The 72089-nt window shown below is 39.9% G+C and overlaps 1 long non-coding RNA gene across 1 annotated transcript; it reads left to right on the top strand.

Moving 5' to 3' along the window:
* The first annotated feature begins 11662 nt into the window (after nt 1–11662).
* On the top strand, nt 11663–71246 carry LOC119483439. The gene is made up of 3 exons (XR_005205684.1): nt 11663–11900; nt 52774–52895; nt 71182–71246. It is a non-coding gene; the product is annotated as an uncharacterized LOC119483439 (long non-coding RNA).
* The last annotated feature ends 843 nt before the right edge of the window (nt 71247–72089 follow it).

Here is a 72089-nt window from a genome sequence, read left to right as displayed (position 1 = left end):
CGTGCTTAGAATACCTGTTCACTCACTCGAAGCATTTACTCTACCTTTTATATTACCAGAATAGTCTCTTGAGATATAGCTGAGCTAATGGCATGAATGAAGGAGTCATGTCAGGATACTAATGTAGAATGCCGTACAATACAATGTCATGTTTATCCATCAAATTTGCCATATTTTCATACTTGAATCATAACTGTACAATGTATCCACAAGAATATTAAATAATTTTCTATCGGAGATCATCAACATTTTTGGACACAACACAGTTTTGGACATGTCAGGGACGGCGTCTATTTAGATGCATGCAATGTTTTTCAAAATAAACTTCCGCGTTCAAAGGAAACTTACAGTTTTCGCTCATTATGTGATTAGTGGCTTTTCAAAATAAACCTCCGCTTTCAAAGGAAATATACAGTTTCCGCTCCTTACATGCATGCAATGTTCTTTTCAAAATAAATGTCTGTGTTCACAAGAAACTTACAGTTTCTGCTCATTACATGGATAGTGTCTTTTCAAAATAAATTTCCACGTTCAAAGGGTTATACAGATTCTGCTCGTTACATGCATACAGTGTATTTTCAAAATAAACTTCCAACGTAGGTTTACTTAGGTTTAAGGTTTACTTACACAACAAAACTATTTGGTTAGGTTTAAGGCTTCGTGGGTTTGGTTTAAAATAAGTATCTTTTGTTGTTACGTAAAATAAGTACACTTGTTACGTACGTGGCGTTAGTGAAGTTCGTAAGTTACGTGACAAAAGTAAGATAAAACGTACTTTGTAGGCGTGGAGTACAAGGCACTGTCACAATTTAGTCCTTCTTTTATTCTTCTCTCCAGAGAAACAGGGAAAGATTTGCAGTTGCAGTGAAACTGGGACCAGAATCAATTAGTATCATAAAGTGACCGTACAGATAATTCACAACTGAATCAGCCTTAAATTTAATCACAGACGTTTTTTTTTGCGGACCAGTCCAGTCATACGGAGCTGCGAACATGCATGCTCTCTACCTTTCCTTGGGCGCAGACAGAGCTGTAAGCCTGAGCAATTTTCACATGAATAAATATGAAGGGAGAGATACTGTACAGTGGGAGCTGCTGAGGAATACTCCTCCAAATCAAAGAGCAGCATAGAATTTGTCAACGGGTGGTTAAACATGGCCTGCAGACGTTCTCATATATTACAATGGTGTGTGTGTGTCTAGCAGAATCTCTGTCATCTGAAAGTGGTGAGAAGCTGGCAGCTACTAACTGGACAGTGAGGTAAATCTATGCATGCAACCACCATAAGCACCTGTTACATGACTGCATGCTGACAAATTCATGTAGCTGCTATGCTAGATGGAACCAAAAGTACATAAAGCTGTGAACAAAGAAGCTCCAAATGCCAGCGAGGTAATTTTGAACTTCAGCAACCCACACATTAGGCAACATGACGTCAGCAGACAGCATGCTTATATTCACTTTGTCTGAATAGAAGAGCTGTAACTCTCGCTTATAACTCGCAATTATTCAACAAGTGCATTTTTTAAATGCCGTAAATGCCTTTTTTCAAGGACTTGCAAGAACTTTGAAAAGACAAAATCCAACTTCTCTTATAACTGTTCCAGATGTTGACATTTCTTAGAGGGAACATCATCTTGTCTTATCTTTTTCAGCTCATACAGCACCTCAAGACAGATTGCATCAGAGCCTCCATATTAGCAGGGAGAACAATAGTGTATAGGGGAGGGTGGGATGGTAATGAGTTCTGGATCACCGACCACATAAACAATACCCTTAACAGATGGGCGCCAACAAGTACCAGCTGCGGAGGCAGTGGAGTGAGGAAGAGACTTGTCGTCGGAGAGGACTAAATAAAACCCACTTCTGTAGGGTTTGGTCTTGCTGGCGGCGGTGACACCCTTCGAGGGACGGCAACCTGTGGCCGCCGGCACAGGGGGCGGCAGGTGGAACGAGGATGACGGCAGACAGCGCCGTGCCCCCACGAGGACGGTGGCGGCGGCGGCTCCGCTTTGATCCGATGCATGATTCATCACAGGCTGACTTGACCAAGGACGGCCAAGGAGCTTCCACTCGACAAACTTTTCATCACATTTCTTAGAAGTATCTGCTTGATTTATACCTGCGTACTAAAGGTGGCGGATTTATAGGGATTTCTCAGGGAAGGGTTATCTGAATGTGTTAAGAGGGTAATAAGGTGTCACTGATTTTGTCAACATTATAGGCCACACACCCATAGCTCTCAAGTTAAAGGGGACATAGCATGAATAACTTTGCAGTGCTTGTGCTCATACATTTGGGTATCTGGAGTGCCCACCAACCCACAAACTGTGAACTAAGACAACCCAGTCAGTTTTTTTGGGCTAAGTAGATCAGAAAACATGTGATTCAACAAGCCAATCAGATTTGGCTCCCCTTCCTATGTCACATGCAGGCTCATTAGCATATATATCTCCCCATCTGAGTATCTGCACCCAATTCGATTGTTGTAGGACCATTAAATAGGCGTCATCGGTCGCTATAAGCCTCATAGATGTGGCTCAGTAGGGGCCTGCTACACCTACTACGTTGCAAAAGTGAAAGCGAAACTTAAAAGCAACACGTTCTAACACGTAAAACTGAATGAAATTGAATTTTTTTTTTATTTTACATTGATTTAACAGGATCAATCCACTATTTTTCTTGAGTGTTTTTCACGTAAATTTATAACTTTAATCTAAAAAATATAAAAAAAATTGTAAATTTACGACTTTAATCTCAGAAATTCTTGATTTTCTAATTCAAATTTTTTTTTGTTACCTACAGTGGCCCATAAACGGCGTCGTATTTGTGTCTATCTTTCTGTGTCTATCTATTTAACAATAAATAAATTGCTTAAAAAAGTGGCTGAGAGATGTCATAATTAAGTCCGTACACCACCATCTTAAATAATTAATTAATTGAATAATTAACTTCTACTAAATTCTCCATTGAATTATTTACATAAGGCAGTGGTCCTGCTCCAGTCTGGATGGACAAGCTGGAGCTTTAGCAGTTTGAATGCATGCTGGGTGAACAAGACCCCCTCACATGCTCACACACACCTCCTCAGCTTCTCCATTGGAGCTGGTCGGCGGCCAAAAGCTGTAGGTGGACGCTGCAGCTTCCCGGTGCGAGATTGTGAACTGATCCAACACTCCCTCCCTCCTCGCTCATCACACACACACACGTAGAAGTACCTTTTTCATTACCTATTTTAATAACTGTCACCCTGATAATGTAAACACAATTAAAAGTCTTTGCAAATTCAATTAAAGCTCTCCGTTGCTGTGTGTTTTTCTGTGGAAATATGGCTCGCCCCAGCACCGAATGGATTTTAGTCAAACAATTTGTTTCAGTTAGATTTATTTGCTAGATTATAACAGATAACTATTGTGCTCGCACTAATAATTAAAATATAACGCTGCACAAATGGGATTTGAATCTTATAAAATCAACATACTGCAGTGCACACTAAATCATCTGTTTAACAAAACAGTCATTATTCGAAGTAGTGGGGCAGTATAGATTCATTTTGTGATTAAAAATACCAAATTTGGTACCTATATAGCTTAATATATTTAGAATAAATCTAGATATTGGGTCATTCCAGATTGGCATTCTGATGATACCTTCCAAACGGTATAGGTGGTTACTGGCATAGAACACTTTGGCCACAAGCAAACTGCTGTTTCCATGTTTTCAGCACCACAAATATGATTTAAATACAAGTTAAAGGGAAAAATCTGTTTTATTATGATGTCAGGTAATAATAATTTAATCCCCTGCGACCAGGGCGAGGCTGCCCCACTTGGGTTAAGGTTCCGAATGGCGTGCAAGGCCTGGTGACATCAGACGGGGATCTCAGGTGACCTTTGACCGCCAAATTCTAATCAGTTCATCCTCGAGTCCAAAGAGCCAAATTTGAAGAAATTCCCTCCAGGTGTTCCTGAGGCATAAAAACGTTCATCCATTTGACAAAATAATACAACGAGAACTGTTTTTTACTGATTCATGGCTCTATGTAATCAAATTATAATATGATGAAATCACCAATTACTTTGTAAAAGTCCATAGAATCGTGGGGGAGCATTTCATTTTGTTCTCAGGGTTACTAGGATTGAAGGGAGATTTGTCAAGTATTTGATACTCTTATTAACATGAGAGTGGACAAATATGCTGCTTTATGCAAATATATGAATATATTTACTACTGGAAATCAATTAACAACACAAAACAATGACAGATATTGTCCAGAAACCCTCACAGGTACTGCATTTAGCATAAAATAATATGCTCCAATCATAACATGGCAAACTGCAGCCCAACAGGCAACAACAGCTGTCAGTGTGTCAGTGTGCTGACTTGACTATGACTTGACCCAAACTGCATGTGATTATCATAAAGTGGGCATGTCTGTAAAGGGGAGACTCGTGGGTACCCAGAGAACCCATTTTCATTCACATATCTTGAGGTCAGAGGTCAAGGGACCCCTTTGAAAATGGCAGAGCCAGTTTTTCCTCGCCAAAATTTACCGTAAGTTTGGAGCGTGATTTAACCTCTTTCGTGCGAGCTAGTATGACATGGTTGGTACCAATGGATTCCTTAGGTTTTCTAGTTTCATATGATTCACTCTAGCTTTGAAACTGAACCTGCTACAACCTACAAATCACAAGTTGCATTAATGCTTTAAAGCAATTAGTGGCGTTAAAACAAATTTGCGTTAAGGAATTATAATTGCATTTACTTAGACAGCCCTACTATCAACACATCTGCCAAATTTGGCGCTTTTAATCACACAGTGAACAACTGTTATGATGTGTCGAGCTACGCCGCACCACTAAAGCTGATTATTTCCTTGCTTCGTTCCTTTGCTGCACTCTCATCCAGGTGCTGAGAAGTGTGAATTGTTTCAGATCCAGAGTGGGTCACAGGCTGAAATCTGCCAAGTCACACCCAGCTGCAAACACACACACACTCACACAAATTGCACACTTTAAGTGTTTCACAACCTTTTCTGTTTCTGTCCAAAATGCTTCATCTCGCAGGTGGGCACAGGCACAGATAACAAAGCGGCAACTTATCAAAACAAGGCTGTGCCCTGGCGTCTTGTGTTTTCTGCACAGGCTTTTTTCTTCGGGGCGTTTAAAAGCCAGTGGGTATTATTTTTAATGATTGTTTATTGAGGCTAATCTGCCACCTTAATCAAAGGGACCTTTGCAATCTGTGCGTCTGGCACCTTTTTTTCTCCCTGTTTATGCTGCTGGCTGTTTATGTCGTGCCTAAAGAGCATATATCAGCCAAATGCATTTTCAATCACGCACAGGCTGCATCGGCATAATTATGCAGAGAGTCCAAATGTTTCGCACTCGGCTTGTCTGAAGGTCACCGCGAGGACTGAGATAATGGGACGCGATAAAGCAAAGACCACATCTTTAGATACTAAATGATTCACAGCGGTGACAAAAAAGGTGAGACGGAGTCGGTTTTTCACTCGGATGGATTTGAAAAAAGACGTCGCGAAATTGTGAGGTTTCTTTTTGCTTAGTGAAAACAAGTGAATCATGAGGCGAACTATCATTTATTTGAGAGCCTCAGGGTAACTCGTGAATGCATTGTTGCAGTGCAGGAGGACACATTGCACTGCTTTTGTACAGTAATTGGTATGCTGTGAGTTTGCCACTGTGTGAAAATGTAGAAGGTAAAGAAGTTCAATAGATGCCAGCATAATGGGGGAAATGAGTCGTCATGTAAAATTGCAGATTTCATAATTAAAGGGGACATATCATGCTCATTTTCAGGTTCATACTTGTATTTGGGGTTTCTACTAGAACACGTTTACACGCTTTAATGTTAAAAAAACACATTATTTTTGCTCATACTGTCTGTTTGAATTTACCTGTATTCACCCTCTGTCAGAAACGCTCCGTTTTAGCGCCTTTAAAACCTTTAAAAACTGACATCCCGCAGGTGGTTTCTGGTAAATTTGCCACTATAGTCTTACAGAATATCAGTTTTTTTTCTAGTAGATTTATGACATTATAATCTCACAATTTATTTATTTATTTTTTTAGTAAATTTTCCAATTTTAATCTTCAAGAACATCAGAGTTTTTCTCGTAAATTTATGACATTGTAATCTCACAAATTTGTGTTGTTTTTGTCTGGTAAATTTGCTACTTTAATCTTAGAGAATATCATTTGTTTTTCTCTTAAATTTATGACATTATATTCTTGCAAATTTTTATTTTTTCTTCTGGTAAATTTGACACTTTAATCTTAGAGGATATCAGAGATTTTTTTCGTAGATTTTACATTATAATCTCGCAAATTTTATGTTTTTTTCTGGTAAATTTGCAACTTAAATCTAAGAGAATACCAGAGTTTTTTCTCGTAAATTTACTACTTTAATCTTGGAATATTACTCCCCTCCCCTGGCTTCATAATTATTTATTTTTTAACTACAATGGTCCTAATACGCTGTTGTACACAAGACTCACTTTTCATCTGTTTCTTCATGTGTGTTCTAATATGTAAGAAGAGCCATTAATGGCCCCTTTACATCCAGCTAAGGGAGCATAACTGCAATATGCTGGCTGTATTTTCTCCTAAAGCAACAGACTCTCTGCTTAAAATCTGATCTGACAACTGAAAATGGATTCTCCAGGGTGGTCAGCGGCCCCCTGCATCCACCATGCATTAACGCTGCAGATAAATAGTTACAAACTGTCTGAACAAACTTGCAATAGGTCTTCCCTCCCTTTTGTAACTTCTAACAGCTGAGCAATATTTTGATTCTGCTCCGGGGGAATGCAGCCAAGATGCAGCAGTAGTTCAGCAAGCAGGCAGTAAAAAAGTGGAGATGCCATATCAGTACACACACACATTCGAACACCTGCAGTGAATGTGTTGCCTTAATGTCTTGTGTTGTCGGCCACAGGAATCCAACATACTAACTCAGTGGAATTCAGCCAGCATCCTCTCAATGTCATATTCTCTTTAAAGCTACAACATGCCCCGAATATTTTAACATTGGCCCTGAATTTATTTTTTCAGGGTAAAATATCTGCCAGTTTTCCCCCAACATTTATGTCCCCACTCGCCCTCGCCCTCGCCATCCCGAACTCTGTCTGCGGAGATCTGCGCCGCTCACGATTGCGTTCGATTTAGTGGCCAGGACAGCTTGGTCATGTCACCTGAGCCAGCGATTTAATCCGGCTTTGGGTGAATTAAGGTACAGACCAGGGGTGCAAATTGAGCCTGTCTACGCTTGGTGTGTTTGGTTTCTGCCAATCTCTGAGGTGTGGTGTAGTTGGAGTACAACTAACTGGTCAGTGCTCGTTATGGGTCAAAGGACGGCTCGTATACAGCCAGAAAACACAATGGGCCTCATGCAGGAAGCGAGATAAGGACAAATCTCTGACAAAATATTTGTTCATATCCACAATTTGTTCTTATTTTGTTAGTATCTATAATATCTGTCCTTATATGGTGTTTAAGGGGCATAATCTATATGCTAATATCTGTCCTTATATAGTGTTTAAGGGTCATTACCTATGCTATTACTTGCCCTTATATAGTGTTTAAGGGGCATTATATGCTTATATCTGTCCTTATATAGTGTTTAAGGGGCATTACCTATGCTAATATCTTTCCTTATATAGTGTTTAAGGGGCATTATATGCTAATATCTTTCCTTATATAGTGTTTAAGGGGCATTATATGCTAATATCTTTCCTTATATAGTGTTTAAGGGGCATTATATGCTAATATCTTTCCTTATATAGTGTTTAAGGGGCATTATATGCTAATATATTTCCTTATATAGTGTTTAAGGGGCATTACCTATGCTAATATCTGTCCTTAATAAAATAACATTGCTTCACGTCTCAATAAATGTATATATATATTATTTTAGTTTCTTTTATATGTCTGTTAAACAACAGTAACTTAATCTGTGCTTCACTATATTTTAAGAGTTCATGCACCCGCCTCCACAGCCGTTCATTGTGACATCTGAAAACAATGCAACGCTGATTAGATGTAATGGTTGAGAGGGAGAATTTAAAAGGAAATAGAGGGCAAAGAATGATGTTAAAGGAAAATGTTTTATATTCAAAATTGAACTTAAAAAATAATGCTCCCACTTATATTCCATCTTTGGTATCCCATTGAGCCTCCATATCGGCAGGTTGGTAAACACAAAAGTGCTGTGTACAGTTATCGACATTGTGGCTTTATGATTTTGAGGTAATACATTTATAGCAGCTTTCAGACAGCTACCGCTCAATACCATTTGGAGTGTGTAAAGTGGCCAATTGCAGCTTTAAAACTGCAAATATTTGTTGAAGGGGGTCAACCAAGCTCCCAAATACCCTCTAAGCTGCTTTCCAAGAGCATTTCAGGTCACAGAGTCATTTGACCAGATCGGCTTAAGCCAATTTACTGTATGTCCACAGAAGAGCGCGACAAAACCTGGATAAAGACTGTCTTTATGTTCAGGGGGGAAGGATTGTCTAGTCAGCATTAAGATCAAGATAAAGACAATGGCTGAGGGATGGAGCGCTGAATAATTTATTGGATGCATATAGACACACTAAAATAGCATGAGAGCTTTTTGACCTACCTTACATCTTGTTTCTTTTTCAAATTGAACTCACTTTCTTCTCTACATATTTAAAGTAAAGTAATATGTTGATTTTTCAATGATTACTTCTTTCACCTTACTTTTATTACATAACTTACTTAAAGTGTACTTATTTTACCTAACAAATGTACTTATTTTAACCCAAACCGTCTTCTCCTAAGCTTTACCATGTAGTTTTGTTGCGTAAGTAAACCTAAAAACTAAACTACGTTGGAAGTGTATTTTGAAAAGACACTATATGCTTGTAATGAGTGGAAACTGTATGTTTCCTGTTAACACGTAGGTTTGTTTTGAAAAGCCACTGTATGTATGTAACAAGCGGAAGCTCTACGATTCCTGTGAACACTGAAGTTTATTTTGAAAAGACACTATATGCTTGTAATGAGCAGAAACTATATGTTTCCTGTGAACACGTAAGTTTATTTTGAAAAGCCACTGTATGTATGTAACAAGCGGAAGCTCTACGATTCCTGTGAACACTGAAGTTTATTTTGAAAAGACGCTATATGCTTGTAATGAGTGGAAACTGTATGTTTCCTGTGAACACGTAAGTTTATTTTGAAAAACCACTGTATGTATGTAACGAGTGAAATCTCTACAATTCCTGTGAACACTGAAGTTTATTTTGAAAAGACGCTATATGCTTGTAATGAGTGGAAACTGTATATTTCCTGTGAACACGTAAGTTTATTTTGAAAAACCACTGTATGTATGTATGTAACGAGTGAAATCTCTACAATTCCTGTGAAATCTGAAGTTTATTTTGAAAATACACAATGTGAGTACCAAGCAGAAACTGTCCAAAACTGACAAGCATCATAGTTTGAAGCGTAGGGACACAGACCAATCTTTGGTCGCAAAAAAAACTGCAAAAAAACGTCAAGATTTCAGATATAAAAGCAGATATATGTACAACAATTTGACTAAAAATGAATACTCTGGTTCCTCAGAATGTTTTGAATCATTTTGAAACAACTACGTGGGTACACAGTGTTCAGGTTTCTCTGTACATTTCAACACTGGCAGGATCATTTCACTGATTAGTCCCTTCTCTCTGGCTCAAGGCGTGCTAAATGGCACATAGTTTGACAGCATGACTTTGGGTTTCAACTCTGTAATGAAACAGCTTGCTTGCTTTTAAAGCCAAATCATCAGTTGTCAGTACGTTAGGGAGTGCACCTGCTTTACAGTCTCCGGACTCAGCGGTTCCCGTTTTTGTACAGAAATCTCCCTCTGGAGTGAACCCTTTAATTTGTTTCTCTAATGAATGCACTTTGTGAACGCAGCCTTTTGTGTTTTTTCATAGCCAAGGTCACATTTCATTGCCAAATGTTCAGCTGAAAATGTGCTTTGCCTTTATCATTCTGGCTAAACTGCAGCACCATTCCAGCGCAATTATAGTTCTTCCACTTTGGAAGATGCGAGGCGTGATTGTTATAATCACAATACTTGCTGAATTTGTGTCTCCGCATTCACATAGTACCATTAGTTGTGATTATGTTCGAAGTTGATTCACTGATTGGAATTAGGGGACAATACATTTATGAAAAATATATAATAAAACATGCAGTTTTGTTTGCTCTTGCTTTCAGGATAAAAGATGTTTTAAAAATAGCCCCTTTTTAGCAGATTTAGACAGTGGCTACTTTCAATCCTGACTGTTGCCCCGGTTGCACAAATGTTCAAACAGTGTCTCCTCTCCATTTAAACCCATATGGGATTAAAGTAAAAGGGATTCACTCCTCTGACTATTCCTCTAATCTCCTTAACAATGTGTTGCTCCCCTCTTTCTCTGCAGCTGCTGAAATTCCACCAAGCTTGATGATTCAACCGCTGCGCCTTTACCCCCCCCGCCCCCTCTCTTTCTCCCTCTTTCTGCATTATATCCTTTTAGGCAAATGCTTCTGTATCTACGACGGAGAATTAGGGCCACATTGAGGAAATAATAAATAAATCTGTGATTTTTAGAATAAAGTCATAATATTATGAGAATAAAGTCAGAATTTTACAAGAAAAAAAATCGTAATATTATGAGAATAAAGTCAGAATTTTACGAGAAAAATAGTCATAATATTATGAGAATAAAGTCATAAGTCTACGAGAAAAAAAGTCGTAATATAATAAGAATAAAGCCATAAGTTTACGAGAAAAAAGTCCTAACATTATGAGAATAAAGTCAGTAGTTTACGAGAAAAAAAAGTTGCAATATTATGAGAATAAAATCACAAGTTTACAAGAAATAAATCGTAATATTATGAGAATTAAGTCAGAAGTTTATGAGAAAAAAGTCGTAATATTAGGAATATAAAGTCAGAAGTTTAGGAGAAAAAAGTTGTAATATTATGAGATTGAAGTCATACATTTATGAGAAAAAAAAGTTGGAATATTATGAGAATAAATTCATAAGTTTATGAATTTTTTTTTAATATTACAAGAATAAAGTCAGAAGTTTATGAGAAAAAAAAGTTGTAATATTATGAGAATAAAGTCCTAATATTATAAAATAGTAATTTTAAGTTTATTTTTAGAGGGGAAATAAAGCAGCACTACACCTTTAGGCTTGACAAAGTGTGTCTATTTCCTGTTAGGAGCCTATACAATACAGATACATAGCTTTTGCCATGTTTGAAGTACTTTATTGGCATGATCAATAAGGCAACAGGTAAACAGATCAGCTCAAACTCTCTGGTCCTTTATCTTCTCAGCTGTAAATGGAACGTACCATCTGCTCAGGTAACCACAGGGGAAGCCAGACACATGTGGTATCAATCAATACAAAAAAAAACAAACATTTATTGAAGATTTCTTAGTTACTACACAGTTACCACAGTTTAATATGTGCACAAATACAGTATACGCACACATGAGAACTTTAACAGTCATTTACTTCAGAACATCTTCACCCAGTCTCCCCCTCAGCAGAGCAGTCCCTAATTGCTGAGAGGACCTAATGATGCACACCTGGTGTCACTTTCCCTGATTGAGCATGTGGCAAACTGCAACAGGAAAAACAACAGAATCCTAGTTAATAGTTAATATTACAGTATTAAAGGGATAGTCTGCAGATTTGTTGTTCTACTTCATCCAGTGACATGAAAGTGACGTCGTCGTAGACGCGGGAGAACTACAGTGCCGCTCAAAAACTCGGATATTCAGCCGTAGACAAGCAGGACGATTTTGGGACGGTTGAGTTTCCGATTGTCGGACCAGTGGAAAGACTAACCAAGATGGCTGTGGTGAGTTTTATTTTGCTTCTTTCCAGTTTGAATGAAGTTGTGTGTTTTACGATGAGTTAACAAGCTAATTAAGCTAGTTCAGTGTAAGAGAGAAACTTCAATTCAGGAGGGTTGTATCAAATGTAGTGAACATGCTGCTTACACGCAATGCATCCTGGTACATGTAGGCACAGTTGGAGAGCAGGAGAAGCTTTCTCGGTCGATGTAGCACAGAATATCTTTGATAGCACACACTGGGGAATTTATTTGGACTACATTTACCATCAGCACTGATTGGACATCCACGTAAAATGTGGTGAATTTTCCCTTTAAGCCTTATCTGCACAGGACAAGTATTATCTGCTAGCAGTTATTACATCATTTCTGTATTTCTTCTGTGATCTTAATCCTGTGTGAATCTGCCATGTCTGTAGTTTGTCAAGTAAAAATTCCACAGCAAATTACCAATCATATTTTGCCAAAACACAGAGGTCACGTATAATCACGATAATGTGTCCCGTGTGACTCTGCATTTTGTGATTGTTTTTTGTTTTCTGTGCTATTTTTCTTCCTATTTCCCAGTCGAGAAGGTCCCTAAATGAAGGTTTTGACAGCATTTTGGATGCAAATTCAGGAGGCTCAACTCGCTACACAGCCCATTCGCACGGGCACTGGAGCAAGAGGTCAATATTATATAAATAGGTCTGCATAATATAAAACTATAATATCAAATATAAGTATAATACTTTTAATATAAGCAAATTACGTCATATCTGGGGGATAATGTCAATAAATTTGAGTAAAATACGGACTTTGCTTGGCTATGACAACTTTCTCTTTAATGAAATATCAATATTTCTTCTTTTTCTTCTTATATAATTCTCATAAAGATAACTTGGATACTTTCAATACGCTCCTTGCATTTTAATGTCCCCGGTTCTCTGAATTTTCCAACCAAGCTCACGTAAAAAAAAAAAGCGGCAAAGGGGAGCAGATCAAAACGAGGCTTCGTACTAAAATATTGTAAAGATGGCACACATTTCCCATCATGCCTAGGGCTGGACTGAGTTTAAGTTTGCTGTTTTTATGTTCCAAAAATGTTCCTTTTTGTAAGTGTCTGTTCAACGTGGTAGTTTGGTAATTTTTGGTAATTTTGTGCTGTAATTGTGCTGGTGTATATTCCTTTGGTGAGGTGTTACATACCTGAACTTACGGCCACTCACCGAGCTTGCATTTGGCGTGATATTTCTGAGTTGATATCGCCATCTCGCTTGCAAGGTGGGCCCCTCCTTCGACCCAGGACCCGGGGCAACTGACCCCTCGCTGTCGGCAGCTTTGCAGCAGCGCCACTGATGTGTTTCTTCCGTCGTGAATTTCAAGGTAGACTCCGTCCGTGATCATAGAACTAGAGTTACAACGCAGTACCATCACATTTAATTGTGTTCAGCACGCGTCGCTCTAATCGAGAATCAAAGTCTTTGTTACCATCTAAGAAATATTAAAACACAGACTGCAGATTTAACTACCAGCTGGCTAGAGCTTAAAAAGGCTTCCAAGACTTTTTCTTTGTCTTCATTCCCCCTTTCATAAGAAAAAAGAAATCTCTCTGATGTGGTATGATTACAGTAATAACCACATTTCACCAGGAGATTATGTAAATTTAATAGCTGGACTAAGTCCCAGCCTGCCGTATTAATGTGGATGACTGTGGTTAAATTGTGAGCCCAAAAAGAAATCTGTCTCACACATAACCCAGTCTAAACAGCCTTTGATATTGAATTAATTTTCACTCAGTTTTTAAAGTTAAAGTTGGGCTAAGTTTTGGCGAGGAAAAACTGGCAGAGCCATTTTTCCCTTGACCTCTGACCTCAAGATATGTGGATGAAAATGGGTTCTATGGATACCCACGAGTCTCCCCTTTACAGACATGCCCACTTTATGATAATCACATGCAATTTTGGAATTACATAAATTGTGAAAGACTGGAAAGATGAGACTCTTGTGGATCCAATGAGCCCAACTGTATTCATGTGTGATAATGTTAGTCCCCATGGGAGACATTTCATTGTAGTGAGACATTTTTTGAAACTTGACCTCACTGTATGAAATGACCTGTGGTGACCTCTAGGATAATCACAGCCTCATGAAACTTTACAGCCACAAACTAGAGACCTAGAGCATTCAGAGGATGGATGGCTTTCCTAGCTAGATTGACAATAAGGGGGTTTCTGAGCAGTTTCCACAATAGAAGAGCTCGCCATCCATTCGCCGAAAAAGGCAATTCTTGCCGAAATCTCCAAATATCAAAGGTTTTTGATACCAAATCACATTTTTCATTTTTCTATGGTGTTTCTCAAAGTCTTGGTGTCTTAATGTGGTGTTTTGGAAAAAATTATTGATAATTTTCATCAATTCTTGATGAAAAATGGTGTAAATTTAGCACCAAATCTTTGTAACAAATGGTATCGACCAAAAAATGGCTTTTAAAATTAATTTATTATTTAATTAATGTTTATTTCTGATTCAGAACGACTTGACACACAGCTGCATCTCATATTAATCTTCAGGTTCCCAACTTTCAGATGATGTACACCACTTCTATGTGACATCTACTGCTGACCTGCTATCTCCCCTTAAAGACCCCCTGTAAAAAGAGGTCTCACAGGGTTGATCATAAATGCATCACCAAATAGGACAATCATTTGTACAACAACTGAAGGCTACTTTGTACTCACGTTAGGTTCTGCCTTTTATTATTCTGCTTATGGAGGCAATGATTGATGCCTGAGGCACGTCAGCTGTTTGATACAGAATATTTATTTCCAAGGAGTACAATATAGCATGATCATGATTTATTATTTTATAGGCGAAACCTCCATCTGGCAGAATGTAGCTGATGCATTCATCATTTTAAGGCACTGGTAATCACGGCTAATATCGCCGCGTTGAGTGGCTTTGCGTCGTGTTTTACAACGACAGCCCGATTCCAGCAGGTTGATTACTGAAGACGGTGCCTTTTTTTGGTTTTCGAGTCCCATCATATTTGCTTCTGAAGTACCTATTTCTAGCAGGGAAATATTGATTGTTTACAAAACCACATGGCTGCAAGAAGCAGCACCTCTCGAATCCTTAATTAGACATAGAAACCTGGATACTCGAGGAATGTTTCAGCCCTTTGAAGTCAAACCACTCTGGGATAGGAAAAAATAAATAATGAAATATTAAAAAGAGCAAAAAAAATGGAGTGCTTCTCGGAGGAATATAATACTTCAAGAGCACACGTTCCTCTCACTCTCCCATGTTCTCATAAGCCGCGGGGGGGACGCGCTTAACAGTATATAATTACTTCAACCTGCAGCTGTGCAATACCGTCTGAAAGGTAAACTTAGCAGACATTCCCTGCGAGAGGCCATCGTACTTTTGTTCTTTGAAAAGCAGCAGCTCTTTGATGGCGGGAACGCCGTCATCTCCGCTGCAGGTACCCTGTTTTAGAAAACTTCCTATCAATCAAATGGAAACACATGAAAGTTTATCTCGAGGCGAAGCCAATGGGAATGTGTGTATGTGGTTAAGTACAAAATTAGTATGGAATAATTGGACTCGTATAGGCGAGGAAAATCTTTTTTTACTAGAATATACTCCATTTTCAAGTCGTTGCTTTTATACGTGGAACTTATGAGCTAGTGAAAATTTAAAAACATAACACTGCACGGCACACTTAATCTCCGAGGAGCCCTTCCTCTGGTTTAGGAGCCCGTTGTACATGTGGATCTGGTGATGCAGCATTAAATTCATTGGCATTCTTAGTGGGAATGGTGGTGGTGGTGGCTCTTGTCAGCACTCGTCTTCTCCTCTGGGGACTCTGTCCTCGGCCTTCTGATCGCGACTTCTCCTATGTACTGTTTCTGCGACAACAACACTTTTCTCATTCTGTGCATGCCTCGGAGACCGACGGATGCCCGCCGGCCACTTCATACTCAGTCTCGACAAGACTGAGCTGCTCTCTTTTTGTCCAAGAAGTCCCTGACCTCTATAGGTCTTCTGCGTCACGCTGTACCAGAACATAGCACCAAAAATAAAGGTGTGACGCTGAAGGACAAACAGTTCTGCGAGGAAAGTATTGATCTTGCTCGGGGTTATGAGAGGAAGCGCTGGGATTAGGGTCAGCCGAAATAGGAAAAACACGAGGAAGTAATCATACACTTTTTACATGGCAAACTCTGAAGCTCACATTTATTTAAATGGATCTTATTGGGATCTCCATCACATCAAAATGACCATTTTGACGTCAATATGTTCAAGTTAAAGACTTGAAACTGAAATGTTTAGTTTGAGATTAGAGATGGTTTGTGGTCAGAATTCAGGCTGAATTTCTATTATCTTCCTGCTCCTCTAGCCACTCCTAGCTCGCCTTCACCATCCCCAAATTGCTCCTTCCACTCCTCCAGGCCGCCCCAGTCTGATTGTATCAAACTCAGCCCTCTGAATCTGCGCTGGCACGCCACTTCCAAGAGATCCACACCCCCCTCGGTCCTGTTTTTGCCCACCAGTGCATCCTCTGACACTCCGGGACACTTAGCGCTCCCTCTCTCTATGCTGACCTATTCATCGAGCCAATCAGTCTCGACCCGCTTGTCTCTCCGGGCTTTCCAGCCGCGGAATGACCCTCAAGACTTCAGTCAGCAGAGTCACTCACTTTTCAACAAGGTCTTTCCATCAACTTCTCCTCGCCGAATCGCTCTCCCCTCTCTCCTCTCCACACTCTAATTGCTCTCAAAAAAGTGTCTCCTCTCTCCCTCCTCAGCTCGTTAAAGTTCATCTCCCACCACTTCGCACCTAAATCACAATTCTGTGGTTGCATGAATGTTGTCAGGACGGCGTGGCTGAGCCCTGTGCTACCTTATTAATGGGTGTGTAATTTAGGTGAAGTGAGAGATTGTCTTAATTGCATTGTTGAATTTACTAAAAGTCAGTCTTGTTTGGTTGAGAGGAGTCAGGGCTGTCTACAGAAGCTATGAATATGTTTTACATGCATTCTGAAGCTTTACAATTGTTGTAATGATTAGATTTGCATATAACTCTATTTCAAACTTTACTTATAACAGCAACATTAAAGATTTTTTTTCCATCCCCGCCAATGATTTATTCTGTTTGTTTTGTTTTTATTTAATTTTTAAATTTATTTTTTTTATTGCTGCAAAGACAAAACATCAGTGACTTCACAAGTAGTACAACAATGATAGGAACTGGGGAAAATACACAAAAAAATAAGAAAACAAGGTGGTGCTCAGAGCTTGACATGAGGTATAACACCCCCCCAAAAATAAATAAATAAATAAATAAATAATAAAATAAATAATAAAATGAATAATAGTCTTAAAAACTTTAGTAATAACCTCTTAAATATATTTAAAATAAATATATAATTTTTTAAAATTAAAATACATAAAGTATATAATGATAATGATACATATTATAATAAATAATAGTCATAATAACTCTAGTAATAATCTTAAATAAATTCAAAATATGTAAATAAATATATACAAAAAATTAAATTAAAAAAAATATTTATATAATAACAATAATAATGACAATAGAATAAATAATAGTCATAATAACTCTAGAAATAAACTCTTAAATATATATATAAATAAATATATTGAAATTTAAATAAATAATTTATATAATAATAATAATAATAACTAGGTGGTAATATTGAGGAAGGAATTAAAAATAAATAAATAGTTAGATATTTAGAAGTCAGCTACAGTATTGCAGTATGGAGAGACCTGGCAGGGCTTGAGAACTGTCTACTAAAGGTGTGTGGTGGTGGCAGTGGTGTCACTGGCAGTAAGGGAAGGTTGTTAACGTTCCAGCCTTTTCCTTAAGCTATACTGAAATGTTGCTGTATTATATTGTTGTTTCTAATGCATGGAAGTCTTTTGAACCCGCCAGGGAATTCTGGGATTGACGTCCAATCCTGTATCAAAGTACGTGCAGAGAAATGTTGCTGAGAAATCCTTTCATTTTCTATGAGTGCGCAATCCTGATCACAGTCGCTGCAATACACCCGGAGCCACTCAGCAGATGCCAAGGTTCGGTGCAAAGTTCCTGTGTCCTGGCAGGTCTTGGTTTTCTTTCTGCTTAAACTTTGAAATGAAACGTGTGAAGTTGCACTAATTTCTAAGGCGGTTGCATCATTATTCCGTCAAAGAAAATCTGCAGAAGAGAAAAAAAAAGAAGAAAAAAAAAGGCGTGAACGTGTTATTTCAGGGTTCGCTCTTGAAAAAAGCAGGTATATTGAAAATTGGAAATGGTTGTATTCAATCACACAGGCACATTTGTGAAGCAGAAGTAGGTGGTGTGCAGTGAAAAAGGGGGTCGATGTGCCGGACGGAGAATATAAAGCATTTGTAATCACAGCCTTTATGTGATATGAAAATAATAATAGGCAGAGAGATAATTACAAGGCCACAGCTTCTGCAGGTAATTGACTAAAATGTTGAGCTCAATACTCAAATATATATTTAATAATTAGCACAGCACACAAAATAATAGGGCTGTGGGAGAAAAGCACATACACGAGAACAGTGATTGCTGCTCAGACAAAATTAATGCTTATTTTACAAAAAAAAATAAGCCATTAAATGTAAACAGTTTGTTTAATACAGGGCCGGAATAATCTGCTCTGGGGTCCCGTCGAAAAAAAAAGATGTGGGTCCCTAAAAAATAGTCTCACTATATGAAATGGCTACTATGGAGACTAACATCATCACACATGAATACAGTTGGGCTCATTGGATCCATAAGAGTCTCAGCTTTACAGTGATACCCAATTTATGTAATTCCAAGCCTGTTTAGGGACCCCAGTATGCAGAAATATTCAAACACACCATTTTAGAATAGGCGTAAATAATACATTAACACTGTATTCAAAAAACTGCATGTGATTATCATAAAGTGGGCATGTCTGTAGAGGGGAGACTCGTGGGTACCCATAGAACCCATTTTCATTCACGCATCTCGAGGTCAGAGGTCAAGGGACATATTACACACATGTGCAGCATATTCTTTATGTCCAAAATCAGCTTTCATGCAGCAAAGGCCCCATTAACGTGCAGTAAAACAGAGACATATTCTCTAAAGCCATCATTGTTTGCAGTAGAGTTGCAGCCAAACACTTGCCCACAACAAAAGTACTATTCAATTACTGTAATGGGAGAAGGGAAGTGTCCGAGCCGCACTCCCACAGCAGCCTCTCTATTTATATGCAAGCATTACATAAGTCGTGCACGTGTCGACCATGCATAGCAATAGTTCAGGCCAGCGTGCACATGGAGATGTTTTGATGCTGCTGCAGTAGACTGCCGATGCATTTGAGTCCCATTTATATCCCCTTATGTCACTTTAACATTTCAAACATCTCTGAGAGGAGTAAAAACATCGTTACTGAGCATCATTAGTGCAAAAAAAGGCCAAAGAGACATTAAAGAATACTTATTTGAATAGAAAAAAGTCATTAATTTTCCAATATGTTATTAATTGCTTTTATATTTTTTTGAGCAGAACGGACCATAGATCAACGGTCTGGAGCAAAAAGCTTAATTTGGGGAGGAGGGGCATTCAGTCTTATAATTTAATGATTTGCATTGCTTTTTTTGTGAGGCTCGTGCAACAGATCTCTTGTGAAATATTAAGCAGAATAGAAAAAATGTCATTGCAACAGTCATTGTTTTTACCACCCGGAAGGACATTGTTAGACAGGAGTCAAAAGCTAATGTGAGCCATTGTGATTGCGGGCGAGAAAGAGAGAAAATATGGCATTAAGCTGGATCTTTGGGGTGGTGGTGGTGGTGGTGGTGGTGGTGGTGGCGTGAGGGAGGGGGGAGTAGCGTTTGAAAAAATACAACAGCTCAACAATATCTCAGCAGCAATAGAACCTCACAAAATGTGCTCGGGGGGTATCAAACGGATGAGGCTGCATTTAATTTTCTTTGAGGTGGCCCCGGCAATAAAGTGTGGCTCGTGGTGATAAGCGGAGAAGAGCTGAAGCACATCATTTCAGTTATGTAAACCATTGGAGGGATACAGTGGGCATTCTCCTACACAGTGTGTGTGCTCTCAGCAGGTGCAGCACATTAAAAAGTTGCTTCTTCTAAGCTATATAAATGATTTCTCTCTTCCAGCTAAATACTATTAAAGATCAGCAGAAAGGGGTTGTTAGTGTAATTCTCGTGACATCACACGCGAGACGCCCTCCGTCATCATCATCTAGCATTCCCCGCGTCGAGTCTTCCCCCACCACTGCTTGACCTTGACACTATATAGTAACTAAGCCCTCCCAGAAGTCTGTTTTGTCAGTCACTAGTCATCCTCATCTTCATCCTTAATCTAGAGTAGCAGTTATTCCCTGAATCCTATCACAGCCTTCAACCACAAGCCGCCAGCTCCCAACTCTGAGTCGAGAGGAGACGAGATATTTTCTGACAATGGGAGAAAAAGCAGGAGGAGGGGGTGCGAGTTGAAAGCTGTCATCCAGCCGTCAGTTCACAAACGTGCGTCCGAGTTTGGTGCCACAGTATCATAGTGATATCAGCGACTTTCCTTCCTTCCACTTGTGTTTCATAGCATCCTATGTTATTTATTTATTATCATTACTGTGACAGATACGATGTCTTTGTTGTCCCATTAAACGTCATTAGTCCCCTCAATTAAGCCGTCCCCGGATGTTTCCGGAGAGGGAAAAAATAACACACGATATTTGCACGATAATAAACAACAAGATGTTTAATTGTGTTAAACCTTAAATGCATAATGATATGTTATTAATTTTCCAGAGCAATTTTGCTAACTGACGAACCGCGTCGGGGAGTGCAGAGGCGTAAAAATGGGTCAGCCGGAGCTGATGTACCGGGGCGTAAAGATTAATCACATTACATTTTAATAAGGTGCTACGTGATGCTCTTATTTATTCATTTAATTCACTTGAGTGTGTACATATGTGCAGTAAAAAGAATGGCAACACTTTTTGCAGGCTAAAAGGTCTGCAACCGTGCTAGCGGCTCTGTGAGCAGGGCCGCGCGATGGTTGGTGGTAAATTGGATTGTCAGGATTTCTTGCCGGATGGTGTCGAAGCAAAGTTTTGTCCTAATTTCATGTCGGCCATGGCGCAAAGTCGTATGAAATGTTCATCAATGTCATCCTCGAGGTCTTCCAGATCAAACGGGTGTGATATTCCACTAGATAGGGGGTTTATTTCGTGGGGGAAGTAGTAGTTGTTTGTTTGTAATCTTGCAGCAAAGGGCTGCCATCCCTGAATCTCACATTGGTCTCGTTGGTCACATCAGTCTAATGGATATACAGTATGAAGAGAACTGGATACAGCGTTGTAGGCGAGCTCCTGTTCATTCCTATGATAGTTGCTCAGTGACGCCACGACGGGTCTTATGGCGGCTTAGCCCCCTCAGTTGTGTTTTTTGTTTAAGCTTTATGTATTTATAGCAAAAACAACAACATTACTGGCTGAGATACATGTGACTAGTGCTTAGCTGTTGTTTCAGCACCATGGACAGCGCTGTTAGTCTGTGTAGGCTAGAAGGGTGAAGAACTTCCTTTTGCATGTACTGCATCCAACTACATCTCACTTTATGGTTGATTATGGATAGTACTGAACCCTTTGTGAGGACATGCATAAATATATATTTTTAATGGGTGGCAATGGGAAATTGTGGCACCACCTATTCCAGTATTTTTCAATACTTTCCACCACTTTGATTTTTCAGGATTTCTTTTTTTTATAAATAACATATTTATGAGACTAGAGCAGTTGAAAGAGTTTCTGTTGCAAGTTGTGCGGGGTCATGTCGTATAACACCTGTACTAGTGTAGGTGTAGTGTGTATTCAATACACAGATATTTTCACAACGATCCGGAGTCCTCGGTCTTCCTGTTTTCCTTTTTTGAATGATGAATACAGACCACCGCCTCCCGCTGGTGTGGAGAGTTATGTCTTTTCACGCAGGCGCAGAACGTAGAACGTAGAACGTGCAGTTGGCCGTCAGCTGTAATCATTGTGGTGCGTTCGGGTGCAACTTTTTGGCCAAGATAAAGGCGATGTGAGGCGACGCAAAGAGTCGGCCTTCGTCGTTTCTAGTTCTCTGATGTCGGGTTGGTGTGTCTGTGCCTTAAGTCGTCGCAGATTGAAATTTTAATTTTGACCCGATGATGTCGCTACATGATCACCATAGTGATTAGAATTCATCCTGAATGGAGCATGAATGCGTGTTCAAAATTTCACAGCAATCCATCCAATAGTTTTTGAAATGTTTTGCTAAAAGCTGAACAACAGGAAGCCACTAGCACAGCAAGCTAAAAAGTAAAAAAAATATTAAAATAAAGTGCACGTTTCTGGAACCACTTTGTCATCGATAAAGATATATGGTGTCAGTGCTCAGCGAGGTCTTAAATGCATGCGGTCATTTTCCTCCAAACTGATAAAGGTCAAGATTTCGATTCTCTCCAGGAGCCATTAGGTAATTCAACACCAATATTCTGCAAAGTGCACCATCCTGTGATGTGTAGACTGCAGCGAACGCCGGTCCCCAGTCAACAGCATTAGAAATTATGTAGCGTGATGGATTAAAATGGTGGAGGCTCTTGCAAAGTCTTCGGCCGATCATATCTGGCCTCGCCTCTTATGGAACGGCGCCAGTATCTCGCCTCCACAGTGGAAGGGGAATTTTAAGCAAGATGGATTTTCATGTATTTTATTCCTTTGAAGGTTCCAGGAGGTTGAAGCAGAGCTACATGCGCACACACTCGGTGAACACACACACACACGCTGCTTTTTTACAGGCGGAGTATTTCAGGTTCTGAGTTGATGAACAACTCGAGGCAGAGGACCGACTGTATTTAATTGGTTTGTGAGACTTCCCAAGCTCGGAGATTAATTAAAAATGAAAGAATGTGATGTGAAAGAGCAAGGATAAAAAAAATAAATAAAAAAAACCAACTGAGTTTTGGCATCCATAATCCCAAGATATGAACCATTATATTTTCTTATGCTCCCACTGTGACATCGCAGTGCCAAAGCAGGTCGTTTTTCTCATTGTCTTCTGCCTTTTTAACTCATTTTTCACAGAGGTAGACGCTTATGCAATATTCATCTCGCTTGTTAGTGTGTTTTTTCATCCAGCAGCTGCTACAAATTCTATCAATAAATGCAATACATCTAAAATGCAAGTACTGTAAATGAGTGCGTTGCATAAGCCGGGTTGACCCTTGAGGCTGTTTCTTTCTGTTCCGCTTCCACTCTCTGATTTCAGATGGGTTCATATACAAGTTCACACCTCAGCATCTCAAGCAGAGGTGCAACTTCTCGTGGACATTTCTGTCCTCACAACAGCACAGTGTGTCATTTTTATCTTGATAGAGGAAGGACGGATTGGGACACATTTCAGCTGACATGATATGGCAAGGTGTAAAAGCTTGTGTAAAGTCTAGCGATATACTATATTGTTGCGAACAAATCCCATGAAAAGAGCAAAAACCAACAAGGAACTGATATAACTTGGACCTAAAGCCTGATATAGCTTCCTCCTCTATACCATAGAGCTTCGTTGTTGCCCAAAAAAATACTAAAAACACATCAATGAGCCACATGGCGACACTGGGTGACATGTTCATACATTCATACATGGGCGCTGTAGGTTATTTTCAGCCAATCCCACATGCTCCGTCCTGCTGCCACTTTGTAAATACCCACACATGCACCCAAAATGTGTTAATCCACACCTAAAAATAGTCCCCAACATGTGCACTATTTACTCTTGTTTGGGTAATTTTTGGTGAAAACTATAGTACCCATGCACTTTCTTTGAAATATATATTTGTAATGTATATTTATTTATTATTTGTATTTACTTCTTCAGAAGAAATGAATGGGCTTGGGGCTGAGTGCAACAGAGATGGGCTAATGCATTGCTGTTTTTGGTCTTTTCATGGCGTTTAAACACAGGAGTGCGCTCTTGGATGCCTCTATGGTAGATAAAAAACTGATAGTGCCCTCTAAGGTGCCCTTCCAGTGGAGAAAACATGATGCAGAACCACTCTAGGGTGCTCTTCTAGTGGAGAAACCGCGATGCAGAGCCATGTAGGCTGCTACACATGCTAGAACACTTTCTGCATGCTTTATTTAGGGGTTAAAAGACTAAATTAGTGCACTATTTATTGCTCTATTGCATGTTTCCCCTGAGACACATCCACTGATTTGCCTCTTCCTCTTTGTCAGTCAAGCTAATGATCCCTTCCTACAGAGACAATTATCCTTACCATCTCTATCACGACCATCTCGTCGGCAAACACAAAGACGTTGGCGTTGTAAATGTTGGCACAACCAACATCACAAGAGACCCAACATGTTTAACTCTGGACGAGGAAACGCGATACAAGTACTGTAATATTTTGTATTTCTCCTGCTTAGCCCTGCCCGTCCATTTATATCCATTTCTATCTATCGTGCCAATCTACTGGGCAACCCACCAAGTTAGCGAGCACACCAACACTGGGTTTGCATGCTGGCACGCCACATGATATTTCCTCATCAGTGGTTTAGCATCACCGCGGATGGTTATCTGTCCGCTTACAGGGTACATTTCTACACTGACCTCTCTTGTACTGCACCTGTTTTACTCAGTGAAATGGCCTCTGATAGTGTGTCATTACCTCAAAGTCATCAATGTTATCTTTTTTCTCTATATTTTCTTAATTCCATAGACCTCCATTAACATGTAATTTCAAGTTTTACCGTGCATGACATAAAGCTGTCAGATGTACTCAATGAAATTAATTACTCAATCAAAACCTAATGATGAAAGCTCATTAATTTCTGAAAAGCAAAAATTCAACTGATTAATTGAGATAGAGCGCTCAAAATAGCATCTTTTTAAAGCAGGTCAGTGCAGATGAGCTTTTTTATTTCTTCATTTTCTTTCTGCTGTCGTATAATTTCTTCCAAAAACCCAACCTCAGAGAAAACCTTCCAGCATTCATGTCAAGCCACATTTTAAGCCCCAACCCATCATTAAAAAATAATAATAGAGCTGAGACCTCAACGCAGCAATTTAGCTTCTTTGTTCCTTTCATTGTAATATTTTTCATTTACATGACACTCTCTCCACATTCCTTTTTTCTCCCCTGACGCCCCTCCTCGTCTCCCCTATTCTCATTCATTTATTGGTTTACTTTAACCACCAGCACCAAACAGATGGGGCGACAGTGACAGCGACACACTGCTCGGGCAGCTGTGCAAGTGTGTAGACAAGAGGTAATGAATAATCAGCCACCAGCCTCCAACTGCTTCATATTAATAGCTAGGTGTTCTAATTACATTTTCACAACTTGTCGGGTCTATATAACCAAATGTGAGTCTGGAGGATAACAGAAGAATCACAGTTGCTTCACTTTCAACGCCAAAGGATTTCAAATGCAGGAACGGATTCAAAAAGAAGCTTTGATTTATTGACTTGAATATTCAAACTAATAAACATCAGACATAAATAACACCCTACTAAGAAAAGTAGATTATGCTGCAGCAAAATATGTTTCATTCTGTACTTTTTCCCAGAAGCACAAAAATATAATTACTTGGACGTCCAAGTTAGTCCAAGAGGACTGTGATGTTCTCCAAGGTCGCCGCCGAGCGTTCATTGTTACCGCTTTTGACACGATTGTACTTGACTCCACTTGGCACCGCGTCCAAGGTGCACAACAGTTATTTTTTTAACTTTGATGCATTCTGTCTCTGGAGGGGTTGCCTTGCTTTTCTCCCGCTTGTTCTGTAGCTCTGCTCTGCAAAAAAAAACCTAAATGGTGCTTATTGCTCACACTTCCACCTGGCAAAAGCACCGAAAAGCTCAGCAATTCTGGGCCCGGGTGTTGGACGATGCAGCCGTGTGTCAGAGCGATTTATTTTGCGCGAGTGCGGCTTACTTTAATTTGCCATGGAGAAACATTAACAAAACGTGTGCTCGTGTTTGTTTGGGGACTATTTGTCTTTCTAGACAAGATATTTTATCATGTATGACAGGATTATAAGCATAATGTGGGTGATGATGCGCTCGCCTCATTTGCTGCACTGCACTAAAAAACACTTAAAGCAGCAGTAGGTAGCATTGGAGCAAAAATAGTGCATGAAAGTAAACTAAAAAATCAAGTTCCTCTGTGTCCTCCGGTGCTCCTAATGGCATCTGCAAGATTTCACAGTGCAGAGGAAAACAACCAATCAGAGCTCGGCTTTGAGCAGCTGTCAATCACTCTCAAACTCGGATCCAACGGTCAAACTAGGCAGAGCTGATCAAATATGAATCGATATTCTGTTACTGTAATGCCTATTTCTGATGTTTCTGAAAACATTTTCAACAAGAAATAGGCATATTTGATCAGCGCTGCATAGTTTAACCGTTTGATCAGAGTTCACGAGTGATTGACAGCTTCCTATGTGGAATAAACAGCCAATAGGAACGCTCTCTCTCTCTGAAATAACCTTTTTTAAAGCCTGAAAACAGAGCCATGAGGAGGTGCAGAAGTCTAGTTAACACTCAGAACACTTGAATTACAATATGCTGAAAGGTTACTATGGATTTTTTGCCCAATTTGCTTTAAAAATGACTTCCTATTGCATGTAGTAACATTGTATATATTAACATTTTATTAACAATTAGGTTATTTCGATTAAGGTTCTCCACAAAAAAGAGGTAATGTCTTAAAGTTAAAGGAAAAAGCCACCCTAAAACTCACCCCGTCGCGAGGACTTTGCACTATAAAGTTAATGTCTACCAACTAGCAGATGTCTCCCTATGCAGGAAGTCAGTTATTGACCCACTCCGGCTGCTCATAGAATGGCTTTTATGTGAATGTAGGGGCTTCCAGCTGTGTATCAGAACATGTCCCCATACACCAGTAAAATCATCGTGTCTGCTGTCAGAGTCGTAGCAGTTGTTCCATTATTCACTGTCGGCGGAGCAGCTCCGGGGTTTGCCTCTGGATGACATCATCACTACAGTCTGTTGCAGTGCTATTCAGCTCAAAATGAGCCTTGTTCAAATGCACAAATTGCAACTGAGCCGTACTGTATTGCAGTAACAGGAAAAAGGGTGGAATTAAAGCTATATCTCCTTCACAGCAAAACATGAATTGCATCCAGTGGATAGACATCATGATTACGCAATTCCCGCACATACAGTAAAAGTTGCTTGAGCTTGCACTTTCCCCCATAACTTTGGATAATAATCCAGCTCTTGTATGTATGAAAAGCATTATCATGGAGTTGTGGAAGACACTGCAAGGGTATATAAAGGTGCTCTTGCGATAGAAGCCTCAGTGGTGTGACAAGAGAGAGGGGGGGATGAAGGGGTGAAGTGTAGCGAGATGACAGGCAGGCTTGAAAACACCATGCATATGGATGTTACAGTAGAACCAGATGGGACAGAGACAGTGACATTGTCAAGGTAGCGAACACCTGTGCACCGGCTCTCCAGGCCCCAGTAGTTTGTGATCAAAGTGCCCTGTCTGCATTTTTGATGAATATGCGCATCAGGCCCTGAAAGCACTATGTTGTAGCGTATGACAAGTGCACTAAAGAACACGGCCCGAGAGGGTTTGTGACCTATGAACCGGGGTGGAATTATAAAGTAGAGACGATGTAAACATGCAGTTGATGTACAATGCTTGTAGCTCCTGTGCTGCGTCAATAAGCCTGAGAGAAAAACGCCTGAAAAATAGTGGTAGCGGAAAGAGTTCACCCTGCGGTGAGCACGAGTGTGTGCTTGGGAAATGTCATGTTAATCCACATTAGATTTATTCCATTTTTGGTGTACAAGTTACCTTGCACAGCTGCTGGATTCTTATCACGAGATCACATGAAAATCCATCTCGTCAGGCTTCAAGTAATGTGTCCTGTGAGGAGCTACTGGCTCCTATAGGCATGGTTTAGATGATCTACAGAGGTTAGCATAGATGATGCGATAGTATTTCTTCATTGAAAGAGGAGCAGAGAACGGCGCTGAAGCCTTTTTCTCGATGGAAAAGCTGTTTTCACTCTTCTCCCGACTGGCTTCGGCAAACATTTGATTGACAAATGGTTCATCCAATCACCTGCTGAGTAGTTTTTGAAAGTGCCTGCCCTTTTTTTATTGGATGGGTCAACAAGGAGATCACTGTTGGCTTGACATTGGTTTCTTGTACCTATAACCGGGCTCACTCCTTAACCTTAAAAGGGTCGGTAACAGTGCAGAGACCACCGAGAGAAAGCTAGTTTTAAAAAAATTATCCAACCTAAAAATCCAGCCCAGTGTTGCTAACTCTTTTCCAATGAAAGTGGTTACCAAAAGTCTCTAAATCTGGCAGGTAGCTAGATCTAACCATTTCATTGTGCTCAAATGATATGATTGGACGGGCTTCTTACAGTCCTGCAACAGCCACAGAAACCAGATTTATTTTTTTCTTTTGGCAGAGCATTTGATTTATTGATTGCTGTCGGGTTGTAATGGAAATTTCAACCTAAAATAAATTACCAACCCTGACGATCAGTGATCATCATTGTAACCATGACAACAAAGGTCCCCTAACCTTAATGAAGGAGTCATTTTAACTGTAGCCATAATCGTTCGCTGTGCCTGGAGCTAACCAAACATTAAAGCTGCTATAATCAATACTTTTTTATAATATATCAGATGTGAAAGGGGGTCGCTCATGAATCTGCAGCTCCCCTCGGCTTTATGGAACTTTATAATGAGTTTCATCTCATTGTTAAGCTGTCAGGCCCACAACTTTACTGTTTTGGTTGAGCACCAAATGGCAGAGGGACACAATTAGTGAGTAGCTATTGGACGAACAGTCAAAAGATAACGTTTCCAGACATTTTGGATATGTATTTGTTCATTTGTAAAGTGGCAGCATCTTGGTTTTTACTATATTTGTTGAATTAATCAACACAATTCCATTTTAATTGGGCTTAATTATGCTTATATGTAAACTGCCTGTACTCGTATCGCCCATAGGCAACAAATAACACACTGAAATTAAACCTGCCAATACCGATTGGTGAAGCACCAGCTTGGACATTCAATAAATATCGGACCCAGTGACCCTGCTGACTCCCCACGGATTAATTTCCACCAATGGCCCCATCTAACATAAAGTCACCCATCTATATATCGTCTCCAGTAATGGACAGGAGTCAAATCTCTGATCTCCTGCGAGAAGCCTGTCATCTAGCATTGAGGCAAATGTGGATACACCCCAGTCACAAATGCTTAGTTTATTTCCCCGAGGAGAGCGACGGGGGCCTTCATCTCCTCCTTTTTTCTTGATAGTCATAGCTGGGAGGACGAGGCGGATATGCAGCAGAGAGGGAAAAAGAGGCAGAAACTTCTAATAGGCTCTTAGATGTACGGGGACATTTAGTTCCAGAGGCCGAGGTCGTTTATATCTATCTCTCTCTCTCTCTCTGTCTCTTGTCTCCATTTCTTTCTCTCTGGAGGGTGTTACTCATTCACTTCCCCAGTACCTTGGCACATCTGCGAATTCAAACAGGTGACCTTCCAGGAACACGTTGCCTTCTCTAACATTTATACCGAAGCTGTCCCCGTTTCTTCTGAAAACACAATCTCTGCAAAGAAATATTTCCCCCAAAAGGTTTTGACACATGAAACTGATTACAAAAAAAAAAGACAGCTACAGTAAAATGAACGACACGCCGCTGTTGATTAAATCCATCTTGAAAAAATACAGGGTTGAAGTACAACATCCTTTGTTATCTTGTGAAAAAAGTATTGATTTCCATTGCGGCGTTTGCACACGAGACAAAGACGGCAGCATGGCGTGAATTACACCGCTGGGAAGAGAGACAATAGAAATCATTTGAAGATATCGATGTGGCACTGCTATTATAGAGGATTGCTCACCATCATTATTGACTTGATACCAAATTACACGTCAGTTGCCGGTTGTCATTGCTGTGTTTGATTTATTCACAAAGAAAAGCTTTTCGCCGGGTTTGATTTGTCATGTTTCATTGACATTGAGGTGAGGTGAACTTTCAAAAATGATCTAAACATGTGCAGGGTTTTCTCGTTAATATATCAACGCACAATTAGTCCTGATGTTGTGAAACATATCTGTTTTGTGCTTCGGTTCAGGCCCAGATTGGGAGTTGGCTGTCCATTCCCCTCAGAGGCACAAGAAAAAATGACATGAAACAAACGATCTTTACATGTAGCCGCCAAGTGAATTTTGACTCTCATCTGTCAGGAACGAAGACGGACGAGGCGTGACACTTTTTTAAAGCCGCAAAAGCAGGTAGTCGGGAGGTCGGGGTGGATGGGTTGGTCAATAAATCAATGGCTTTGGGAAGATTGTTTCCCATTACCATCTAACCGCAACCTTAATCATGTAGTGTCTGAAACAAGACTCTAGCCAAGATTTTAGCAATAAGTCAAAGTCTCCTGAAGCCACCTAACACCAATAAGTCTTATTTGTATAAATATGTATTCAGTTAACTGTTATATTTCTTCACAGAGCAGGAAATAAACAACTGCTTATAACCTGATCCAATTATCGCTTTAACCTTTGTCTCTATTTGCCCAATAATTAGCACCAGATTACATTGTTTTTTTCTGTGAAATTTCATAGAAAATAATGTGAAAAATTACAATTTATTTCCCAACATGAAAGTCTAATATGGTGATTCGAAGCCCTCTGCATGCTGCCAGGAATACAATTCTGGTGGAGAACTGTTGAATCATTCATGTATTGGTTTATTTAGTCATGTTGCTGGCCTAAATGTAGTCAAATTTAAATGTATAAAGTCTAAAAAATACTGGAATCAGTCTTTCTCATTGGCCTCATTGGGAGCCATGGTCGAAACTTAAAGTTTAGTTTTAGTTTTAGGAATCATACCAAAACTTAACCATCATAGTGACGGATCAGAAAACAGTCATATCGTACCACTTGATGCATTAAAACATATTAATTCTTTGTGATTAATACCTATATTTCCATTTTAGAAAATATGTAAAAACTTACTGACACCTGATGTAAAGCTCTGTAAGAGGGAGTGTCACATTAAGTGCTCATTGAAACTCATTTCCAATTAAATGTCTTGAGAAATGAGTCCTGAAGATGTCACTAATAACAAACACTGTCAAAACAATCCAACCCGATTATTCTGCATGGCGACGTTTGAGCTGAAATATTCAGGTAATAGTAGGTTTGGCCTCGCATGATTATAGTCCATATCCAGGCTGAATACATCCAAATAGCAATCATTTGTTCCCTGCAGCCATTCATGGGATTAATTTACTTCTTCTGTATTCATTCATTATTTAATAATACAGATAAAAGTTTGAATATAACTCCAAATAAAGGAGTTAATTATCTATTTAGGAGGGAAAAAGTTATTAGACTGGAAGAAAGTAAAGTTTGTTTTATGACGCATCACAAAAGAATCCAAAGATATCTATACTGAGTTAATAGCCCAATTAACCTTGAAGAGTAGTTTTTAATGTAAACTGCTGTGTAAAAGTGTTTCCTATAAAAAGGAAATGTATTTTCTCCCTCAGACATGTTTTCTGTTTATTAAGTAAATCAGTTGCAATCTGTTTTCAGACAGGCTTTACAATAACAAATGGAAGTCTTTTGTCTGCACACTAACAATGCTGATATGGTTCTGATAACTCCGGGCCTCGAATGTTCAGATGATAAAAATAAATGCAATAAAATTAATCATCTACACAACTATTAAGCCGTTTCACAATATGGAGTCCCAGTTCAAGTTGTTCTCATACATTGTTCATAGCTATACAAAGCAGTGCACCGTAATTTGCATATATCCCATGTAATCAATTCGTATCCACTCAATCATGAAACCAGAAATCCACCTTGACTTATTTGTCACGTAACTTCCGAACTGAAATAACACCACTTCTGTATTAATTTGAACCCAATCTTTGACTTTTTTGTCACGTAACTTCCGTACTTGAGTTACGCCACTTCCGCACTCATTTTAACCTAAACGTTGACTTATTTGTCACGCAACTTCCATACTTTAGTAACGCCAATTCTGTAGTTATTTTAACCTAAAAGTTGATGTATTTGTCACATGACTTCCATTCTTAAGTAACGCTGCTTCGGTAGTTATTTCATCCTAAACATTTACTTATTTGTCACGTAAATTTCACACTTAAGTAACACCACTTTCATAGTTATTTCAACCCAAATCACAATCTTTTTCTGAAGCTAACCAAGTAGTTTTGTAGTTGTTGCTTTTCATTCTCAACATTGTGACAGGTAGATGATGAAATAGTTGTGTATGGTGGCACGAGATGGAAGGACAAAGGGTCGCTTCCCATTCATAATATTTACATTCACATTACGTTTATCTCCAATCTGACTGTTTTCAAGATATCTGACTCAAAAACATACAGTTGTGAAGAACTTTACTTTAGGAAACTCGTGCATCACAAACAGTGAAACTGCAGTGAGCCTCTGTTTTGTTTGGGTGATTGCGCCGATCTCTTCAGGATTAGATATATATGCCAAGGCAAACACATCATGAATATATGGAAATTACATTTTATCTGGAGGATTTGGTTTTGCATCGCCTTTAGCCATGATCAGGAAGTTTAGAGTGTCGTGACTAGAAAGAGATGGAAAAAACCTAATTTGTTTTTCTTGAAACCTCTTTTTCCTTTTGGTTGATTTTGTTTACTGCATGCATTCTGTTTAAAATTACAGAGGGATAACGAGTGTAATAAAACCCTTTTATTTGTGTTGTGCAATCACAATGAACAGTCGCTCTGTTTTCCAAATGGAGTGAAATCCGTCTGAGTACAAATCTGCTCACGACGTGGAAGTCGGCCTCCATCCCCGACCACCTTGTAAAATCAATGTCACGTTTGAACATACAAGTGTAGTGTGGTTTTCCCCACAGGGGAGCGTGTGTCTGCGTCCGTCCGGCGTGACCCCCTTGTTCAGGTTTTCTGATTATCAGCAGGATGCATTCTGGGTCAGGAAAAGGCCACGGATGAAAACAAGGGTACTACTCACTCCTTCCATATTCATGAAGGAAATCGGTAAATGTAAGCAAAAGCTGTTCAGGCAGAGACGACCACACGGTGGTTTGCATTCTTGAACAACGTCACAGGGGCTCGTGAGTTTGATCTTGCCTGTCACATGTTATTAAAAGGCGTAGAATAAACAGCCGAGCATGAAAATTAAGATATTTAGCTTCACAAATATGTAATTATTGAAGCATCTTGCAGCACAAACAGATGAGATATTTCATGGCACTGTGAAATTATTTGAATTTTTTTTGGCAACTTCTTCAATTCTACAATGAAAAAAATGTCCAAAGGGAAGAAAATTAGAAGTATGACAGCAAGAGTCTTAATATCAAAGTAATTAAAGATACCATGTGTTTGCCTTGAAATCGCTTTTAAAGATCAAGGAGTGAACATCAAATGCAATTCCTGTAGCGTTTTTAGAAAGAATCTTTTTTGGCTCTGAACAGATAGGTATTTCCACAGCGGGCTCCGATACGTCTGAGATGTTCCGTGCCGAGCGTCCTGCAGGCCTTGAAGGAAGCGCGAGTTACCGGGTGTCTCGCAGCTGTGCAAACAATCAATCACCGGCGATGGCAAGTGGATTACGACCCACTATCTGTGTTCATGTGCTTCTGGGACCGAGAGGAAACACAAAACCCCAGACATAGTGAAACGGACTAAGTGGTGCAGGAGAAGAAAGGCCACTGCAGTCTCGCAGGAAGGCCTCTATCAGAACATGGATATGGTATTGCTGCTTTACTGCACAATCGTCCTGAGGGAAGCCATGTTTTATTGTTACTGACACCAGACACCAGACTCCCATTTGGAGTAAATATCCTGCAGGAGTCTGACCGAAGCCAGACCTCTGATGTTGCATTATGAAATGTGCAGTGTGGAGCTGGAAGGTGTCAGATACAGACAATACGTGACTTACAATTAAGAGCTGAAGCAATAATCTGCAATTTTTCATTTATAGCCACATCATAAAGGCCTTTGCACAACAAGTTCATATTTTACGTCCGGTATTGTTGCACGTTTAAAGATAAACCTCACATAGTGTCGATCATGTTTATACGCCAACTACAAAACTTTCGGCCGTCATTAAAGTTTTCAGAACAGGTTAGATTTTCTGCGTTTTTTTGACCACTCAAGAGCCACCGTACATGCAAATGCCATCATCCAAAATGCCATCTGATAAGCTGATTCACTTTGTTTTCGTCACTTTGAAAGGGGAGACTCGTGGGTACCCATAGAACCCATTTTCCATTCACATGTCTTGAGGTCAGAGGTCAAGTGGCCCTTTTGAAAATGGCCATGGCGGTAAGTTTGGAGCGTTATTTAGCCTCCTTCGCAACAAGCTACAGTTGCATTGTTTCCTTAGGTTTCATATGATGCCAGAATCTTCTGAAGCTTTAAAGCTGAGCCCGCTACAATCTAAAAATTGCAAGTTGCTTTAATGCGTTAAAAGAAATTAGTGACGTTAAAACTAATCTGAGTTAATGCCTTATTATTGTGTTAACTAGAGGCCCTATTTGGGGGCAAATTCAAACTTCAATATCTCCTCCACTGTGTGATTGACAGCAGTACAAAAGACAGCACATGAGTGAGAACAATTATATCAAAACAAAGCACCTAAACCTCACAGATGATACGCTTCTCATGATAATGTGGCTTTGTCTGTGATGTTGATAGCCTGCAGCCACATGTAGCGTTCACACCGAACCGTATATTGCCTGAGCATCATCTGTAACGTATGAGATGTGAGCAAAGACGCCTTATTTGTGGATGTGCAGAAAAATCACCATAAATTCCCCCCGCAAGTTATTGCTGCCCATTCATCTTTTTTTTTTCCTGAGAGTTATTGTCTCTTTTGTGAGAATATGAGACAATCTTCACTCGCTGCAAAAAAAAAACCTGCAATAGCTCTGATGTTTGTAGCAAAACGTGGAGACAGAAAGAGCTGTAGGAGAGACTGATTAACAGCGCAGGAGAGACAGAATCAAAGAACGTTGAGACAAAGAGAGATCACATGCTCGCATGGATTAGCATTTAAACAAGAAAACATGATCTTATCATAATGGTTTAATAAGCTGTTTAGCTTGTTATCAAGTGTTTGAGAGCACAAACACATGCACGGACGGTCAAAAAGACGTTTGAAAAAAAGTCAAAAAAGAAATGTGCGCACGTGCCGAACCTTTTGTTGGAATCTAAAATTAGTTTCACCTCCGATGCATCCGACTAATGAGTTTTCATTGAGTCTTTGTGACAGGCCCTGATAGATAGATATGCTCCAGTTACTGTAATTTTTATGTTAAAAAGAAAAAAGGAGGAAAGAGGAGTAAAAAGGAAGTGTTGGTATCTGCAGCCAAACACGCTGACAAAACTGGAGCAGAGCGGCTCACAGAGTGATGGGCCATGAAAGGGAAGAGCCTACGCATTCTTTGTTTGTTATTAGGCCCAAACAATGCCGCTGATTGATTGACAGATTGAGACTAAAAATGCTGCATGCAGGCGGAATCTTGAAGGAATTGCATCACCGGCGCTGAAGCAGAATACAAAATTGCGAGTGTTGTGGCACTTCTTCTTCCATTTTTAATACAGGAGGCACAATGGGCTTTTACCAAAAAGCCATTTTAATTAACCAAGGCTATCTACGATTAATTAAATCTAATAATCCACTGTGTTATTCAATTTGTTACTATGCGCATTTTGCCTTCCGTCGCTCGAAGAAGTGCATTGGATTCCCATCACGTTGTTTTTAAAAAACACTTGCTTAGTATGCTCTCTGTGCCGAATTCAGCGTTTTCAATGTCATATTGTAACCCATCTAATTTGGGAAAAAGCTACGCGGCTATTAACCGACCGACTTTACTGTCTTTCAGAGTTTGGAGCAGGTTTTAGAGCTAGAGTGAAACTACAGACATCATATGAAACTACAAAACCTAAAGAATCCATCGGTATCAACCATGTCACGCTAGGTTGTCGGGAAAGAGGCTAAATAACGCTCCAAACTTGGGCTAAATTTTGGTGAGGAAAAACTGGCCATTTCCAAAGGGGTCCCTTGACCTCTGACCTCCAGATATGTGAATGAAAATGGGTTCAATGGGTACCCACGAGTCTCCCCTTTACAGACATGCCCACTTTATGATAATCACATGCAGTTTTTCTTATTTCCTATTCTAAAATTTGAATATTTCTCTTGTGGATCCAATGAATCCAACTGTATTCATGTGTGATGATTTTAGTCCCCATTGTAGCCATTTCCTTTAGTGAGACCATTTTTTGTAATCTGACTTCACTGTTTAAAATGACCTGTGGTGACCTCTAAGATAATCACAGCCTCATGAATCTTTACAGCCACAAACTAGAGACCTACAGCATTCAGAGGATGGATGGCTGTCCTAGCTAGATTGACAATAAGGGGGTTTCTGAGAAGTTTCCACAACAGGAGTGCTCGGCAAAAAATGGTGTTCTTGCTGAAATCTCCAAATGTCAAAAGTTTTTGATACAAAATCACAGCATGAATTTTTCTATGGTGTTCCTCAAGGTCTTGGTGTGACCTGCTATCTCCCCCTAAAAACAATTCTATTGTCAGAAGGTTAAGAGTCTCGGTTGGTATGACTGCACAGGTTGAATACAGAAAGAAAAGTTTGCCATGGTAGAATTTGTGCATCTTATTTTAAGTGTCTTGACTTGGCAGAAGAAAACAGTGACAGCAAATTGTCTTTTTTTTTTTTTATTTATCCAATATATTTTTTTCTGGCTTGATGCAGAAAATTGACATTATGTCCAATTCCCTTGGAGACGGCAAGATACGGTAATCTGAAAATGAAAAAAGGTGCCACACAGAGTATCCCGCCCGATTACTCACCAAGTTTTGGTGGTAGGCGGTAGTTTTTAAGAGGTTTCTCTCTGAAACCGCCATACCTCACTCCCGTCTCCGCAGCTCCAAGATTTGCATCGATCCTTCGGTGCCCAATCAATAATAATTAGAAAAGCATTTAATGACTTTGCGAACTCCTGACCTCAAATGTTACATAATTGCGCAGCGAGAGGGTTTTGCTGGTTAAGTAGAGGAGGGTAAGCGTAGTGTAGTGGCTTTCAAGTGTTTGCTGCGGATTTCAAGCAGCCTTTTAGGATGAGATGAGAGGCGGTGGGGGAATGGATATTTATCACTGGCGAGGATGCTGCTGCTGCTGCTAGACGATGCAGCCATTACATGATGTTTCATAGAGGAAAGTAATGTTCAAAAACATCACTAAATTATGCTCTTTCGTTATATACTGCATATTTATCATACACAATGCTTTAGGCTTCAGTTGCATGAGTTATTACGCTACATGTACAGTATACAATTTCTGGAAGATCTTCATCGAGACGCAGCCCTTTACACTCCAGCTCAGAGCTCTCTCATCCATCTCTGCCTTTGTAACTTTAAAAAGAAAGTAAAATCAATAAGGGATAATGGCTTTTACCTTAATTCACCTCACCATGGAGTTCATCAAGTTAGACGCCCTACTTTATACAATCACTGTGTTTTATACAATATATCACAGCAATACGATTTAAAGTACATTAAAGGGGACATATCATGCTCATTTTCAGGTTCATACTTGTGTTTGGGGTTACTACTAGAACATGTTTACATGCTTTAATATTCAAAAAAAAAATTATTTTTATCATACTGTCAGTCTGAATATATCTGTATTCACCCTCTGTCTGAAACGCTGTGTTTTAGCGCCTGTCTCTTTAAGAGCCCCTCCCCGAAAAAAACTCTGATTGGTCAGCATTTTTCCGGTCCTCCGCATCTGCGCTGTCACAGCGTCACTGCAGTCAAGGACTCACTGTGTGTGTCAACTCCACAAAGTTTAGCAGCACTTCTACCAGTGATTGTAAAGTTGTGACATCACAACCTTACTGAAATCCTGACGGCTCGTTTAAAGGCATACTAACTGAAGACAGGCTGTGCGCATTTGTCCGTGGATTGAGCGTTTTGATACTTTCATAATATTTATATAGCATCTTGACCTGCTTTATAATAAAAAAATACTTTGAAATTTTATTTTCTACAATATGGGTCCTTTAAAGAACAAACATTCACTACCAATAGCCACCAAAAGCTACTGGTCATAGCAGACCAAGTAAGCAGCAAAACAATTTTCATTATTCAAACTTATCTTAAAGGGCCAGTGTGTAACCTTACAGGGGATCTATTAGCAGGAATGGAATATAATATTCATTGCATTTTCGTTAGCTTAGAATGAGCCGTTTATATCTACATAAGGAGCAGGTCTCCAGAGTCCGTCATGTTGCTCCGCCATGTTTCTACAGTAGCCCAAAATGGACAAACCAAACACTGTCGCTAGTAAAAGCGAATGATGTTGCAACGATTTTACATCGGCTCACGTTACCAGTCTTGGAAAGTTGGTTTCAATCTGCAACCACACCACTAGAGGCCGCCAAATCTTACACACTGTCCCTTTAAAGTACTCATTGCTGACAAAAGTACTAAGCGCTACTGTGTTTAATGGGTTATATATTATAGAACCTAGGATTCGTGACTTTAAAGAAGGAATAATATGATGCTTCATCATCTAATACGTGCTGTCATTGCATGAGAGCCTTGTTCCCTTGAACCAGCCGGTCTTAAGGATGAGTCGCCCGCCATGAGTGCCTCGCAAATCTATGATAATATCTTTCCAAGATCAATAAAGATATGCGCGGCTCGTTTGCATGAAATATATTAGGCTGGAGAAAATGGCCTGTGCCAAAGTTTGCCTTTCAAAGTGATATTTCACTTTTGTTAGTGCATTTTCCATCCGTGCCCCCCCATATACAGTATGTTAATGAAGAGTCAACTCGTGACAAGTTCTGCTCTGGAAATCCATAGTCATTAATGTTCAGGCTCTTCTCATCAGACATTACAAACAGGCGAAATTAGTTAAGTTACAAAAATCAATGCAATAACATTACCATCCTCTGCATTGCAGTAGTTCAGAGAAGTTCGATTGCAAATGCGTCACATTTACAGATAAGAAATGCAATATCACTGATAAAATGAGCCACTTATCTGTAAATCATATAGAGGTGAGTGGATGCTCTGCTAAAGAAGCTCAGCAGCTACAGATTCACATGTGGACCTCATAATGTTACCAATTTACTCGTCCAAATAATGGCATTCAGTGAGGCCGATTTGGTGCCGAGCTTCAGCTATTATTAAAACAAAACTCTTGGTTTTATCTGGATGATTTGCTCGAGCGAGGAAGGAAAATACACTCCGGGTGCCAAAACGTTCGTATTGGCAGCGCCGATTGTGTTGCATGTTTCTACCACAGCTGATGGCTGTACTTATCCAACACTGCTGAGCTCTAATTCTCACGTGTTAAATGATTTCCAAGTGATTTTTTTTCTCTTCTCTTTCCTTTTTTAGACCGTAATAAATGAATGGAGGAGGTAGATATATTTGTAACTTTAGTTCTATGCATTTTACTCTATCAGTTAATTTTACAAACCAGAAATATCGGATACAATATGCAAATGTGTACCTCAGAAACCAACCTCCTGACATGTCACTGCTGCAGGCCAGTAAGCAGTTCCATACTATTGATTGCCAGCGGGTAAATGTGAATGGGTTTACAACACAGTGCAGGTTCATTGAAATTGATTACCGCTACCCGCGCCTTTGATATGATTCGCACCAGTGTTTTAAATCCTGACATGCCAAACATGTCGATGTTGTTTATACAGATTGGTAACGAGACTGGCAACTCCGATTGGAGAGGACCCGGGATGGGGAAAATGCTCTTCTGTTTGATCAGCGAGTGGTTGAACTAATGCAGCCTGGCACGGGAAACGCTCCCAAATGTGCAACTCAAAAGCGGATGGCAAGCGAGCAATGCTCACAAAGTCAGCACAGGAGCAATTATTGCTTTTAACTGGGATGATTCTGCTCTATTGTGTCTTTTCACTGATTGTAATTTAAGGTAATTTGCTCGGGGAGGGAAGACGCATTATGTTGTTTGCGTTGCAAAAATGCCATCTTAATGAACTTCTCAAAATCGAGCCACTAGGGCTGCTGGGGAGTTGAATTGGAAACAAAATAGAAATGTGCATCTAGAATAAAACAGAGCACTTTTAAGTGTATGTATATCCCTGACAATGCCTGTTTTAGATATCTGGGGCATACATCCAAAAGGACACAGATGCCACAAATTTGATGTGACCCAGATGTTCCAGAGTTTGCACAGCCACTGAAACATGGGATGCATTTGGACTGTAAAAGAGATTAGGATTCCACCCATCTGTGCACATAGTGTCACATCACACAACTGGCTGCTTTTTAAGGTGTATGGAACAATGCATGTGTGCAGCTGATAAAAAAAAACATTAACAGTGGGGAAGACCATGGTAATGATGGGTATTATTGTAGATGCATTCTTAGAATTACAAATGCACTGGCGTCTCTGTATCCACATATCTATTCATTTATTCATTCATCATGCAGAGGGAGCGCTGTGATACATGGCAACGGCGTGATGGAAATATGTCAAGTAATATAATTTATTTTCTTTCCAATCATCCAGCAGAAATGTGAGGCCTGGAAAAGACTGTAACATACAGCACAGGTTTTGGAAATGTGCCAGTTTCTGTAAAGTAGGTATAATATAAGCAAATATGACACACGCAGTGGAACCCTGTCTCCTGCTAAATTACTTTCCCATACTTAACTGCATTCTCAATTACGTTTGGAGGGAAACATATTTTCTTCAGGAGTTTTGAACATGTAGTTAACATTGTAAATTGAAACAAAACAAAAAACGCATGGTTAGGTTTAGTTAAAAAACATCATGTTTTGGCTTTATATTACTACAGAATTGAAATAAAACACAACAAAAATGCAACTAAACTACTTGGTTGGGCTTAGTAAAAGAAACATCATGGTTTGGCTTAAATGACTTTGGAATTGAAACAAAACACAATGCAGCAACACTATTTTGTTAGAATTAGTAAACAAAAATCATCACATTTTGACTTAGAATGACTACGAAATAGAAACAAAACAACAAAAAATGAGAAAAAAACTACTTTTGTTAGGTTTATTAAAAGAAAAAATCACGGTTTGGCTTAAAATGAGTACGAAACTGAAATTAAAGTAAACAAAAAAGTGCAACAAAACTACTTTGTTAGGTTTAGACCACCCCGTCCTCCCTACGCAGACTTGACCACAGACCATCGCCGTTGTGATGCGTCAAAAACAAACATAATTTGCAACAACATACATTTCCCTCTAAACATAATTCACAGTTTAGTTGTATGGGATTTTTTAGGAGACAGGCCTGCACAGTAAAACAGAGTCAGCTTTTCTAGGGCCAGAAAATAATCCGACTGCTTCCCTTCCCATTCCCAAGAGAGCAACCAGAGAGAAACCCAAAGCCACGTCGGCGATGATAAAAAAAAGGACCTTGAGTGACATGGCAAAGTGGAAGCACGACACAAACCAAGATGGGTTTTGAAATTTAGCAGTCCCCTGAAAACAAAGTGCCTCCCCATTAATTTTCCACCCAAATCTTTAATGAAATGCAAATCAAACATTCTATGAATTTGATTAATCTCCGAGGGTGGCCGAGGCCCGCTGGTTGGAACAGTGGGAGACCCGTTGGCAGTGTTGTTCGGCTCTACTCAGCTATCGCTCCGCAATGATTCATTTATTTAATTGGGATGAACTCGAAGATTCTGTTTTTCTCCCTCGTCTTGCCTTCCCTTTCGCACCCTCCGTTTCACACCCATAAACATGCATACACTTTGCTGGATGAGTTGTTTATCCTCATCAAAGAGGGGAAAAGAACCTCACTCGTCAGAACTCTTTAGTCAGGTCAGGGCTCACCTTTTGAGACGCTCATTGCACTCATTTGGTATCGGCTTTTAGACACATCAATGAGACAGTCGGATGGCTGATGAGCATCTGTTGTCAATCATTCCCTTTTTTTCCCCACTTAATCCCTCTAGGGTCATGGTGGGGCTAGAGCGCATCCCAGCACGCACTGAGAAGGAGACAGTCTGCTCAAGTTATGTTAATACCAAGCCAACAAATCCTGACATCCATTCTGCCAAGTGACAAAAATAATTAGTTGTTTAATTTTTCATGTATTTTTTTTTTATTCATTAATAAGGTCCACATATTTTTCGTCAACAAGTCATGTTGTCAGCGAAGGTGAAAAGGAACTAAGTTCCCGCCCTTGTGGAGTTATTTATGTGATGTACAGGTCTGCGCTCTTTGATGTAATTAAGAAGTCGCCCTCAGTTCATTTCGTTAATGGTTTCCGAGTATGAGTACCTGATGGCAATAAGACGTCAACAGCTGTCCATTTATTCCCTTAATATCAAGCACTTTCAGGGTCATTCGCTCTAATTAGGTCTGGTTAAAGTTGCACTTAAGTTGCACTGCATGTTTGCTTTAAAGTGTCTGAGACTTTCAGGTCGTTTGGTGTGGGTTCTTGACTTTGTTTTCAGATGCTCAGTGAGTTTGATTGACATTGTTCAGATGGTGGATTAGTAGTGTAGACTCAACGGTTTAGTTGATTTGCACACTTTTGGCAAGAGAAATCCCAGTGATGTCCACAAATCTTATTGGCTTAGATATTAGCCAAGGTGTAACAGTAGCTGTGTTTCTGTTCGACCATCGAGCGGATTTTAAGCGACCTTTTCAAATGAGGCAAAAGGGAAATGGGTGCATTTCCATCAGCTGGTTTGGAGTGAGTAAACTTGGCTACAGCGTAGTTTGGTCAGATGTTGGTGCTATAGGCTACGCATGGCAGTAATCCGCCAGTAAACAGAGTAGAAGAAGAAGTAGAGGTTGCGAACCGGAAACAAAACAAGTAACCATCTATGAGAAAAAAATGGAGAGAGGTCTTCAGAAATCAACCGAGGGTATTTTGCATGAAGCTTTCCTAACGCGATACTTCAAGATGCATATTAAACATGTGAATGGAAACATGGCACTCAGAGGCGTTTGAATTGGACATAATCTTCAAGACTGGGGTTGTTTTATATGAGATTCTGATATAATGGGGACATTTTAAAACTGCAGTACTCAAAAAAACTGGACTACCAATTGGGTCTATCGGCTATAGGCCCAACTAGAGACTCCTTGAGAAGCAACTCTTATTAACGTTTCTCATTGGAGAGTCAAAGGGCTCCATCAAAATCTTCTAAAGAAGTAAAGGAATAGCCTCCACAAAGAAGAAGCCATCTTCAGAGGAAGCGCTTGTACCCTCAGGTTTTCAGTAGGATGTTTAGTTCTAGTGCCCGTATAGACATCACACATTACGTGCCCATGGGGCCCAATTGTATCATTATCCATCCATGTTTCAAGCGAGCTCCAGTGTGGTTCCCCGGAGCCTGTTGCAGATGTGAAAGCGAAGCGCTCCTCACACTAGAACCTACACTTGAAGATTACTTGAATTTGGGCATGATGAATTACACAAAGAGGGCGACACATGAGAGAATTAACATGTATTACATTAGTATAATGAGTGAGGCTGGTATTTGATGTGGTGATGTTACAACAGCAAAATGATCATCACAGCTGGAAATGATCAAGCAGGATAATGGAGGCCATGTTACAGCGAGTTAGAATTTGATATTAGATCCAGAGCCTTGGCCAGGATGTAGTCCTCCTCTGCCCTGGCTGCTTCACAGTGAGAGCTATCATCTATAGATCCATCGTCTTTAGAAGTGGATGCAGCTGAGTAGCTGCTGAACCATCTATGTTTCAAGGGAATTGCCAACCAGGCCAATTTGATCTCATCTAAAGCTGGCTGCATGCTGTGGCATAAAGTTTTGGATATCTGTTCAGTTCTAAAACTATGTATTTTGTGTATCTCATGAAATACAAACTGTTGAATTTTTGTACAGAGTTTCAGCTCGGTTGATTTGGTAGCCATATCACAGAAGTAGCAACAGGGAGACAGATCATAATGAAACCTGCCAGTTGTCGAACATTTGGGGGTGAAAATAAATGCTTGTTTATGGCGGTCATTATTTCCAAAAATCCTCCCATTATTTGACCACTCTGGAACTTAATGGAGGCACAAACCAAACTAAACAACGGGGACCTGGACCAAGTGAGTCCACCTTAAGTGGAGAAGGCATTTTTCTCCCCTTACACAACAACCCTAACACTCAGCAGGAATAGAAAAGTATTTTCTAATGGCTCCATTTCACAGAGTGAGTTTTAACTCAGCTTGTATTGTTCTTACCTAGGTATGCTATATTTTTAAACACCATGAAATCTCTGTAAGCATGCCATCTCGAATAATGCTAAAGATTGACCCATTTCCAGTGAAGACTAGGACACAGATTCCCGATAATTCAACGAGGGCTCAGGGCTGTCCCACTGTGAAATTGGAGTGTGCTTGTTGAGCTTTTTTTCCCACTTCCTTACAATTCATAGTGTTTATAATGTTTAAAACAATGGCAGGGGGAATTTCAAATCATGAAAACAAAAAAAAAAGAACTGCCAAGAACAAATTTACATGAAAATAGCAGGAAAGACAGTCACTTCCAAAGTTAATTTAATCCAAACCATGATCTTTTTCAAAAGTTAACTAAGAAGTTTTGTTCCCTAAACCTAACCAAGTAGATCTAGTAGTTGTTGCCAAGTTATTTTTAAAAGACTTTATGCACGTAACAAATGGAAATTGACACGTGTGTTACGTGTTGCTGGACATTTGTAGGAAAACGCACAAAAAAATGAGGAATAACCTTAGTAAGATGTCATACGAACCGTGGTATGAGGATACATTGAACATTAATAAGGCACACAGGCACTTCAATTCATTTCAATCACTCCCCACCACAACAGGTCCAGAAACCTGTCAATGGCAGTGAGGTCTGTTCATGCTCTTACTGTGAAGGCTAGAGATCTTTGTAGACAAAAAAGAACATATCTTTTCCTGTCCTGTGCTATTCGGTATTGTGCATTTTATGATATATAGAAGATTACACTGATGGAAATTGTTATTGTCCATAAACAATCTGAACACTATATAAAATCTGTGGTTATATTCTTCTTTATTGCATCAAAGCATTGGACGTTTAGCTTACTCTTGTCCTCTTCTCACTGTATCAAGCTACAGCAGCCAAATCCCTAAAAGCCCAGTTTGGTTGGAGTTTTTTTTTTCATTCTGCCTGCTGTGCTTTTCTGTCATGCACACTTTAAAATCTATTCATTCTTTCAGTCTGACGGCTTGTGCTTACAGGCTAAACACTATCCTCCTAAGCCAAAGGAACGGTGCCAAAAACGGCAAAAAAGCAAGTTCATCACAGTCAATACCGAAATGTAAAAAACAGAGATGACCACTGTAACTTTTGGAGAACAGGATCTCGTTTCAAATTGCTTTTAAAAGAACTGGAAAAAAAACACACACACAATGATTGATTTTTTAGTAGCAAATACAGTCTGAACAAATGGGATTGCAGATAAAAAAGGAATATCCTGTCCCTCCTGTGCTCCAGGCAGACTGGAACAAAAGATCAGAGCATCAGAGGATTTGAAAAAAGACAAATTCTACATCAAAAGAGTTGAAAAGTTCTTGGTTTTCTTTAACTAAACTTTAACTACTCACCAAAAAACATGTTTCTATGGATTGCAACGGTTGGTCCACCACTTTGGTCTGGACTGAAATATCTCAACAACTAATGAATGAAGTGCCATGAAACTTTGTACACTGATATTGGTGATCCATTGACTTTTCGTGATGCCACCAGGAGGTCAAATATGTCACTTTAAGGACAAGACACACCAAAGAACTAGCGGCGTTGAAGGCCAACTGTTGCCTCACGTTGCCTTTGTATTGGCCGACAAGTTGCACTTGAACAGACCGCAAAGACTACAGCCCGTACGTTCTGCGCACTTAGTTTTCGTACTTATTTTAAGCCCAACCATGATGGTTTTCCTAAACCTAACTAAGGGGTTTTGTTGCCTAAACCTAACTGCGGACGTAAGCGTAGTTTTGTTGCATAAAATGACACTTGAAAATCCTAAAATGTGTCCTCATGACCTGCGTGATGTCCTTGTAATGTCGTGCTATTCATAGGCCATCTCGAGAGATTGGGTTGAGCACCGCCATGAGCTCAAATTTTTAATTGCTCCCCAGATGATGACTCTCTTCCATTTTTGACCCTCCATGGGCTTATTTTTTAAAGTGCTGCCTTCAGGACAAAATGCACTTTCATGCTCCCAAGAGGGTCGACTCTTTTCGATCATAACGACCCCATGACCCTTCCTCTAGGGCCACCTTAAATTTAAATTTTAGCCACACTACTGGCGAGGCTCTACTGTTTGTGTTGATGTGCAATCCAACTCCTTTCTTCCAGAGGGGTTTAAGGATCATCGCAGTCTCTAGAGGCCGTTAGCTGGGCTTTGGATTACCCGTTTAGGTGTAATCATGGCCCTTAAGGGTGAAAAACGTATTTTTACTGGTTTTCTTTGTCAAGAAGGTCAAAGGTTGGATCAGCCACAAGCAGTGCAGATCGCTGCCAGTACAGATGATTGTCTTGCTCAAAGACACTTCATAAAGGGAGATGATTTGTCACCACAGAAGACCGATTCTCTTCCTCCTAATTGCTATGCTACCCTGCTATCCCCCCGCTGTGTGAAATATTTCAAAATGAAAACTCAAAGTACCTGTTGGGTCCGTTTCAAAGTAAGTTCATGTCGACCGTGTCAGCCATAAAATATCCGTCCCAATTAATTTTATTTTACAAAGTCAGCGCGTTGCTCTGTCTAATCAAATGCCACATCCTTCCGCGTCCTTGTTCCACTCATATTGTCATAGTTCGGCACACATTAAGGTCCTATGTGCCCCCTCTGAATACTCACCGTGTCACTTCTCTTTCTCAAATTGCCAATCTGTCTCAGTGATATTGACTTTTAAATGGTGGTGCCCTATCTCTTACATGTCAACATGGCGGAGTGAAATAAGGGCTGTCCATCACCGACTCCAAACCAATTGAACGGAGAAACTTTGCAGACGTGCCCAACTCATTTGAACTGTATTAAAATTGCAGGGGGAGGTGGTGGGGTTAGGGGGATGTATTAGGGCTGAGCTGTACATTGAGGTCAGTTGGGGTCAGAGGAATCCCAGTAGATGCTACAGTAATCAATCGCCCTTTAGACCTCTGTGGAGCACAGCAAAGAGATGGGCCCTTAACACCGCACACCGAAAATGGTACAGATTATCAGCCTCCTTATACTTTCCATCAGACAACTTCAAAAGCTTAAATCGATAGTTAATTATATGCTGCATAAATATAAATACAGTTGCATTTGTTCACTGCAGAGGCGCCGAAGCACTATGACTATTTTTCATCTTCACTTTTATTAATCTTCAGAGGATAAGTTCAACCTTGTTTGCGTCCCCACGAGTTACTGTCTCACTGCCGCTGTCTGGTTACGCAAGTGGAACACTGAAACCTAAGTGGTTATACACACATCACGCCTCAGCCCGGAGTGGGATCTTATACAAGGCAGAGTGTGGTGCCTGACCTTATCACGTACAATGATTACATGCAACGTTGAAAGATGAAGCACCGCCGCGGCTTTCAAAATCCTTCTAACGACGCCGTCGACGATCTTGACGAAATACTCTTCAAACACGGAGACAAAATCAAGTTATTTTTCAAAGCTCTTGAGACTAAAATACACACATGCTATTATATGAATGTAAAAAGTATTCAGCACCTTAATTCGGCGTTTCATAAGCCTCTTTGGCAGCGACCGCCGCTTCCAGTGTTTTTGGATATCTCTGCATGAGCTTGGCACATTGAGAATTTTGGATTTCGTCCCATCATTGTTTGCAGATTTGCTCAACCTATAATCTGCCATCTTAGAGTCACCCCATTCAAGAAGCTGTAGGTCTAAGGTTAAACGCCTGCAGGGTTATTGGTACTCTGAAGCTTGAGATATTGGGCTATTTTGCTTCCATAACATGGCTTCATTCAGTGGAAAGTGTATGTTTTATTTTGTCTATTTGCGTCTGTAGATTTCTCCTAAATTCCCCAAATGTTAGCATTAGATAATGCCTCATTTGCATATTAAAACATTGGATTTCAGAAAACTTGTTATACAAAAAAACACTTGTCTTAATGTAAGTAATCATCTGGGGATGTTTCATGGTGATGTCTGAAAATGGACTTAGCTTTTTCTCAGACTCTGAGGCAGAAATCTCCACTTCAATAGCACTTACATCCACCAAACTTCACAGTTTCATTCCTATCTATATTCTAAAGGTTTTTACAGAGGGGTTTGTTCATATATCATTAATAGCCTGAATTGTATATCATTTTATTCCTAAAAACATGGCGAAAATAATTGTTTTTTATGGCTGTTAACAGTATTTTCTGATTTATGGAGTGATACAAAGAGATATCCTAAATTCCCTCAGTATAAACTAGGGCTGTCAATCGATTAATTGCATGATTGTTCTTAGTTAATCATGATTAATCGCAATTTTTTTTTAACTGTTCAAAATGCATCTTAAAGGGAGATTTGTCAAGTATTTAACACCAATCAACATGGGCAAATATGCTTGCTTTATGCAAATGTATGTTTATTGGAAATCAGTTAACAACACAAAACAATGACTAATATTGTCCAGAAACCCTCACAGGTACTGCATTTAGCATAAGAAATATGCTCAAATCATAACATGGCAAACTGCAGCCCAACAGGCAACAACAGCTGTCAGTGTGTCAGTGTGCTGACTTGACTATGACTTGCCCCAAACTGCATGTGATTATCATAAAGTGGGCATGCCACCTTTTGAAAATGGCCACGCCAGTTTTTCCTCGACAAAATTTAGTACACGTTTGGAACGTTATTTAGCCTCCTTCAATCGTGACAAGTTTGTGTTATTGTGTTGTTATTGCTTAAGTTTGACAGCCCTATTATAATCCTTTGACTCTAATGTGTCAACAAAATGAAACAAGACTTTTGAACGTGGCTTTATCCAATGTTCAGATTTCTGTTCTGGAAATGTATGCACATATTTGATAAGATAATGCCTCATTTGCATATTTAAACATACAAATTCAGAAAAACTATAATACCAAAAATAATTGTCTTGATATAAGTAATCAACTGTGGAAGTTTCATGGTGATATCTATTAGTTCATTTTTGTTACTCTATTCACCTGTAGAGTCACCCTTTAAGAATATATCCTGACCTTGGCTCCATTTACTGTCCCCTCCAGTCCCTGTAGCTGAAACGAACACCCACAGCCTCACGCTGCCACCAACGGAGTTACAACATTTCGCATTCTGGTCGAAGACTTTCCAATTTATCAGACAACAGGATCTTTTGCGTCACGCTCTCAGCATCTGTCGCCGGATTATTACAAACTCCAGGCTGCTATCATTAATTCAAGAGCGGCGTCTCTCTCGCCACTCTCTGCCCAGACTTGTAAAGTCGTGCCCCTGACTGTCCTTCTGGCAAAATGTTCCATCGCAGACCTCTATCGTTCTGTCTGAACCTTTCTCTAGGGTTCTCGTCACCTCTTTGACCAAGATCATACATGCTTCGCTGGAATCTCGGGGTAGTTTTATACAGCTTTTTTGTTCACGGTAGATTCCTTGTGGTATCGTTTCTGTCCTCCATGGATTTGATTATGCGTTTCATGTCTCATCGACTCCCAAGGACAAAGTCATTTTGGAGGAATCCATACTTTGAATCGTCCGTGTAAAAGGGTCCAATACTTACTCAGAAAAGACGTGTTTCCATAACTACATGGCCCGTATAATGTGTAGGCCTATAATGTGGGCTGGATAAAGGACCCATTAGTGCAGAATGTTCTTTGAATTAAATAACAAAATTGTAAAGCATGAGAGGACAGGTTTGACAGTGTGCTCTTGTTCCAATGCCAGGTAAAATCATCATTGTTATATCTGTCATATGAATCTGAATCACGCTGTGACATCACTGAAGGTGACCTTTCTATAGAGTAAGCCACAGAAAAGGGCCCTTTTTCCATAATGCTGCTTTTATTGTAGACTCTTTCGCATCGTGTCTAGATGGAATTAAAAGTTTTTATTACTGCTCGGAAGCGGGAGGTAAATAAAGATTCTCCTGTGTCTAATCCAAAATTTCTGGGCACTGACGTGTTGTCATTTTGGTTCAGTAGACTGGCATAAGAACAGTAGACTGGCATTGCTGCGGATTCAAAACAGTGCCCATCTGCCTGCCACTCTTTATTTAAGATAAGATAAAACTTTATTCATCCCGAGGGGAACTATTGTGCAGTTGCAGTACAAAGTAGGACCCTTAAAGCAGCTTCAGCGAGGGTCAGAACAAAGACTCACCTGTCAATAAAGACCAAAAGCAAAGTCTGGTGTATTTTCGCCCTCATAAAAAGCTCCTTGTGTTTACGCCGCTCACTCTGCCGATGCCACCGCCTCCCGCTGCTTCCACACTTTTTATTTGCTCCCTCCAACACCTCGGTGTCTACCCGTGAACTCGCTTCTCTTTGATCCCCAGGGGAGGCTCGCAGCGATCACTCCCAGTGCTCTCTTATCTGCTGCTCAATATGTTTTTACAAGGAGTGATAAGACACAGAGCACCGATGCCAAAATAAATTGCATTTTACCTTCTGACAGTAATAAATATATATTTTTATTATCACAGAAGTTGTCTGTTTTAACTTTACTCTCTACATAATCATGCTGTTTAATAATGTGTCAGTAATGATAAACCAATAGTGTAATACAACATTATGAAAGGGATGTTTACTTTCAGGCTGTTCTCATACACAGTTCGTAGCTAACTTCCATACTTAAGTAGTTATTTTAACCCAATTGTTGACTTATTTGTCACGTAACTACTGCACATAATACCACTTCCGTACTTAACGCCATTTCCGAAGTAATTTCAACCCAAACATTGATTTATTTGTCACGTAACTTCCGTACTTTAGTAACGCCACTTCTGTAGATATTTTAACCCAATCATTGACTTATTCGTCGCGTAACTTCCGTACTTTGTAACACCACTTCTGTAGTTATTTTAAACCGAACATTGACCTATTTGTCACGTAACTTCTGTACTTCTGTAACGCCACTTCAGTAGTTATTTTGACCCAAACCACGATCTTTTCCTGAACCTAACTAAGTTGTGTTGTTGCCTAAACCTAACCAAGTTGTTTCCTGTGAAAATGGAAGTTTATTTTGAATAGACTATGCATGTTACGTGCGGAAATTAACATGTGTTGCTGGACATTTTCGTAAGATTTCATAGGAACTGTTGTTACTTTTAAATACATTTTGCTGATACCTCTGTAGAAAACTTCTCTGTATGTGCAGGAATTTATTTCTCATAAAGACAAACATCTGAAATGCTCTGCACAGCAGCATAGTCCAGTCGGGGTGCCGGCAAGCAAAGCTGAAGAATCAAATATGAAGAAAGGGCTCACGTAACGATGGGGATTTTTGTTCCACTGCTGGTTGAACCAACAGAATCATAAATGTTGAAAGGGTACACCCCAGTCCAAAATCCACCTTTGAGTGCTTTGTTTCATAATTAATTGTTATTGTAGAAGTTGCTGTTTTCGCCCCAAAAGTCATATAGCGCACTGTTTTCCTATAATATAAAAGCCAAAGTAAAATGGTCACTAAAGGTGTCTGGGTTTATAAAAAGGCCACATCCACCATTTATAACTTCAAACATCCCCACAGAGCCATAACAGCTCCATGAGCTCTTCAATCATACTGGTTGAATCCAAGTAATTGTCACTGAAACACCAACACTTAGTAACAGTGGAGAATTATTTTTGAACAACATCACTCCAGGAATAGCTATTTCCTGCCCTTCCATTGCTGAAATCTTCTTTGTATTATTTCTCTTGTCCCACAGATTAATCACAGCAGGCGACCGTTTTACTCGCTTTAGAGAATAAAGAACAAGCTCTCCAGATCTGATGAATCAAAGAGCTGCTGGAGTTTCTGATCCTCGGGAATCGCCGGCTGACGTCCGGTGTATGCAGGCCTCGTACGTACGCGCGTGGCTGTGCGCATTTCTAATGTACACACACTGCATTGTACTGTGGCAGCCAGGGGATTAGCTGCACCCAGCACCAGCTTGTGCACCTATGGTAAATTATTCCCTGTGTTGTCTGCCACTGTTGCGCATGCTGTTGCTTTCTTTTGTGTGACTAGACGCTGCAAGATGCAGGAACTCAAGCAGCGCTAGAAACAGGGAATAGGAGATGTTTGAGGTGTGCATGATCAAGAGAAAAATGTGTTAAGAAAAGGAAGCACTATTGTTGATGTTTTCTTGTTGAACAGCTGCTGGTCTGTTCTACTTGTCAAGTATTACACAACAAAAAATTTGTACTTAAAAATTAAAACTTAAAAAATAACCTTAAAAAAAAAATAAAACTAAAAAAATATATAAAAAAGTTAAATAATAATAAAAAAATTAAAAAATTAAATTAAAAACATAAAACTTAAACATAAAAAACTTTAAAAAAAACAAAAAAAAAACTGGAGGCTTAAACTTAAAAAACAAAAAAAATAAAAACATAAAACTGAAAAAAAATTAAAAACTGAAAACTGAAAAGAAATTCAAAACTTAACATTATATACTTAAAAATGAAAACTTAAAAAACTTTAAGAAAAACAACAACAACAACAACAAAAAAAGTCACCTTCATTAGATTCATCATGTACATGCTGATGCTGTCATATACATACAGGTACATGCATGAAATTTGACCCTCTGCATTTAACCCATCCTTAGGATGCTGTAAAGCGCCCAGGGGAGCAACGTGGGGATCAGTGTCTCACCCAAGGACACTTCGACATGCAGACCTTGCGGTCAAAGGAAGACCATTCTTCCCACTGAGCTACAGCTGCTTCAAGGTAACGGCATACTCGATCTAAAAGTTGCTGTCTTTAGGAGTTCTTGCATAAGATATGGAGGATCATGGAAGCAAAATAGTCCTGCCATCACCTTTTGCACCTTTTGGGTGTCTTTGAGTGTCGGACAAACCAGAATTGCTTAACATTCGTATGCATAAACATGAGCTGAATGATGCTTTGACGTATCCGCCCTCTCTTTATTCTCACTTTCCTTATTTTTGCGGGTCCGGTTTCATGCTAATCACCTGCACCTGTTGAGAGGTGCTGCCCCTGCCACTCCCCATCCTTCTGCAGATGTCAACCACCCGCTGACTCTGTCCCAGGATAAATGTCGTGCAGAAGCATGACTTGGGGGGCAATGAGCCCTTTGTGCTTGCATAACTTAGCAGAATAAAGACGTTTCAGCTTGTTTCCTTTGTTAAAGAAAGTGCTCACATCAATGATTGAGGCTACCCCAGCTTTAAAGCCCGCCAATGTTCGGTTCATCTTGTTCTACTTTTCTGCCATTCTTAATACAAATAAAAAGTTTTGTAGTTAAGGAATGCAGGAACATTACATTTGAGAGTCTAATCTGGTTGTTTCCATCATTAAAATCTGTTTACTCTCCACAAACCTCCAGTCTTTGGATTCTGTTCCAAATACAGATCCAGTTTTTTGGATATTTTTTTTTTATCTCTCCTCGAAATAATGAGACAGACTGCTAATGCGGTCCAGATGATGCACTTTGTTGTCTGTTTTTTGGTGTCGGGATCATTGGGGAAATGATTCTCTCCATCTCCCGGATCACCAGAATGACCCATCTGTCATTTTGCCTGCTTCCCCCCGTCTTATGTAATTAGGGAGAAATTGCCAAGAAATCAGGATGTGCATGCTTCTTCAGCAGATAATCAAAAGTCTTTTGAAATGTAATGAGGAGAAAACATGATCTGCAAAGCAAGGACAAAATATATTGTCAGTATTATGGTTAGGTGGTGTAAGGATACCAGGTTGATTACTGGTAGTGGATCTGCTGCACTATAAGAACATCACACTATGTTATTTAGCTGTTTGATCAGAAATCAAAGCTGGGATTTCTCTGTGAAGTACAGCCATGTGTTTATTGGTGGAATAAAGGCCTTTACACACCGGGGGCGTGACAATTAAATTACATGAAAATGCGAAATACTCGCCTGCGAATACTAAGCGGAGCCGGCTCTAGCCCTTTGGTGCCTTCGGCGAAATTCAGATTTGGACATATGGCCTTAAGTCGGCCCTGTGTCTTGAGTTTTTATTGTGAAAGCTGTGAAAGGAAGGAGTGGATCTGGTCTGCGCTGCCTTTGTCAAGGTTGAAATGACGTCTTAGTACAGATTACGCTGCCTCTCTGTTGTTGTTTTACAATCCTCAAATTTTGGAAAGAGGAAAAAATAGACGTGATGAAATAATCTTGACTAAAAAGTCGACTTACTAGCATTTGCTTAGATATTTGGTTGAAATTTATTTTTATTGTTTTGTCACACGTACTGTTCCCAAGGTCAAGAATGAAGTTCCCTGCTCAAAATAAAAAAAAACAAAGGAGAAAAGAAAATAGAAAGCAGTAGAAGAGGATGAAGGAAATAAATGGGAAAGATAAGCAGAATAAGAAAAAGTACAAGATGAAAAAAGAGGATAGAAAGGAAAAGAAGAAGAAGAGGATGAGGAGAGTCAAAGAAAACAAGGAAAAACAAAAGGTGGGAAATAAGAATCGGGGGAATGCAAAAGATTTTATACAAAACAAAATGGTTATTAAAGTTAATCACAGTGAAATGAACTATAAAAACTACCATTAAGCCAACAAGGTGACATGTACAGTGTCAGTTTATAAGCGGTGTAGTTATTTGTCTGTTATAATAATGTCCATTGCAACCTTGTAAATTCAGCTAAATCATAAAATACATTGACAATGCATGAAGAATGGTTGGGACTGTGAGAAGCTGCCTCTATCTTCCATACAAATGGGTCTGTCGAGATATGATGGAGACACTAATAGATTCCCAGTTCCCCCTGAATGCACATGAATTATTGAATTCAAGTGTTTTTTGTTTTTTTCAATCCGGCATATGATGAATATCAAACGTCATCAACCTCCATAATGATGCATCATTCATCACACCGAGTCACCGTGTGTATTCTGTGAGATTATCAAAGTAAAACAAGCTGCTTTATTGTCTCTAGGATAAGATTTCACGCCGGCGAGGTTCGATAAATGTGTTTTTTTTTAACTAATAATAATAAGTAAACTGTTTTCTGCAGCCTCATCTCATCATTTTTTTTTGCCTGAGATGACATCCCACTGTTTACCATTTTTCTGCCCGTTATTTACAAGTCTGTGTTTGGACAATAAATTGTGCTTCTCTCGCGGCTCCCACTGACCTCCACACAAGATGAAAGAACCTTCAAGAATCTCCAGTTTGTGTCTGCGTGGGCACTCTGTCACACAGATACTTTTGTCATCATTACCGTTCGGCGGGATCACATCGGTCAGGAGCGGGGGAACCCACACTTTTCACTGATCTGTCCAGGGCGGCAGCACAAGTCTGTCTCAATCAACGCGTGGACATGGACGCTGTAAAGACCTGTCAGAGACAGATACAGGCAGTAATGCAATTAATGCACTCTGAGTTTATTTAGTTTATAAGCAGTTTTCTGCTCCGTTTAAACCCAAATACATATAAATTCATTTATTATTGTTGAATTATATGCTTTCCTGTTGCTGTGTACTGACTAAAAACAAATTGTACTGAAGGTTGTAATTGTGATAGAATATGTATGTATTGATTATTTTAGAAAGTAGTAAAGTCAGAATGCCTTCAGGGTTTAAAACAATATGAGGCATTAATATTTCAACATCTAACAGACAATGTTAGCCGCCAAGCAATCCTCAACTGCAGCAATTAAAAGCATGATGTGAAATGCAGAGACAGCGAGACTTATATCAGAAGAGAAGCAACAATATATCAGCCTGATAATCCCACTGAATTGACATGACCCTGTTTGGCAGAATTGTTTTGCCCGAAGCAATCGGTATTGAGTGACATGTGCATCTTGCAGCAACGCATATCCTCATACAACGGTTTGTATGATATCTTACGAAAAGTTAATTCTCATTTTTCGTGCGTTCTTCTACAAAAGTAGAACAACACGAGCGATCGGTTCCTGCAGTGCCGAACCTGTTTAAGCAACAAAGCCACTTGGTTAGGGTTAGGAAAATATTGTGGTTTGGGTTCAAATAAGTATGTTTGTTATGTAAAATAACTACATTTGTTATTATGTTTAGTACTATATTCGCTACGTAAAATAACTGTTTGGTACTACATTTGATACGTAAAATAACGTTTGTTACTGTATTTGTTACGTAAAATAACTACGTTTGTAACATTTGTTCCGTAAAGTTACTCCGTTTGTAAAAACATTTGTTACGTAAAATAACTACGTTTGTAACATTTGTTCTGTAAAGTTACTCCGTTTGTAACAACATTCGTTACATAAAATAACTACGTTTGTAACATTTGTTACATAAAATAACTGTTTGTTACATAAAATAACTTTTGTAACAATATTTGTTACGTATAATAACTAAGTTTGTTACTATGTTTGTTACGCAAAAAATAATGTTTGTTTCTTAGCAGCAGCCCTGCACGTCCTGGCTCACGATTACGTGGGTTATATACAAATTACAGTGCATTGCTTTTTGTAGGTATAAACAGTAAATGAGAACAGCCTGCCTACAGATGTAGTTTTCAGTGGACACTGAAGCTACATTGCGGTTGCTAGGGATCACTAAGATAATACCTTACACAATGATCGACACTGTTACAGCTGGTTGAAAACGTTTTCATGACAATTTCTCCGTCGCCATTTTGACTCTGGCACAAGAAGACAACCCCATTTTTATATGTCGCCAATGCTGAGAAAATCTGCGATGCGGGCAGTGATTCAGAGACTAATGCTCTGAATCATGCTGCATACATCTAATAAATCAGTATAACGTGTAGAACAAATGACATTGGCATCAAAACAGTGCAGTACACAGACAGGAACACAGCGCTGTGAAGTAGACAATGATTAATGGAAAAATTTATTGAAACCTTTTGCCTACACAAGGACTTGCACCCTGGGCTCCTGCCCTACAAAGTGAGCTAAAGCTCCAGAGAAATAGAAGGCCCGACAGACCAGCAATGCAATCCATGTGACCCTTTTTGGGGTTAAATATATAAAAAGCAAGATCAGAGGCACGGAGTGGCAGAGTTTCAACATCTTGGAGCTGCACTCCACCCAGACAGAACCTTATAATTTGCTGTTAAGATGTATGTGTAATGATAGAGGCTCTAAGGCTGACTGACTAAAGGAGCTTTTCTTCCACAAGACAATGACATCCCCCTCACACGGTGCAGCCTACGAAGCCATTACCCCGGGTTTTCTGTATAATGAAAGTGCCAAGTGCAAGGGCATGAAAAACTTTTATGTTTCAGTCAAGTATCATTGAATTTAGAGGTTTTCCAGGTCAGAAGGCTCTATTTTGTACATATATCACAGTTATGGTAGCTTTGTGCCGTCTTATCTAACAACTCCGGAGACGGTATTAATATAGACTGGATTTGACCTACGTGTTACATCTCTGGCATGAAACCAACTAGTCAAACAGGGTATGTGGGAGGATCATTGCAGTCTTGTATGGAACCTTTGACACATTTAAATGTGCTTCGTATACATTAAATGAATGCAATATAACTATAGTCGGACGTGGACGTTCTCTTCAGATAAAGTGTTCAAGATTTGTGACGAACATCGACGGGTAGGAACAAGTCAACATTCAACTGTGGCTGACACCAAGGACAAGTCTGAATTGCCTCCTTCAGAATCAATATTTCACGAGGCGAATGCGTCATCAAAGGCTTCCGAGACAAAGGGTCCTTCAGCGGGAGACACTTCTTTTGGGTGGATTTTGATGACACAGCTGGAGTGTTTGTTGCAGTCCTTTGTGTCCCAAAATCTGCGTTGGAGCTTGTCATTATGAGACCTGCTAGTCTTAAGCAAGTTTATTTAAATAGCACCTTTTTTAAGATCACAAAGTGCTTCGCATGAATAATGAGACAAAGGCAAGCCTTAACAAGTGAGCTGCTTTTTGAAGGTGTCCACAGGTCTGTTTGGGGCGTGTTTTAAAGTTACTGTGAGGAACTTTTAACTGTTCATGAAACAGTCTCGGTTTAATACTGATGCCTCTATATGACCTACATAAGCAAACGAGAAGTAAGAAGATTCTATATAGTTATTCTGAATGCTCGTTGGTTCCAACGGGTCGTATTCTGTGCATAATCAGACAATAATCCGACGCCACGCTGCTGGAGGCCCAGGCCGTATTGCTAAACACCCTGGAGAGAAGGGAGGCACAAGAGAACCAGAACCAGGACTGTGCAGGGCTAGACTGTGAGACCCTGCTGCAGTAAAATTAGAAGTTTTCTAAAGGGAGTCTGGTGCTCAGAGATACTACCGCTTTTGTCTGCAGGGAAATCAACAGAAAAATAAAGTTCCTCCTAGTAGCTTTAAGATGTTTTACATAACAGAGTAGTGTCTAGATGGGAACCTGCAAACTGCAAAATCTGATATGAGTTCTGCAAAAACTCTTGCGAGACTCGCAGCTCAACAACCTATCCTAACCTTAACCATTTGAGGTCAAGTCTAACATTAACTATTTGAGGTCAATGCCTAATGCTAACTATTAGAGGTTAATGTCTAACCTTAACTATTAGAGATCAATGCCTAACTTTAACTATTAGAGATCAATGCCTAACCTTAGCTATTAGAGATCAATGCCTAACCTCAACTATTAGAGATCAATGCCTAACCTTAACTATTAGAGATCAATGCCTAACCTTAACTATTAGAGATCAATGCCTAACCTTAACTATTAAAGATCAATGCCTAACCTTAGCTATTCGAGATCAATGCCTAACTTTAACTATTAGAGATCAATGCCTAACCTTAACTATTAGAGATCAATGCCTAACCTTAACTTTTAGAGGTCAATGCCTACCTTTAACTATTGGAGATCAATGCCTAACCTTTCCCCAGTTTGTGGGCTACTACCAAATAACAGCTTGTTTGAAATTAACATATCAAAGAAGTGTCCACTATAGAGAGCACACAAGGACCAATAGAGCCAGTGATATTTTTAAAACAGATGTAGGTAAAATGTCAAGGAGCATTTTCACACTGAAGAGTCCTCCGAAATCTTCACAAGCCAAGCCCTCCAAAGTAGCAGCTCCTGAAATGGCACATATAACTAAAGTAGACCAAGTATAAGACGTCTGAAAAGCAGCCTAGAGACCAGAATCAAACAGTGCAGCCCGGGTTATAATTATACAACAGAAGATTGGGGGCATCAGTTACTCATTGAGGCAAAATAACTCATGCGGACTAAAAAAAGAGATGACAGAGGTGGCCGGTTCAGTTTCCCCAAACGGCCTGGAAAATCTGGACAGGGAAGTTAATGAGAAACGCGCTCAATTCCCATTGAAATGTCCTTGAGCAAGACAATTAATCCCCCACCAGCTCCAGAGGAATTCCTCTGAGGCTAATAGTTGAAGACCGCGGTCGTGCCGGGCAGCTCCCAGGTGTGAATGTGTGTAAGTGTATAAAAGTGAAGCGGGGCCATTCTCAAAAAAAATAAAAAAAATAACAGCGTGCATGCTCAGTGAACCTTCCCGGGATAAGTGAAGGTTAGAAAAGTCTATTTAAGGTTTTTGACGAGGCAGCGAGCGGAACCAAAAGTTGGCGAGGGTACCGCAGGTCACAGTCAGCCAACAGAAAAGTCCACACAGCCACAAAAGGTGTCATTTCAAACGAACATCAAGGTATACTCGATTGTTTTAGGGAGGAGAATTTGGATGGATGGCACTTTAAAGTTACTTACTTCTTGCCTTTGTGGTGTTACATTCAGCTTTTTACAAGGTCAATTACATCCAGGCACCGCACCGCATCCGTTCATTCAAAGGGAAGAGGGTTCAGAATGACACAAGTTGTGATTTGGAGTGACACAGGAGTGGATTAGAAAAGCCAGAGGGCAAATAGATGACACACGCGACGTGAAACATACATGTCAACAGCAATCTGCTTCAACTTACTATTTTATACCCAATAAAGAGTGTTTGTTTGGAAACTCAGAGTGAATCATGGAGGTGGGAAGGCCTGTGGAAGTGCCAAATGCATTAAAATGTTAGTGTTTGGAAACTAATTAGAGCGCAGAACCAACAGAAATATTAAAAGGTAATATATCACTGTGGATGACTGCAGATGGGGAGTTTTGTTCCACATAGAGGTATTGATCAAGGAACCCCATCAGCACCCATATCACATTTTGTGCAATTAAAATCCTATTTATCATCCTTTTAATGGAAAATGGGCTTTAATAAAAAAATGTTTAATTCCCCTCATCAATTTAGAATTAATCGTCAAGCAAATAGGTGCCAAATATCATCGCCATCAGAGGGGTGGCGTTGCTTATATTACCATTTCTTATTTAATTTTTTGGAGTGACATGTCCAAGCTTCTTATTGATTTGCATGTCAGTGCAGTACCAGTGGGCGGGTGCCGGCCTAATTAGTCCACAGTATAAATAGAATTAGCAAGAGAAAGAAAGAAAGAGAGTGAGGGAGGTTCAGCCAAAAAAACACCCAATTTATGACTCAAAATGTGCTTTTTGTACACTTTGAGGTTTTTCTGTAGACCAGGAAATGACGGGAAGTCGGGGTGGTCCTGTGTGAAACTAAATGTCAACGTCCACAACTTAACCAAGTACTTTTGTGGCCTTATTTTAGGACTGTCAATCAATTAAAATATGTAATTGCAATGATTGTTCATAGTTAACCGTGATTAATGGCAAATAATAGCACATTTTTTATCTGTTCAAAATGTACCTTAAAGGGAAATTTGTCAAGTATTTAATACTCTTATCAACATATGCTGCTTTATGCAAATGTATGTATATATGTATTATTTGAAATCAATTAACAACACAAAACAATGACAAATATTGTCCAGAAACCCTCACAGGTACTGTATTTAGCATAGATAAATATACTCAAATCATAACATAGCAAACTCTGACTGCATGTGATTATCATAAAGTGGGCATGTCTGTAAAGGGGAGACTCGTGGATACCTACAAAACCCATTTTCATTCACATATCTGGAGGTCAGAGGTCAAGGTACCCCTTTGAAAATTGCCATGCCAGTTTTTCCTCCCTAAAATTTAACGTATTTTTGGAGCGTTATTTAGCCTCCTTCCCGACAAGCTAGTATGACATGGTACCAATGGTACATGGTACTTAGATTTTATAGTTTCATATGATGCCAGCATCTTCAATAATTGCATTAATGCGTTAAATAAATTAGTGGCGTTAAAACAAATTTGCCTTAACGTTGTATGTGAACGTAATTTTATAGGAGACGGGGTTGAAATAAATGTAGTATTCAGAGTTGTGAGCGTAAATCACTGGAGATTTAGCCCATTTTGGATAAAATGAATGAATATTTACTTGCTGCTGCCAAAAGTAGTTTGACTTCACATGACAAACCTTTGCCTGTAATGCATCTACTTCTCTCACATTTTACTTTCATTAAGACTAAGTTCCTGGCTGCTCAGTAATTGCAAAACACTCCACCACAGGGGACTGAAACTAACTCAAGAAAACCTGGTTTGTGTTGCCCCCTGGGCCAGCGTGGGAAAACTTTCCAATCTCGACTGCGAGCGGAACCATCAATATTAGCCTCTCTCAAAATAAGAATTGATGTATCGCTGATAGCTGCTGTCCGCCACGCAGTGGTAGACGCGTGCTAGATAGCCGACCGACGTCTCCGTAATGTGCCCGCTCCCTCTAATGTGCAGTAATGATTTTGTCGACTCATGCAAACAAAACATCAGCAAGGACCATTGCCCCCAACCCCAGTACCCAACTAAATGCCAAGTTCTCTTCATCGCTCCTGTGTTTTCCTCCCTCTTCGTGTTATTGCAGTCACAGAATGAAAAATAATCAAAGCCTGGAAACCATTCAGGAATTTGCTGGCAGAGAAAAAAAAAATGTATTTCCCCCTCCCTCTTTTTCAGTCTCTCTCTCTCTTGTTTTCCCCCAGCAGTAAGACTAAAATTATAAATCATCTCCCCGCAGACAAAATTTCATGCTCGATGGGTGAACAACTCCAGCATCTGGTGGGGTCCTGTGATGAGGTGCGTTCCAAGTTTCTCCCTCTCCCAGCTTCCCCTGGGCTGATCCCGAGCATCGGCAGCATCCTGCCAAACGTTACACACGTGCAGCTGAAACGATAAGACAAAAAAAAAAAACAGGAGATTAATATTTAGCAGGGCTGCTCGCACTCAACCTGTTCTGCAGGTCTGACGGCGGCGGCGCATGTGAAATCTCCGTGGTGGATTCATGTCACATCACAAGGTGTGTGCACACCTCAGGGAAATTCTCCTCGGTGAGTGCACATAGGAGCGTGGAGTGTGTCCAAACATATACCTCGTATCCCTTAACAACAAGCCCGGAGCCAATGGTCGGCCTCCGGGTCTGAAACGCATGATATCATTGCCACTGAGAGGGAGGAGATGATTTTTAAAACTTAAAATCTAGGCAGCGAGGAAAAACATTTTGTCTCTAACATCACATTAATACGCCAAAATTACTGCTCAGAACCTCAGCAAATAGTCTTTGGTGGTATTTTTAACCTGCCTGATGGGACTTGTGATGTCAGGACGAATTTAGATTTTTTTTTTTTTTTCATAACCAAATGGATTTTCATCTTTTCACTCTGGTTCTGATTCAAAATGTTTGTTCAAGGACATCTAGGCACAACACCCACAAAAGAAATCCTTTGTGCATACTGAGTATCTAATGAATATCCGTCTAATAAAGGCATGGAATGATTTTGAAAAATAAATTAGTGAATCAGCTCAGGCTGTTCTCATACACCGTTTGTGGCTATACCTACGTAATGTAATGCACTGTAATTCATATATATCTCATGAAATCAATTCATATGTAATCCACGTAACGGTGAACCAGGAAGTATAAAGAGCGAATTTTAGCCAGGAGACCGCTTTTTGTATCCCGTTTGATACCAAACGTCAACGTTGATTTATTAGTCACTTAACTTCCGCACTTCAGTGACGCAACTTCTGTAGTTATTTAACCTAAACGAAGAATTATTTCTCACATAACTTCTGCACTTCCATAACGCCATTTACGTAGTTATTTTAATGCAAATGTTGACGTATTCGTCACTTAACTTCTGCACTTACATAACTCCACTTTTGTAGTTATTTCGACCCAAACATTGACTTATTTGTCTCGTAACTTCTTTACTTAAGTTACGCCGCTTCTGGAGTTATTTTAACCCAACCACAGTATTTTTGTAAACCTAACCTAAGTAGTTTTGTTGCCTAAACGTATCCCAGTTGTTTCCTGTGAAGACGGAAGTTTATTTCGAAAAGACTGTATGGATGTAATAAGCTGAAATTGACACGTGTTGCTGGACATTCGTAGGAAACGCACAAAAATGAGGAATACGTTTTTGTAAGATATCATACAAACTGTTGTATGAGGATACGCTGATCAGCTACATTTGTCACTGGTCGAATCTCAAGCTTTGGCCTAAGGTTGTACTTTAAAAAACAATCCATCCAAGTCAATTTAGAAAAATCAAATGTGTAATTCATAAAGCCATGTTTGGAAGGATAATTCCTAATTTGCAATCCAACTTTTTGGCGAATATTTAATCACAAAAAAGTGGCCCAAACCAGCTTTCATTAAGTGTTTTTTGGCAACTTATTCTCCTTTAGTTTTTGTGCAAAAGAAAAACAGAAAGAGAAAAAAATCAAATCACTTGCTGTCATAATACGACATCCAGTGGAGTGTTAAAATACCCGAATATGTGTCCTAAGAGGTATTTGGGGAGATAAAGTGTACAGCAGCGTCTGAGGCGTTCATGGTAACAATCATTTTGGAACTTATTTAACCAAAAGCAAATGATCCGCCATCATAAAGGTGACTTTGCCCACGCTGAGAGCAAAACTGCAATCCCGACCTCACCTGTTGGAGCCGTGGGTGTAATGGCAGACATCATTAAGCTCGGGGATCTTTCGTGCTATTTAGGGGAGCTTGTTAAAAAAAAGGACCATCACTCACTGGAGAAAGTGCTGCAATGCAGAATGAATAATTTGGCGGCGAATATAATTCCCAGACTGCAAGACCAACATTTTGGATAAATTAGCTGCCTAAGCTTCACTGCCTTTATATGTTGGCGATGTCGGAGCAGATGGCATATTTTACTGTTTTACCACCGGAGGAGTGTTGTTGATATCTAAATAATTCTTTCAGATGGAGGGCTATTTGTCCCTAAGTGGAAATGAAAAGCAGCCATTTACAAAAAAAAAAGTCCAGACACTTTTAAAACTTTGTTAAACCCATATTGATGTGCGAGATTAATAGAAAAAAAAAAAACTTTTGCTCCGTCCTTTGATTTCTGCACAGTCACTGTACCCAGATGTCCGCGGATGAAGAGAGCAAACGCTGACAACAATAAAGTAAACGAGTCCTCCGATGTAGCAGCAACTTTTGGCACGGACATATGCTTGCCTAACAGGGAAAACAGCTTTCCACAGAAGCCCGAGCATATGGCCAGCTCCTGTTCCGACAACAAGATGCCGTGTCACCTTGCTAGCCACCTGTAGCCGGCGACCAGCCGAGAGAGCGAGAGAGAGAGAGAAAGGGGGATTTAAGGTGATATACACAGGCCGACATACATATTTGCCTCTCCGATAGGCCATATGCTTATCTTGTTGACCTTTGCGGCATCCGACGACATGTCAAACACTCTGTCACCGCGGCCAGGCAAGCGTGAAGAGAAACCGGTGGGGGTCAAGAGCACAAAAGCGTTTGAAAAACACGGTCGAAGCCTCTAAAGTCCTGCGCCTTTTACTCCCCTTTTCCCCTTCTTTTCTGATTCTGCGCACGTCCCAACAAGCGACAGCGATTTGCATGATGTGATCGGCCTCTGCCTTCCTGCAGCTCTTTAGAAGTGTGTGTGTGTGTGTATGTTTGAGCGTGTTTGTAAGTGTCAGTGTGTGCGGGCTGACTGCCAGCCAGCTTAAGCTGCGAGGGGGGAAAAAAGGGGGCTTTGAGCCTATAGATATCTCACAGAGCAATCAGGGAAATATGCTCAAATACGTGACAGGCGGAGTGCGTCACTCAGCATGCATCTTTAATTCCGTGTGAGCTTTGGGTTGTACCGTAGCATTGCTGAGTTAAGGTGAGGTGTTTGTCGGGATGAAACTAGGCCAGGTAGCACACACACTTTCACACTTGACTCATCAAGTGAGGAGACGGATCTAATCAGCACGAACGTTCAAGGACAGTTTCTTTTTTTGCAGATATCAAAAAATGTCCATAAAGGAAATGCCCACAAAAGTTATCCCTCCTCAAGTGTCCGGAGGCGGCTATTTTTTTCTTAGCTGCTAAACTATAAAGAGCTGAAACACACTTCTATTTCTCTTCAGGGATGAAAAATGTAATCAAGGCTTTGTGTTTTCTCCCCCTTTGTGTGTCAGAATCACAAAAGCGGGCCAATTCCTCCTGTGATACATGGGGAATGCAGCATGTTAATAGCGCTACCGCATGTACGCCATTACCAGTGAATGTGACGGAGATCAGAGCGCAGATAGGTAATGAGAGCGAGCCGTTCAAAACATCAGTCGAGGATTCGCCAGCGTTAATTAAACGGATGAAAATACGCCGTGTAAAGCAGAAAACAATGCCGTAGGTGTTAATTTAAAGGTCCCGTACCGTGCTCATTTTCAGGTTCTTAATTTGGTACTTTTTAATTTTGTGTTTCTATTAGATCATGTTTACATGCTTTTATGTTAAAAAAAACTGTATTTTCCTCAAACTGTCTGCCTGAATATGCCTGTATTGACCCTCTGTCTGAAACACTCTGAATTGCGTTCCTAGGCAATAGTTTGGGTCTATGTTTGCTGGTGCCGTCAAATGGGGTCGTGTTCACCGTGTTCACGGGAAGAGTCCATATGAACGCAACCCTCTTGTGGTATTCACAACCTCATAAGTGGAAAGTTTCTGAAGGCTAAAATAAATTTTAGCTGCATAATTAGTTGATATATTGTAATTTTAGTCGTATATTGTTCTTCGTAATTTTATAATATGTCTGAGGAAAATGTTAATATTTCCAACGGCCTCATCTTTTTCCTCTGTCACTATGCCTTTGCATTTTCTGCATCATGTTACCCGCTTGCTTGCTTGCTAAATTGTTAGCCTCTGTGGCTTCTAGACGCCGACAGTAATGTTAATATTGCTGTTGCTTAGCAGCGGTGTTCTCACGACATCCCATGTTGTAAACACAAGCTCACAAGTTTCATTTGAAGGCACCATACTTCCCGTCAGCTGATGTTATTCACATACACTGCAACCATAGAACGTATATTGCCAAGAAGTGAAAGTCAATTAGTTCCATTTCAACATCAGCGCCCAGAAGCAAAGCTACGCTTCCGCCATCTATTCTACTGTCATATTCTACTGAAATGGATTTTGTTGAACCATAAGAATATTATAAATATAATAAGCATTTTCAGTCCAAAATGGTGGCAGCGGCTGTTGTCAAAAAACAGGAGTAATTTCGTTTTTTTGCTTCGTTACTCCAGAAATAAACTGGGACATTAAAAATGTAAAATGGCCTTTTGATTGTAGATTTGTGACATCACAAATGGTAGGAAGTCCTGACAGCTTGTTTCAAACGCACAGTTTCAGAATACGGGCCGTGTGTATCTCTCCATGGATTGAACGTTTCAATACTTTCATAGTATTTCTATGTTACTTAAACCTGCTTTATAATATAAAACACATTTAAGGGGTGATATCTGAACTCCCTTGCATTCGTGAATGAGCATCTCCGTGCACTTTTTTGGAAGCCCCTCCCCCACAAGTGTATTGATGAGTATGCACATTATGAACATTTTCTAAATAGAAAATTAGATGACAATTGCTTGCTCTGCATTTTATGATGATCACTTGAGCCTGGGGCCTTTCCGGTTATAATTTATACACTGTAATTGTTTATCATTTTCCCCCTTTTTGCTGTCTCCGAGTGTGTCTGCTCTGCGTGTTCTCTGGGAGGGAAATACCACAGAAGATAAGTGAATTCCTGAGCTACAACAAGTCGCACCTTGCAGCGCGAACGGGGGGCCGCACGTCTTTGTTGATTTGTCACATTTCGGCGGCGTAATGAGGGATTCCAGTCACAGGCAGCCGGCTCCTCGCTGCCGGAGAGAGCAGGATGCACTCTGACAGGGAAAAAAGGGGGATAGAAGAAGAGAGAGAGGGAGGAATAAGTGGGTGACGATGAGACATTTTGGAATGAGGAGGGGAAATTTGTCTAGGGAGGGAGGATGGAGGGAAAAGGGAGCACTGAGGGGGGGCCTCAAGGAGGGTGTTGTGAGGTCAAGGTTCCAGTCTGTGGTGTGAGTTGGCCGCCAGCACGTGGCCACAGCACGTTGCAGCTCTCCGCGAGGCAGAGCTAACACTCTGGAAAAGGAGACTCGGCAGGAAACAGAGATACAGGGAGGGCGGAGGGGGAGAGAAGACTGTAAAAGAGGAGCCCCACCCCCCCCAGCTCTCTTTCTGTCACATCCCCGACACAGCCAATAGCCGGGGTTCGTCCGCTGGCATCGCCGTCTCCCTCCTCTCAGAGTCAAAGCAGACAGAAGGACCACATGGCGCGAGGACATACGACGTTAGCAAGTAATTAAGAAGATATCACATACATAGTGTTCATTCCGCTAATTGATTCACTGACTTAATTGACTCCCAATGAATATATAATGACAGCAGCTGTCATATTTTCAGTTTAAATGAACTCTCGGAGCAGCTTTATCTGGAAGTCGTTATTAAAATACTTCATTACATCACACGCTGGAGTATTGTGACAGCAATGTAAAGCTAATCACGTTTGGTAATGCCCGTGTTCGCCGTGGCTGTTGCACCGAGATAGACGGTGAATAATCCATCGCTCCTGTTCTTGCTTTTTGGCTATTATTCAGTTTTGTGTCAGGGCCAAATGCTTATGACTGTTTGGCTTTTTCACTTACTTTTCTATACTGTGATTGTCCCTCCAATCCTGAATACTGACCAGTGTGTTTATTGTGTACCCAAGAATTCTTATTTGGTCAGGTTGATGTTCAGGCTGTTCTCAAACACCGTTCATAGCTATACCTACGAAAAGCAATGCACTGTAAATCGTTTATATCCCACAAAATCAATTGGTATGTAATCCAAATAATCGCTAACCCCGAAGTATAAAGAGCAACAAAAGGAGTTTGGGGCAGATGGGCGAGTTAAAATACACCAGACATTCGCCCAGGAGACCGCTGTTTGTACCTCGTCTGAAACCAGAAGTAAACATTGATTTATTTGTCACTTAACTTACGTACTTAAGTTACGCAACTTACGGTGTTATTTTAACCCAAACCACAAGATTTTCCTAAACCTAACTAAGTAGTTTCCTGTTAAGACAGAAGTTTATTTTGAAAAGACTGTATGCATGTAACGAGCACAAATTGACACATGCTTCACGTGTTGCTGGACATTCGTAGGAAAATGCAATCCAAATGAGGACTAACTTTTTTACAAGATATCATACGAATCGTATGAGGATACGTTGTGATGGTTTCACTCATAGACGTGATAGACAAGGCCCCTTCAAGCACATTAGCTACGATCAAGACAAAAAACAGCCCACAATTATCAGCCTTTTGAAGAATCATTTAAGGACTTGAATCTCTAGACTCCTGGAGTCAACGTGGCAAACCTCAACGACCCTTCAGAGGCGATTTTGAGCCGACTAAACCCACCCCCAAAAAATGGACCAAAGGTTGTGTCAAGTGGGATTATTGGCTCAAAAAAGGGAAAAGAGAGCAAAAATGTGGATGTCATTTCAAAAGTAGGTTGAGCAAGTCAAAAATAGCTTCAAAGGCCTCCGACTTGAGAACAAAATCCCAAGAGTGCGTCTTCTGAGGTAAGAAAAAGAACTCAATGAAGGCTTTTGCACGTTAAACATACCTGATGCTAACTCGGGCAGCATTTCTATTCACCGGTTTACAGTAAATAACAACAGTGAATGGGTATTTATTGGTACTCAAAGGTGGTATGTGGTGCACTTTGACACTCAAGTCTGTAGAATACATACTAGTTCAGTTAAACTACATTTTTCCCCTTTTCTTTTTCACTCAAATAATAGCAGATTGCAGTGAATGCTACCACCATGGCAAAGTTGAAAAGAAAATAATTAACCTTGGTCATAAAATATATATAAAAGATTCAATAGCAATAACTAGTGAATGATTCATGCCTCTATTATATGAAAGACCTTCACTGTTAGACTCCCTCTTTCTTGGACTTTCTTTAAAAGTATGAAAGCACTTCCAGACAGTAAAAAGCGTGTTTAACTAAGAAGCAGTATTGTGTAATTTAATGGGCATGGAGTTCACCGTGTGCAGCAGCCTCTTTCTTTCTCAGTATTTCTTTATTCTACTGAGTGCCGTCTGCAAGTGAGGACAGCAGTGCGTCAATGGCTTAGAGAGTCGTTGGCCGCCAGCTGCCCTCCATCTAAGATGCTAACACCAGAGCAAGGAAAAGGGCACATGTGGAGGCGCTGCCATCCCTGCCCAGCCGCTCAACCACCTGTTTGACACTCTGCCCTCTGGATAAGGGTTCCAGTGCAGCCGTGTCTGTGACGCTTCCCTGAGCAGCGAACTGTGATCTCCCTACAACACTGAATAGCGTTAGAAAAGATATAGAAGGAATGGATGCATACTTTCACAAAAGGTGTTGCAGTAGTGCATCCATGCTTTTTCCAGCTTCAAAATTGAAGGTCGTAACAAATAACACCTGGTATTTATGCATGTTATCTGGAAAACTAATTTACAAAGGAGAGCATTAAAAGCTAACAAACATTTTTTTTTTGCATGTCAAAATATTTGTAAATATATTTGTGTTTTTAAATGTAAAAAAAATATATATATATTTTTTTTAAATAATGAAAGTTGTATTATATTACTCCAATACATACATATTCTAAACATATTGTTAAGCATATATGGGATATTAAATCAAAATTATTTAAAGTTAAAATACTTGAAATTTTGTTTAAATTAAAGGTTACATTTCATGGTAATTGGTGATAATTAAATGGTGATAATTAGCAAGTAACCTATTTTAAATGTCTTTGGAATTACTGCCAAATTACCCCAATATTTACCTCATAATTAATCAAAAATTACTTTATTATAAACATTATTTACTCGTTATATTCCGCTATTTCCCAATAGCTGATAATTTATTTAATACATTTCCAGGAAAAGAATACAAAGTGTATTGATATGCTTTATTTCCATGTCTGCAGATAAATAGATAATAATTAAGGGCCCTATTTTAACCATTATATGCTATTTTATCATATAATTATTAATTAATGTTTATAATAAAGTAATTTTTGATAAACTGTGAGGTAAATATTTGGGTAATTTGGCAGTAATTCCAAAGAAATTTCAAATAGAGTACTTGCTAACAATCAGGTTTCAGATCCTGCACACTGCGCCTTTAAACACAAGGGATTCACAGAAAATGAATGCATGCATGTAATACTACAAATCTCCTTGATATCAATCTCACTGTTTACTGTTCACTCTCTTCACTCTGAAGTAACTGCTAATGCTAACGCAACATCCTGCTGCGGCTGCTTCACATTAAGAGCGTTTAACTGGAAAAACGGGGGCTTTTATTGTAAAGCATCTATCTCTGACAAAGTAGCTCCTCGACGAGTGTGTTTTGCTGTCGAAATTAAACCGCGCTCGCTGTTGCCACGGTAACCACGGGTGTCGCCAAGTCATTACAACTTCGACTCATGTCCCTCCCTGCAGCCACATTCCCACCTCTCCAATCCCATTCGTGCTTTACCTGTCCACCAGATGCCCTCAGCCTTTCTCCACCTCCCTCAACCACCTGCTTCCACTTCCCCTTTTCAGCCCTGCAGTGTATAAAGGGGCCCATTTGCACTCGTTCCCCACCATTATCGTCAAAGTTGCAATGTTGTTTCATGCCTTTGCTTTGGAGCCACCTGCATCTGAATCCTGGAACCTGTAACCCCAGAACCTGGGCACGTTTCTTGCTGCCTTGTATCTCTGTAACGTTCCTGTTTTTCTCATTCTAGACAGAACATCACGACATCATCTTGCCGGCACGATGCAGTGACTGTCAGCATCGTCTAACTAAGGTCAGCAAAACACTTTAACACGACTCAAAACACTCAAGGTCCAATTTACAAAACTGTTTGTCATCGTCTGCAGTTGAGCCTACATGCAGGGCTTCTGTCTCCTTTGTGCACATGCATTTAAATAAGGATCATGAATAGTCCGTGCATTCTCCTGGAATTACTCAAGTTTATGCACGATGCATATCATGTTTAGGGATATGCATTGGCAGGGAAGAAAAATGCCCATGGACACTGCCCAAAAGAAAACAGAATGGGCACAACTCAGTGCAATCTTATAGAGTTTTTGTTACACTATTAATGCTTGCAGTGCTGTTTTATGTTTTAATATCCCCTATTATAGTGTATAGAAGTCTTCATTGAGTGACATATACAATTTGTGGGTGTGCGTGGTGAGTTTTGGGATGTGAAAACATGATAATGTTGTAAAAACATGACAAGTTTATAAGGGAGCCATAAAGATTTTGCTGAGAAAATACACAAATGAATAAAACAAAGCTACACTCCTTTTGATCAGACATTTACAGTGTGCATTTGGCTCCGGTCAGCCCGCGATGCAAAGGAGTCAGCAGTCATTCAGTCAATATGTAGAATATACATAAATCTCAGGGTTTTAAATGTATTTTGGGTGCAAAAAATGATGATTATTAGCTGACGAGAAATGAAGAAGTCAGACTCAAAACCTGATGACCTTCCAGTGTATCTGTACAGTAGCTCCTCACTGGCTGTTCTTCCTTGAAATAGATCCTTGCTTACCCGCGAGTACATAACGTGTTCTTTAACAAAGGGCCTCATAGCTTCTTAATGGTTTCCGGTATAAAGTCACTCCTGCTTAATGAATGTTAATG

The sequence above is a fragment of the Sebastes umbrosus genome, chromosome 24 (assembly GCF_015220745.1).
Source record: "Sebastes umbrosus isolate fSebUmb1 chromosome 24, fSebUmb1.pri, whole genome shotgun sequence".
Classification (NCBI taxonomy): Eukaryota; Metazoa; Chordata; class Actinopteri; order Perciformes; family Sebastidae; genus Sebastes; species Sebastes umbrosus.
This window is presented reverse-complemented; position numbering and strand designations above follow the sequence as displayed.